General features: G+C 42.7%; 1 protein-coding gene across 1 annotated transcript; it reads left to right on the top strand.

Annotated features, from left to right (window-relative positions):
- Positions 1-37,823: 37,823 nt before the first annotated feature.
- On the top strand, positions 37,824-65,756 carry KDR (kinase insert domain receptor). Its single transcript, XM_084517125.1, has 30 exons — positions 37,824-37,962; positions 38,768-38,858; positions 39,302-39,498; positions 40,589-40,713; positions 41,044-41,212; positions 42,092-42,231; positions 42,423-42,591; positions 44,082-44,193; positions 44,301-44,464; positions 45,309-45,465; positions 46,658-46,778; positions 47,329-47,437; positions 48,163-48,507; positions 49,444-49,590; positions 49,750-49,881; positions 51,135-51,241; positions 51,628-51,763; positions 52,024-52,128; positions 53,360-53,473; positions 54,680-54,768; positions 56,077-56,233; positions 57,694-57,794; positions 59,134-59,256; positions 59,376-59,487; positions 59,885-59,984; positions 60,099-60,204; positions 61,319-61,470; positions 63,151-63,247; positions 63,366-63,454; positions 64,245-65,756. Exons 1-30 carry the CDS (start codon positions 37,911-37,913, stop codon positions 64,462-64,464), a joined length of 4,038 nt encoding a protein of 1,345 aa, XP_084373251.1. The 5' UTR covers positions 37,824-37,910; the 3' UTR covers positions 64,465-65,756.
- Positions 65,757-71,844: the final 6,088 nt, after the last annotated feature.

The following is a 71,844-nucleotide window of genomic DNA, read 5'->3' as shown; positions in this document are numbered from 1 at the left end:
TGGCCCCAGATTTATCCTGTCTGTAAACAACATGGGTTTAGGCTGAATTTAATTCAATTTAGGAAACAAACAAACAAACAAACAAACAAAAAACAAACACAAAAAACAACGTAAGTTATAAAACTTTTGTTTTCTTTGCAAAACCATGTTAGGTAAGTACTTGTCCACATCTGACATGCCATAGAGATTACCTCTATTTAGAAATTAACTCTATTCTAGTTGCTATTCTAGTTGAAACCAGGACAGGTTTCACAGGAGCTGACAATATACGAGCCATTTGATGTGGTGTTCCTACCCTACTTCCTGGCAGACACCTATCAGGGATGACAGCGGAGTATCATTTTTACATTACGGTGTTTCTACCAAACTGCTGATAGAGCCCTTCACAAGATCACAGAAGGGTCCGTATCATCTGATTAGCATTTAGAGAAGCTAGTCGGCTGGGAGGGAACCGCAGGAGACCAGAGCCTGCCACCCTCGAGGGCTGAGAGAGGAAAGACTCAATCAGTGCTTGATAAGGCTTAGCAATGATAAATCACAAACAAAACTTCAGGCTTAGGAATTCACAGCACAATCTGTCATGAATTTCCTTCCCTTCCCTCCCTCCCCAATATCTGACGAGAGTTTGCCTTTTGAAATGGTCTCTGGCAGTACAAGAGACCAAGTTAGTGAGAATGACTGAGCTGCGCCTGCCTTTTGTTAGCTTTGTTAGTACTCTATTTTTTATACCTGTGGCTCTGTGTGCATGTGTATGTATGCAAATTTGGTTGCTAGTAGGTGGTATAGGAGGAATTTTGAAGTTCAAGGATTTTTATTTTTTTTTAATATTAAAATGCAAAAATGTCTCCATACACGGTTGTGATCTGGTGCTGGGGATGGTACAGAAGGGCCTTGTTTCTCATGTGCATCAACACAGGGGTTTGGAGGTGGGATCGAATAACCCAAATGGGCGCAAGAAAAAAGCTAAAAAGGAGGTAGGAAAGAAAGGACTGCTAGAATGGACAAAGCAAGGAGGAAAAAAAATACAAATTTGAGGAGGAATGGTGGCAAAAAACTATCAGAGATTGCAAGAAAAAGCTTTAAAGAAGAAAGGAAGGCACTTGGAGAAATATCTCAGCAATTAATCATAGAGCAATTGGATGTATGCTGCTGCCTAATTTGAGGGATGGCTGGTAGGAAATGTGCTGAGCATCTCACAGAAGTGTGCTTTGAAAATACATTGAAACTTTGGCTAGTGAACTTCAGAAGAAGCCTGTAGGCTTTCTGTAGCAGCTGATGGGCTGAGCTGAAGAAAGCATAAATGTTCTTTGCAAACACATGAGAGAGAGAACTGTTACCAGCGAGGAACACTGGGGATCTATTTTAGATTTTTATCTTGTTAAAGACCATGTTTTGCACTCCTATAATAACGTGCTTTTACATCTGTAACAATTTCTGTCCTGGAAGAGCAGCAAGACTCCTCCGAGGGACGCCCGAGTGCGCAGAAACGCTGACACTAGGCCAGTGCTGGTGCTAACAACGTGCACAGCTCACTGTTATTAGACAATAACACATACCCTGGGGCGTCTTCTGCCTTTTGATTAAGCTCCCTGGGATTCCGGCTTTGTAGATTGGCCATTGTAAATGAAGAGGCAGAAGAAAGATGCGGTCGTCTCTGCTCCAAGGGTGGTGCAACCACCTCTCCCGGCAGGAAGTGTTCGGATGCCCTTGATGACAATGGGCAAACAGTCAGTGTTTTTGTTTGTTTTCTCATAAAGTGCTGATGAACAAATGAGGCAGAGGAATTAAGAAGTTCACGCTGTGAGGAGAGATTCGAGTTTATCAGCTGCTTCTTGGCAGGGTAAATTTTACATACAGTGAGGATATAAAGCAATCCCTCCCTGAGGGGTGAAACTCTCAAGTTTTATTTCATAAATAAAAGGGGAAAAGTGCTTTCCTTAGAGCTTTGCTCTTCTCTGAAGTCAAGTTGGAATAACACCACTCCATTTATTTTCTCTGATCTTCTTTGGTGTAACATGGCCATGAAATATATCACAGCTAGATAATTTAGAGTTGAGGGCAGCAGAGGATGAGAGAAAGCGTCCATGGAAGGATGAAAGGACAGACTGGAAAATACTGGGGAAAGCCTTCTCTGACTAAGGCGAAGCTGTTATCAACGAACTTTGTTCATTTGGTGGCCTAAGCCCTACGACGAAATAAGCTGTTCAAAACTTGGTCTGGTTTGTGCCGTGAAGGCATCCTAAATGGCTTAAGCTGCTGTGTACAGACAGTTCTGTGCCCCATGAGAGGAGGCAACGATGACTCCAAGCGATCACAACACAAATCATGTGTAGAGCTCTGTCCTTCCAAGTGGTGAGAGCTGAAACACTGAACCTTACAACTAGCACACAATTCTTCTTTGTCCTGGTACATTACATAGGACATCCTTATAAATTTCTGCAGAGAACTCGTACTACATGGCAGGTCTGGAAAACATTTTGAGATTTACGTTGTGAAGCCAAGTGGGATCTTCCCTCCAAAACATCTAGAGGCCAGTGGCGAGGTCCACACGATCCCTTGTAAAAAGGTGATGCCATATGGCAGGAAGCCATTTATCTGGCTTCATTGCTGTGGGGAGTGAAAATTGACAGGACAATGCTATCTGCAGGGCTCACGGCGCTGGGTCAAATCCTGCTTACCTTACTTATGTAAATACTTCCATGCATCTCAATAGCTCGGTGTTGTTACAAACTGTCCTGATTTGCACTTTGCAAACTGAGAGCAGAAATTGCTTCCAAATCTTCCAAACGGAGCTTTTTCCACAAACAGAAAAAAACTTTGTCCTGCCCAGCAGAGTCGTCTGGACTTCTGCAGAAACCCAGCGGTGTTTCACGGGGAGATTTCTTTTTAAGTTTGGTTGTGTAAAACAGGAGGAGAACCTTCCCTCCCAAACATAATCCTGGAGTGCAAAATCAGCTTTATATTTATTTATTTTGACATTGAAACCACTCTTTTTAATGTATAAGCTCTTAGGGATTTAGGTCTCCATCACTTGGTGATTTGCCCAGCATTTCTCACTGTCTTCAACACAAGGGAGCTATTTTTAAGAAACTCCGAAGTTCCTACTTTGTGATTCCTTTATGATTATTGGAGGAGGAAGTCTGGGAATGAGGGAGGCGTTTAAACAAAATGTTGAAGGGTGTTTTTCCAGACTCACTGGAAACCACAACCAAGAACTCAAACGCATGAAGGGCTTAACAGGACTTAGTGGGATTGCCAGCCCCGATGCCCAGGAGCACAGAGCTCATTCCCCCCAGGCACCCCATCTTACACCCCATCTTACACCAGTGCTCTTTCTGCAAGTGGTGGAAAGGGACTCAGTCCTGGCAGGGGCACGGTGCCCATGTCTCACCCATGAGGCTGAAAAAATAAAGATTTCTCAGCGCTGGTCTCACCTAGGTGGTATGCTTTGAATATGTAAGGCTTTTTGCTAGACAGGCTGCCCCATTGAACAATTAATGAGCCTTACTCAAAGGGTAGAAATGTATCTTTCTCTTCCTTTGCTTCTTCTAACTCTTTCCCTTTTTCTGACAGCAGCATATATAGGATTTGAGACCTACAGTCCCTTTCTTCCATTGCCTGACACCATTCAATCCCAGTTCCTTAATTCCCCCTTTCACCAAATGACACTGACTGGGGAGTGATGGGGAGGACTCATTTGGATCCATAATATTGGATTCAGGAAAAGAGACGTGAGCTAGAAATTGATTTGGAGATGTTTTGCTGAGCTGTTTAGGTATGCAAGTATTTCCTCTGAGAAAGATGCAAAATATTATCATAAGATGGAGCAATTCAGATGTGCTCATCTGGAATTAACTGGAATCTTGATTTGTTAATTTTGGCATTTGTGAGCGTGTGTGAAGCTAGACAAAAAGGGATTCCTGCAGATCTTTGTGTTGGCCTGGCAGGAGACTAAAGAAGCTGAAACAGCATAAGACCTGGGATAGGGTTCGGTCTGCCTAAATCCTACACTGATCCCACACTCTTGGATGGAATAATCTCTGTGCTGAAGCCAGAAATTATAAGCATGGTGTTAACAACCTACATCAATGCTTTTAGCCTTATCTCCTTTCTGAAATGATTAAATTGCCAGAGAACCCCTCAAAACCAGGGGGCCGCCTAAAGGAAAGCAGAGCCCGACTGGGACACGTGAACATCCCTGGCCTTCTGGTGGAGGGGTGGGCACCAAACCTGTGTGGAGCCCATTGCCCACCAGGAGCACACTCCTGCCAGGTTCAGCCAGTAAACAGTGAGGAGAGTCCAGGTCACTGGTGAGGATCTGCTCCTGGAGGCTTTCAGAGACCCCTTCCTCCTGCCACTGCCTTCAGAGGGATTTCACAAGCCTGCTTTCAGAAAACTAAGTCACCCTTGTTAACATTTTCCTCCATCATTCCTACTGTGAAGTCTGGAGGACCTGATTTTACCACTTTGAGGGGAAATTAGCCGCCTAAATTAAATAATGGGTAAGCTAAAACATGGTAAAGACTGTCTTTGCTCCTAAGTGAAGATGTGCCACACTGAGCCCTTTGGTTTCCACAGATCTCCCCTTTTTCTCATTTGGGTTTTCAGCAGCACGCCTGACACACAGCACAGCTTTGAAGGAAGGCTAGGAGGAATAGGTTCAAACAACTACACCTCTCCAATTCTCGTATTGAGCTTAGGGATATGGTTTAGTGGGGACTGTTAGTGTTAGGTCAGAGGTTGCACTCGATGATCTTGAGGTCTCTTCCAACCTAGAAATTCTGTGATTCTGTGATTCTGTATTTGAATGAAGAAAGTTAGCACAAGTGACATATTTTCAAGTATACACAATTCCACACTGACATACGGGAGGAACATTACCATCACACTTTGGCATCAGTTTCCACACCAGTTTAATCTTCTGAATCATAATGATAAAGTCTAACATTTTGCTGTTCTTAAAATCAGGCTCCAGATAAAAACATATTCGTTCTTTATGGCTTTGTCTGAATAACATAGTGCTTTTAATGTGGACAATAAGAGCTTGACAGAGTTTTCTATTTAATAACATAGATATAAGGTGCCATTCGAAATACCCTGGTGCACCAAGGGCATCTCCATGGGTTGACAGCTATGACACATGGCCTTCAAGAGACTCACTCCTTTCTGGAGAAGACTACTGGAATACTTCAGAGCATCTTGAGAGCTACTAAATGCAAATTATGGACAGATGAACCAAGCCTTCAGTAACTTAATCTGGGCCCTCTCTGCTACAATTTTAATTGATTGCTGTAAAGACTCAGAAAGCTTTGGCTCCTGAGTCACTCAGCTCCCTAACTCCTTGTTTTATAAACATCAATTTAAATATGAAAGAGAAAATAGTATTAACTGAGGGACCCCACCTCTACTGCTAATAATTTGGCTTAAGGAAGCTACTCTGTGGAAAGGTCTGCAATGGCTTGTTTTTCCAGAAAAAAAATTGCCTATGAATGAGGAAGGAAAAATGCATTCAAAGGGACGCAATTTCTAAATGATAATTTATGTCATTTTCATTACACTCTGTTTCTCTTTGAAAAAAAGTCCCATTGTTCGGTGTTATCAGGAATTTAAGTGGGAACTCCCTGGAGAAAGGTGCAGTTGGCTCACTAAAAAGTTTCTCATTTAAAACATCACCGTAGATAGGCCTATACATGAGATAAGAAGGAAGGGGCATGGTTAAAAGGAAATAATAAAATATGCCAAAATGTTCTGAAATGGTGGTGCTGAGTTGATATTATTTTTTTCATTTCCTTTATTTTCTCCTGCATTGTCATACAAAGAACGTGGCTCTTATTTTCATGCTTTCATCAAGCGCACAGCTCTGGGAGGAATGGGAAGTCTTTTCTTTTTTTACTTTTCACAACTTAAGATCTGTCAGTAAAGGCAGATATCTTTAAAGTAGGGCCATTATTTGAAATTTTATTTACTGGAGAGACTTGCAGTTGTTCTTTTGGGTCCATACCCCATGGAGCAACAAGAGTTTTCAGACTATTAATGATATGTCTTCTGACCTACACTGTTGGTCTGAGTTGTGGTAGTTTTGGTCAGTCCATTTTACCTTTATTTATTTATTTATTTATTTATTTATTTTTCTTTCTATCACGTTTTCAGCTCCCAATGCAACCTTGGGGCGATGCAACCCTATCCCAGTCCTTGCAGGTAACCCATATTTTAAGGAATGTTTTCAATTTGTAACCCATTCTCTTCCTTCAAGAGCCTAAATATTTTGTGTACTTACCCTGTGTAAAGGAGTGTGGTTCTTACAACCTCTCTTCAGTTTTCTTTCATACAAATCCCAGCGTATCTGTGTTATGGAGCTGAAGGGATAAAAAGAGATTGTGTTAAACCCCCCTGTTTAATGTATTCATCAACATGTTCATCTTCTGCATTCAAATGTTCAATTCTTGCTTTCTGTTCAAGGAACTCTGCTCTTCCCCCTTGCTGCCTGAAAGACTGAAGCTTAAATGCAGTGATATTAAGGTCAACGTCGCTTTTGCTGATAACTGAGTTTTCAAAGTATGTCAGGCTTTGTATAGTTCCACACATGCACACACACACAAACTGCTGGTCTTTGTATTTCTGTGGTGAGAGGAACGTTTCAGGATTCTCCACCCTACTTGCTGTCAGATTTTACAGGCTGAAGCAATGCAGTTTTATTTGCCTGGTACTGTTAGTTATTACCAATGTTCCTTGATATTCCTTGTTGCAAATGTCAGCCTTTTGAATTGGTATTGTCCGTGATGTTTGTCTGCTTCAGGATACTTTAAAAAAATGCTGGGCTAGAAACAGTTTAGTTGTTTTCAAAGCTAAGAAAATAATATATTTATTTCCAGTAGTAAGATGCTGGGTTTCGTTTGGAAAACTGTCACCCCTAACTTAAAATAGAATGAAATTCAGGATGTGTATTGGTTCATTTAAAAAAAAAAAGGAATAAAAAAAAAGAACATTTTTTTTGGAAAATTGAACATCTTTTGAAAAGTATCCCCTTGCCATGACCTGAAAATTTGATCTAGGCTTTATTGCCAAGGTGCAGAGGAGCCTTTCCTCACGGTGTCAGCTGCTGGCACAGACCATCTCCACCCAGCACCTGCATCGTTTGGGTGCCTTGGCAGAGATTGTGCCCAGGCACTGACTGCCAGCTCCTAAGTTTTAAGAATTATGACAGCCACCTGAAGAAGTGGAAAACTGCGGCTCCCCAGTAAGGCCAAGATGATCTCTCTTGCCCATGGACTACATCCTCCGAAAAAGAATTTAACACTGACTTCATCTGTTTCCCTTCTCTCACAGCCTGTGTGCTCAGGGGTGTCACCACATCAGACAGACAGAATTAATATTTATTCATCACAAGACCCCGTGGCAGAGAAGAGAATTTCATTCCTTGGCTTTGCATTAAGATGAACGTTCACTGCAGAGGTTGTATAAAGCAAGTCTTCCCTCCCCAGAGGTTCATACTTTCAGGGCTTTGTTTGAAGAGCTTTACTTTTTCAGTATTGGTAACGCTGCTTCCTTCTTAAACTCAGGAAGATAAATGTAAATGGGAAGGTCAAAGATCATTGGGGAAAAAAAATTAAAAAAGCACACTTTTCTTTCCAAAATTGCCATTTTTGATCTGATTTCTCTGGGTTTCTTTTCCCTAGCTGTTTCTCAAAGCAGCCCTCGTCTGCATCAAAGAGCTACCTTGGGTGTTGCTCCTGGGAAAAGTCAAAATATTTCTTTTGCAGTTTCTTTGGGTCAAAATCAGAGTGAGATAGCAAATGTGCTGTGCTGAATGGGAGGGGGAACACTGGCGTTCAACCAGCAAACATGTCGATGTGCAACAATGGCCAGCTAGCAGGGGTAAGCAGAAAAAACAGGAAGGGGAGCACACTCACTTTCATTAGAAGAGCTGCAGGATTTCACCTGTAACACTATCTCCCCTCCCCGTGTTTGTGTAACTAACAGGCTCCATGTGAGCAAACAGCCCTGCCGATACCTCCCTTGCAGGGTGTTCACAGCGAGGCTTTTTCTCCCTAAGTCCACATCTCACGTGCTAATTGATTCCACCTTCCCAGCCAGGAAGGGTTTCGCGAGGTGGCGTGTCCTCAGCGCCTCCCTTAAATCACGCCGCGGGGACCCGCGGAGAAGAGAGAGGAATTTTTCCAGTGCATCTCACGCCCTTTGCTCGTCGTTAATCAGATAAGTGTAAAAAATGCCCTCTAGACTACTTGTGAAACTACTTTGTGCTTTTCACATGTTGCTCCTGCAATGTTATCATTCCTGCATCACCTCCCATCTGTGTCCTCACAGTCTGAGCAGCTAAAACGTGAGTCAGGTCCCCAGGACCTCTGTGACTTTATGGTAGCTGGAGGGTTTTCACTCCTATATGGTAGCGTTCTCTCTGACTGTATTTGTGGGCTTGTATTTCATAAAATCATTTCTAAATTTTAAATGGTGGCAGCTATAACAGTGTATCTGACACAGGATTAAAAAAAATGAATGACTCTACTGTTTATGGTAAAGATTTAATTTCATGGGGTGTTGTGTATATTTTTTTTACCATATCCAGCACTCTGGAACTGGTTGAAGATAGACCTCAAGTCCCCCAGACAAGGGACAAGGGAAGGGCAGGTAACATAAAGTGTCTCCACTGTGCCTCTTGCAGAACGTCTCAATGATCTCTACCTCTGTAGAAGTAATACTTTTTGCCTGTAACGTAGCAGAATGGCACCAAAATGGCTACAAACCCTCTGTCCTTGAATGGAGGCCACAGGTAATGGCTGCAGCATTATGGCCTGCACGCTCAGTCATCTAAGGAACATCTCAGAGGGATTTGATTCTGTGGTGCAAAGCAGAAATACTCGGCAATATTTACAGACTTCTCAAGGGCTGGAAATTGTTCCAGCTGTCCCTCTCCTGCCACTGCCCAGACAAGTTTTTTTGGGCTACTGGGGCTCACTCCTCTGCAGGAGATGCTTTTCAAGAAAGACCAGAGCAGAGGCTTTTTTTCCTGAGAACATACAGCAGATGACCAAAGCATGCCTATCATCATCAGGATTAAGAGATCCCTTGTGTCCTTCTTCTGGTTGAACTAAGATGCCACTACACCAGCTCTCATATACTGGAATCAACTTTGTGACTTAATTGCAGTTATACTAAGACTATTTCTGTCTCTATGTGGCAGCTGATGCCGTACTGGACGTGAAGCATGGAGCTGGGTTTTCCATGGCTAGGGCAGCCCTTGCAGTCTGTGGCAACAGCACTAGAGAACAAGCAACGAAAATTGCATGGGTCCAAGCGAAAATTTAAACTGAGGGGTCAGTAGTATTGACCTTGGGATCTGCTTAGCAGCCCCTTTAAAAGGGCTGGGCTTCTGCCTCCCTTGCCCCCTGCACAGCCAGGTGGCTCCTGAAACAGAGTCTTGAATTGTTTGTCCTCCTGTCACGCCTTTCCATAATAAGATCTAAGCCTTTAAGAGAATAATAATTTTTTAAAAATTGCTATCTTTGCTCTGAAACAATGCCCCTCTCTGCAATCTTTTTTTAATAACTTGAACTCCTTGTTGTGTTCCACTCCATGCTCTCCTTTGCAGTACCTGTTCTTCCTGGACTGTCACTCAGTCACAGCCTAACCTAGTATGATTTTTGGCAGCTTTCAGTGAGGGCTGGCTTCCGAACTATAAGCTGTTCCTTTACTTTTCGCTCGCCAGCACTTTCCTCTGAAGTGCCAGCTTCCAGATTCTTGTGCGATTCAGCTCATACTGACTGCTGCTTCCCTGCTAATTAACAAGGAAAACATGGCCGAGGCCCAGCTGCAAATGATACTGTTACTGGCGGCGCTTTGCTCAAGGTGGTGAACTCAGAGGAGGGATTCTCTTTCTGCTCTCTGTTTGCACAGCACCTAGCCGAAGGAGGATTTAATCCCTGCTTGGACCCCTTACACACCATCACGTTAGGAGCAGTAGTTCGATTGTTTGCTCAGCCCGAGCTTCTTGTTATCTGTGCAAATTGTCAGACATTGCTCAGTATCTAATTAACTACACCCCTGAAGTCCATATTTAATTAGCAGGCATGCTTTCAGACATAATTGCAACAATGCTGAGATAAACTGCTCCCCTCTCCACCCAGCGGTGCGTGCCATGCTGAGCACAAGGCACGGAACTGGGTGCTCACTGCCCATAGCTGTAGGCTACCTGCGATGGGCAGCATCCCATCCACCGTGTGTACCTGTGTGCTGATCAGGTGATTGCTCCTGAAATCTTCAACCCCAGAGGGAAATTAAAACTGACTTTCAGTCTTTAGCCTGTGTCTGCTAGGCTTTTTCTTTCCTCAGCAATTCCCTATGGGATAACTCAATTGCTTTTCATGACACTTCTCCTTCCAAAACCATTATTGACGTGTTTATAAATTGGTAGACTGAGGAGCTGCTCTTCTCACAGAAGGGTTTATTTTCTTTACAGCTAGCAATTATGGTTTATCTAGTCCCTAAAAGTGGATATAAGATTTTGAGGTCCTGTTCAGCTTTACCACGTTTTACATTTTTTCTCCTCTTCAAGAAAAGAGCTAATTCTTTTCTAATAATTTCCAAAAAGTACGTATCCTGGAAGTCAAACTTGTGGCATGGTATATGGAAACCAATGTGCTAGAGTTGTGAGAGTAAAAATAGCCAGGAAATGGTGATAGAGCATTGACTAAGCTACAAGATTGTGTGCAAGATGGCAATTAACCTAATGAGGGCACCTTGAAGTGAACGTGACTTCAGATTTCACATGTTCATAACTTGACCATCTAATTGACCATCTTACTCGGTGCTTGACTGATTTTGTAGGATTCATGGAAATCTAAAGTAATTGAAGATTACACTTATTCAGCTGTATCTTACTGTTTGTTGTACAAGCAAGTATACTTTTAATTATTCATAATAAATATGAGGAAAATGCATATTTAAAACTATAACCACAATGATTAGCATAACAATCAGAGCTTAAAACTAAATCAGTTTCAGTTAAACAGAAATTGAACTGTTTAATTTTTCTGGATTATCTCTTTCAAAAGCCCAGTTCGTTTCTGTTAAAGAGGAGGGGAATATTTGTTAAGGTGATTTTGGTCTTTAAAATATTACCACCGGTGACTGCAAATTTAATTCTCTAGAACTGTTGAACTGGATCAAAAGAAAACAGAAACATGAGCATGTGCTGAATGAACTCCTGTCTTTCTGTCTTTCTTTAAATTATAAAAGTTGTAGCTCTATGCTGCTGACAACACTAAATTTCCCATTTGGCATTGCATTTTTGAGGACCTTTTCTTCTCCATATAGCACCAAATGAGCCTTTCTTTATTATACTTAGTTCAAGCAGTTTTTCAATTTTTCACTACATGGCTCGTCAAACACTTAAACAAGTTGGCCAGAAAGACCGTGAAATCTCTGTCCTTGAAAATATTGAAAATTAGACTAGGCAAGGCCCTGAGCAATGTGATTGAATTTTTATGTTCGATCTAACTTAGAAGCTGACCTGCTCTGGGCAGGGGACTAGAGGATTTCCAGAGGTCCCTTCTAACTTAAATTATTCAATGTTTCTGTGCATCTGTGAATTAGTTTTAACAGTCACAACAAAATATCGTAAGTAGATCAACAACTGTGCTATCAAACAATGAATATTTGCATTCAGGGGAAGGAAGAAACTTCTTCCCAAGTTTTGTGATCATTGGAGCTAAATATTTTTTTCTTGCCTTCCTCCTGACTTTGGAATGACTTTCAAGGTGGGACATGTTTTGTGTTTGTCCACAACATGACGGTCACTCAAGGGATCTGGAAATGCACTCAGCTGTACACAAAAGGAAAATATTCTAAATATAGACTCTTCCATAGTTAAGCTCTTCCTGTTGGACTTAAATTAATCTTGTTTTAAAAAGAGAAGGATCCTGTACACTTCCCATCCAAACATACGGGCAGTTTACTTTAAATGCAAAAGAGCAGAAATCCCAAAGGAGATTTGAGCGTTTTCTTGAGAAAACATTGCAAGTTTCTAATCCAAATTGAGTATGACACAGAGATGAAATAGCATTGTTAAGATGCCAACTGCACTTAACTGCAACCTTGATGGTTGCCAACGTAAACACCTGGGCAGAAAAAAATATGCATTTCTGAACACAGATTTGTCCTCAAACTGTATGTTGGGGTATATGTTTTCCAGCACAGGCAGCAAGCTGCAAAATGCATGCTGCAAGGCAGACACCACCTCCACGGAGCTTTGTGAAACAGCAGCAGGCACGCAGAGCAGGAAGGAGATGGGTTGCAGGTAGCAGGGGATACTGGACCTCCTTGCTTTTTAACAATCCTCATTTTTTAGTTATTCATCACGCAAAACTATCTAAAGCTCAATGTTTCCAGTTCCTGGGCTGAGCTGAGGACTCTGTCTCAGGCTGAGCTGTTGTGGTTGGCTCTGTGCTCCCCATTGGACATCCTCATTGCCGTGCTCTGACACCTAACTGCATGAAACAAAAAATATGGGGTCTTCATATGAGCTCTATAACATGTGTTGCAGCAGCCAGTTACATCAGAAAATGGTTCCTGTAAGAAAAATAACATAAATAACTTAATTTCATGAGCTACACAATATAGCTGGCCAGACTTCATACACATGAACATTTCACCCAGGCAAGACATGTCACTAGGTATTTTTAAAAGACAAACTTCCTGTTCAATAGGAAATATTTTCCATGCGGAAAATGATTGGGGAACATAAGGAAGCTACAAAATATATAAATAATAAGTAAAAATAATAATAATAAAAAAATCCCCGAGTAAATGTTATGCCCAACATGTTATGTTGGGGCACTTGAGTTTTGGGACCAGCCATTGTCTGGGGTTGAAGACAGATCACAGCTATGTGAGCAAGTGAGAAAAACCTCTTTTCTTTGCACTTTCCAAGATGAAACTCTGTATCCCTGTTGGGTCAAAACCAAGTTTGAGCCATAGTTCTCAGATGAGCTCCAATGACAATGAGCATGAGGGGAGTGTTCAGTTCAACTACCTGCCAAGCTGCAATATCTACAACAGCTCTTCCTCGTTGCTGAAACAGCTGAAGCGGCTCATTGGAGACAACTTCAGTTGGCCGTATGGTTTGTAATTCCTTTCTGGATGTGTGAAAGGTTTGCGTGCCTGAATGCTTCAGGGTTGCTAAATGCTAAAGCTCTTTGGGAGGATGAAGGAGAAGCTTTGTGCAACTTTCTCTCTCCCACTATCATGTTGCTCATTTTTCATTTCTCTCCGTTTGGAAAGGCAGCACCTCTCAGCGCCTCGCAGGGAGATGAGAGCTCTGGGAGCTGATCCCAGGTCTGCATCCAAGCTGTCTCCCTGGGGTCCTGGTGGCCTACTGGCTTTGGCTGGAAAATGAAAGCAATGTTCACTTACCTTTAGCTGGGAGACCAATGCAGTTCATTTTTGATGTAGTCTCAGAAAAGATGACATAGAAACATCTGAAGTAAATCAGAGTTACCCAATGCACAGAGTTAAGGCACATGGTATCATCATTATGGTTCTCCATGGCTATCCCATTTACCTGGAAGACATACTTATACCTTAGCACAGAGAGTGTATAGGGATGCTAATAAAAAGTGAATAAAAGACAGCAGAGTTCTGGATGCTTTAATTAATATTACAAAGACTCACCTGAAGTCTGTTTTCACTGAAGACAAACTGGTACTGCTAAGCCTTCACAGAAGCTTCATCCACAAAAATGATGCTGATTTGAGTATGCTTTGCACTGGCTCATACAGAAAGAGACATAAACTGCTCCCAATTAGTCTTTGAGTCACTTTTTTTTTCTATTGATGAGACATCTTCAGAAAGCTTTTTAAGGTAACAATGCCACTTCCTTGTCACGTGTAGCTATGACAAACCTTCCAGTACAGTGCTTATGGACTCCATACAGCCAGCACTCTGGCACTGAATAGCACTTTAAAGAGATCTCTCAAAAGACCTCAAAGGAGAGATTCTCTGTTAGAATAAGAGAGATTCTCCCTGTTGCTACAGGTTTATTTATCTGGTTGTATCTTTGCAGTTAGCCATTTTCTAACAGACATTTCTAATAGAGCAATAAAAATATTATTAAAGGAAATACTTTACAAATTCAACATTTCATAATTGCTTTGCAAGAAGGTAAAATAATTGTGGTGGTGGTTTTTTTTTTTTTTTTTTTTTTTTGTTTTGTTTTGTTTTGTTTTGTTTGTTTGGCTGGTTCTTAGTAGGACAGAAACTTTCCAGCTGCACTGACTCCAAGCTTTTCCAAACCTGGAGCTCGTGGCTCTACACAGCTCTGGCGCTGTCCCCCAAAGTTTTCTGGCATTTCTACCAACTTCACCAATGGGACAAGCAGAAAACTTGGACCATGCTCCAAGGGTACCCTTTTCCAAAGTCAGCTGGTTCAGTCCCTCCTGATTTATCATCTTTCTGTGCAAAGTTAGCGGTGACTCCTGGGGAGCCCGTGGAGGCTGTGTTGTATTTGTGTGTATGTTATGTTGAAGACGTATGGCTTATCAGTTAAATATGTATTGACATATAGCGGAGGCAATAAAAACTAAGGCCAGAGCTTAAATCTTATCCCTGAATTTCCATTCCCCCTCCTGTGCCCTGGTTCCTGCCGCAGTTTACTGCAGGAAGCTATCCACTAATCAGACTGTAAACCGCTGCCCTGGGGGAGACGCTGATCCCAGCCCACGGCTGGGACAGATAATAGACTTGTCTCACTTGACAGAAAGATAAAAGAGTGCATTTTGTTCCTCGTTATTTAGCTGGTTTTGAGGGGTGAGTTCCCTCTCTCTTTTGTTTAGCTGACATAAACAACGCGGAGCGTCACGACAGGAGCAGGAGCCTGTTGATCCAGCTCTATAATTAGAAAATTTCCACACGTGAGGCAAAAGGGGTGTCTTCAGGCTGCTTCCTGACCCACTCATCTGTAGATCAGACACCCAAGCAAGATACAGATAAGAAAATGTCCATGAAATGAAAAATGCTTCGGACTGCTGCTTCAGACAGCCTTATTTTTTAATGCAATGATTCTGCCTAGGTATGCTTCTGCAGTGGATATGAAAGGGTAGCAAGGTGATGTCTTTTGGGGGCCAAGCATTTTGTCTTCCTTTCTTTGGTCTTTTTTCTTAACCAGAATGTAACACTATGGATGCAGCATAACGCCCTAGAGGATGACAGACCTGCACTGCTATGGCCAGGACAAGCAGTTCTCTGAATTCTACTCAAAGGACACAAGCCCACATGTCTCCAGAGGTTACAAAGACCTCCTACACTTGACTCAGTGGCTCCTTTTTTCTTTTACAGGCTCTGCTGGCTTCACTCATCTTAATTGTTGAGGGATCTGGTCCACATTTCTCAGTTATAAATTAGTCTTTAATACTTTCTGTCTGCTTGCACATCCTCTCCTCTCCTCTCCTCTCCTCTCCTCTCCTCTCCTCTCCTCTCCTCTCCTCTCCTCTCCTCTCCTCTCCTCTCCTCTCCTCTCCTCTCCTCTCCTCTCCTCTCCTCTCCTCTCCTCTCCTCTCCTCTCCTCTCCTCTCCTCTCCTCTCCTCTCCTCTCCTCTCCTCTCCTCTCCTCTCCTCTCCTCTCCTCTCCTCTCCATTAATAATCTCTAAAGATTATTCAGCCCAAATAACAGTAGGAAAATCAGCCAACCAACCCCAATGAAATATTATCACTGCTCAACTCTCCTAGTCAGCTATTTGCTTGCAGCTACAATCCCATCAGATAAACACATCACTTTCTGCGGATATCAGTGCTGTACCCTCCAACCTACCTCCCTATGCCACAAACACCAAAATCCAGACACAGATAGCAGCCAGCGGTACTGAGCATGCAGCCACTTCCCAGTTTCAAGAGCAAATCAATGCCAGGCTCCTGTAAAGCCAGGCTGCGTGGGGCAGGGGGAGGCGGGGGGCAGGATAAGCGCAGGGTGAATTCTACACAGTGGGGTGCAAGCAGAGCCCCGGTCAGGGAGTTTTAATTGTGACAGCATCCAACCTGGTCTGACTGATGAGCCTGACATCTTAATTCCTGTAAAAAGCACCGTGGGCTCTGCAGCAAGAACTTGAGGCCAAGACCTCAGTCTTGCAGCTCAGCTGAGTGCGTGCACGAAATTCTCACAAGCCAGAGAGTTAAGATCGTCTGTCAACAGCTCTGTCCCATAATGTGCTGAGAAGTCTGGCCTGGGTCCAGGGCTAATTTTAAGCATATGAGTAGCTTCTTGCAAGCCAGTGGGAGCGGCGGAGCGAGCTGCTAGCTCAGGGAGCAGGATGCTGGGTTTCTGGTGGCACTGGACCCCCAGGGTGGCACTTTGGGTGCCACCTCCGCGTGTGTGCTCACAAGTTGGCAGCCCAGAAACAGTCATCACACACTCCTGAGGCCCCCAGCTAGTGCCAGCATTGCTGGGCTGCTTATATTGCATAGGATATCCTGCTCTGCATGGTCAAATCCCATGCGCTGTAGGACAAGCATATGGGATATGTCTTTTCCTGTATTTTTGCAGTGACCAGCCACTCTTCCGGATGCCTGGGAGTCCAGGCTGACGGCTGTCTGAAAGAGTGGATATTGCACACGTATGGATAGATCGCACTTTGTGTGCCAGAGTTATTGTGCCTGGGCTGTGCTGTCAATTGGTGTGTGCACAGCAGATCCAAATTTATCTGTCTGAGAGGAAAATACAGTCAGAACCACAATCTGGGACTCTATGACAAACCTGGGCGACAGTAACATCCTCACTTGTGAATTGCCAACCTATATCAGTGAAAATACACAAATCCACCCTGCAATACCTAGCCATTTTACAACGTTATTGCAGCTTTTTACTTGGTGTGAAGGTATAGGAGTCAGTAATTCCGTGCAGCTGTCATGAAGATCACTTTTTTAACAGCCAAACAGTTTAACAGCTTTCAGCTGTTACAGTTGCACTTATCTGTTGAAATGCTCCTGGAGACGTGCAATTATTAGAAGAGTAATTCAGTTTCAGTTTGCAGAATTTTCTAATGAAGCTCGTATCTTCAAAGTCGGTATAGTATGCCCATCTTTTATCCAAAATCACTTATTATCTCAGTGAAGGGCACGTCTATTAGAGAGCAGCACTTACATGCAAAGCTCTTGTTATCTGAGCGTGTTTAACTAGTGAAATTCTGTGTCTCCAGGGTCAACCAGATAAAGAAGGCTACTGTATATTTAAGACATAGCCTGTAGAAAAATTATTACCAAAATATGACATCTCATGAGACTCTGCTTTATTAAAAATGACTCTTCTTACCCAGCCTTTTCAGATTCCCATTTGAACTAGTGGATTTTTTGTTTTAGAGCTATTCCTCTCCAGCTCCTATCTATACTTTCTTTCTCTTCTTCACACATTTCTGGAAGATGTAGCCTCTTTCCTTAGCCAGCTAATGCTGTATGTAACATTATGTATGTACATGTAAGATGTTAAATGATGCTATGTATATTAGCATTATAAACCACCCCAATGTAGTGAAGGGGTATTGCCAAGTGACCGAATGATTTGAGCCCCCCATTATGTTGAACCAGGCAGCTATTGTGCTTTTCAAGTTGATTAATTAACATGATCTGGTTTTGTTCATGTTCCTTTCCTGTGACCTTATCTGACAAATGCATTGGCTACATTGAAAATATCCCAGTCTGTCACAGGAGAAGCACCTTTCTCCCTTCTTCCAAACACCAATGCAGGGTTGAGCATCTTTTGGGACCAAAGAGCCCCCCTGACAGTAGCGTGGGTTGTGCTGGTTGTTATTGTTTTGGCATTTTTCTCTTTGTGAGGTGCACCATAATTCTGCCAAAAGAGGTATGCATAAACCTCTCTTTCTGCTTCGGGGGCTATGAGTCCAAAAAATCAAACCAATCCACCTTGATCAAAGTCAGAAAACATTGATGGTTTTTAATCAGGATCAACTGATTTCTTCAGAAGTGTTTTCTTTAATTTACAACAAGTACAAACTCAGGAACTTCTGCTATAGACGAGGAAGCACAGGAACAATGGCTCTTTCCTGTAAGTATCAGTAACATGATGACTAAACGAGTGCTCGATGGCTAGACAGCAAGCGGAGCTACCTGCCCTGGGCAGGCACTGAAGCGAAGGATGGCTGCTGAGAAGGATGGTGAAATTATACAGATATATTAATATTTCCTGTCATTTTCCAAGAAGGGATAAGTGAATGCAAGGCCAGCAACATGCAGTGACTGCTGGTAAAATGCAGTGAGATTATCTGGTAATAAATTATACCCCTACATGGTCCGAGCCTCCCATGCAGCTGTGCCACAGCTGCATTTCCAATTACAGTCTGGAAAAAACAACCATTGCCTTCTGCAGCAGTGTTGTGAACTGCTGGACATAGGGATTTTCTGGTTGAGCCAGGCCCTTTGTGGCCTGTCCAATTCACCCTCTCCTATGAGAAGGGCTGGTGCTCATGTTTGGCCATGGCATGTCCCATGAGCTGTTCCCTCATCCCATGCTTGTGGAGCCGGTGCTGGCTGACCCACTGTTGGCTGAGTGTGAAACCATCAGTTGTTCTCACTTAGCAAAATGAAAGCAGGATTACGGGGACCATGCCTGGAGAATATCATCTTGCTAAGTGCTTAATGGGCCCGTGCCGAAGCATGGGGGCCTCTCTTCCTCCAGGCTGGCGCAGATATCGGCTGTCACTGTGGGATGGAGACAGCTCCGTCCCATCTCTTGGAGGAAAGCAGGGCTCCAGAACATGGTGGGAAGGAAGCTGGGACTTCGTGGGGAGGAAACAGGACCTCCGGGCTGCTGTACAGGTGGTGCTTTTCAGGAGTGACATGACATGAATGTGGGAAAGCCTGTGTTCGTGCACCGCTGCCAAGGTCTTAGGGTGCTGGGGTAAGAGCCTAATCAGAATCCTTTCAGCTAGTTTAGTCAAGGTCAGCTCAATGAAATACTGTTTTGGTTTCACAAATGATGAAAGAGTTAAATATATATATATATATGTATATATTCCATCACTCCAAGATTAGCCTTCCCATCACGACTTTTCTCCGTTTCTGATTATTTTGGTGAGTGTCTTCTTTCAGGCCCACCATATGCTCCTGGTTCTGCCTACCTGTGTGTGCAGATGCATGCTCCTGCTCCATGCACTGCTCTGGTGCTCCCACCAAGAACGCCCAGCACAACAGCAAAGAGATTTTGCTCAGAAATGAAGCTAGGCAAATTCATAAGGAAGACTTGTTGAACTTGGCTTCTTATTTGTAGGAGAAATGACTGGTAAACAGATTTATTTGTCATAAATTCTTAGCTGAGTGATTTTTGCAGATAATTTTTGGCTGCAGACCATTTGCAAATACTTTTTATTTAAAATGGAGATTTGAGATGATTTGCTGTAGGTTGCATGAGAAATTTCTTGGCTGGATGAATATAACTCCTTGAATCAGGTTTCTTGTAGGAATTCTTGTGTGTATAAAACCTGTATTTACTTTCTGAGATTCTTTGTAGTGTATGGTTGATCCTGCCAGGGGCTTAGCACACTGTCCTTGCTCCAAAAAACCACTTATACCTGTGCTTAACTTTAAGGACAAGATTAGTTCCCCAGAAGTCTGGCCAAAGTTAATTTGAGCATATGTAAGAGAAAAAGCAGTAAAGTTAGTTTAGGATTATATGATCATGAAAAAATGTGTGTCCCCTCTTTGTCCTGAAAATATAACAGACTTCCATTTTTTATTAAATTAGGTAGATACTACAAACTGAACTCTGAAAGATGCCTAACACTTCTGAAGTGCTCACAAAAAGCCTTTGTATTTGTATGACTGAAAATGCTGACCACAGTTTACTTCTAGCAAAGCACTGGCTGCCATCCTTTGGACTGTTTGTTGTGTTTTTTTTGTGACTTGGAGAGCAAAAGTCTGAGCTGGGACAGCCCAAGCAGAGGAGAAGGTGGGGTACCAGCCCTCCGGGTGCTGATGCTGCAGTGCAATTTTAGGGATGTTTGAGACAGAATTTTCTTCCTGTGTCAAGTCAAAGAGAAGGGCACGCAGTAGTGATAAAAGCCCTCTATTTATAATAGACCTTTCCAGAGATTTTTTTGTTAGGGCAGGATCACACAACACTGCACCTAATTTTATTTATTTATTTATTTATTTATTTATTTATTTATTTATTTATTTATTTATTTATTTATTTTGTAACACAGAACACAGCCATATTTCCCTGGAACTGGTAGAAGAAACTTGCCAAAATGACAACCTGTTCTGCAGGGCGCTGTAGTTTTTCTTAAGCACAGGGACATTCAGAAGTGAGCTTCAGGCCTGAAGCACTTAAAGAGCCAAGGTTATCAAGCTGAAATGCCAAATATTTACAGAACCTCAATGAGAGCTTCTGCATCTTTATGGCGTGGGAAAGCTGTATCGTTCAGAAATGCTTCTTGCTTTACAAATGGCTTGTAGTAAAAAGGAGGCTGTGTCGACTGGGCTGAGCTCTCCAGGGACTTGCTGTGCACTGTGAACACCTGCCTTTGCTTCTCCTGCTCTCTTGTTGGCACTGTCACCTTGTGATACATTTCTCATTGAGAATTTCATACAGAGGAACCATACCATAAAGTAATTTTGAATTTCACTTGCCTAAGGGGTAACCTCTTTTCTTGTCCCTTGAAGGCCAAATCAGTTGGTAGAAATGGAGATGATTTCAGTGACTTTGAAGAAATTACCCAAGTTCATGCAAGCTCCATATTTCTCCCACAATACTTCTCCTGCAGTAGAAGTGAAAATTTACCCCTTTCTAAAGCTCTTTACTTTGGCAAGACCTCTAATGGTGGATTTATAATGACCATCACCATCCTATGACCATATAGAAGTGTGGTGTTCTGGAGCTCAGTACAGAAATACCCAGGCTGTGTGTGACCAACATGGGAATGAGGATGCCTGTGTAATCCAGCTAGAAGCCCTATCCTACAGTAGCACACCTGGACCAGCTCATCAGGAGCTAATCTGGAGCATTTTGTACCTTATTTCATCTACAGCATACTTCAAAGGTGCCAAATCCTCCCTAGTTGCTACCTCTGGCTCCCATCTACATACATTCATGGATTTTTCTGTTCCACTGTGTTACATGGCCACAAATCCTGCAGGGCCATGGCTTATGCAGTAGATAGCCCCATTTTCCATTTGTCCCCTTTTTAAAAGAAACTTAATGCAACAGGAAGTACAAAACCTCTTGCCAGTACCTTGAGACTTAGGACTGAGTCAACTCTGCAGCAGAACTTAATCTTCCTTTTCCAGAAGTTGTCTCCTGGAAGATGACTGAATGTTGGTGTTGCAATGCAGGAAAGCTGCCCTATGCTAGCAGTCAGAGGGCTTCAGGCTTCAACCTTCAAGACTGTCAGTCCACCCTCTACTGCAAAAGCTATTTCTATTAATAAATACATAAAATTAAGTGACAGCTTGAGGTCCCATCAATCCACCTCAGCGTGCAACAGCAGTTGTGGTCAAGCCCCATGTGAGATATAAGTCCTCACAGCTGCGATCCTGTTAACTTTAGCTATTTTGTTATTTTGGCTAAGTTGTCAAAACGTTCATTTCCTGATGTCTGGGAAACTGGCTGAGCAGCATCTAGTGTGGCTCACTGGTGAGATAGAGGGAGGCTGGATACAAGAGTGCAGGCCCTCCGCAAGTGGTAATGCAAAGCAAGGACTGCTCTTAGTTCCTCAGCAGTAGTTTTATCTTATCTGCACACATTGCTCTTTCCAAATCAAGACTGGCCTTTTCATTATTTTAAACAACTGGAGAGTGGGAAAATATTCCCCGAGGCAAGGAGCAGCACTTGAACTGAAGCACTGTAATGGAAGCTACAGCATGCAGCAAAATTAATCACTCCTTGAGATATGTTCCTGCTCTCAGTGCAAAAGGCATGTTTGCACCAAATGATACACAGCCTGGTGTTAACTCTGTGAGTCGAATGAGTCTCTAGTAGAAGGACAGCATGTTGAGTCACAACTTTTAATCAAGTCAGGCCTGGTCTCACAAGGTGCTGCATCCTGGTGTCCCAGCTTGAGTCCCGTACTGCCTGTCAGTGTATTCCCCAGCTCCAAAACACTTCCCATTTTGTGGGAGGCATGGGAGACACTTGCTCGCTTAGTATTGGGTACACATGCTCCAGCCTTTTGGGAATAGTGAAAGCAGGGTCTGGCAAGACCAAGTTGAACCAAACCATTAATAACTGGACCTGCATGGGGCCAGAGCACAGCTCCTGTTACATACAGGTGATGTCCAAACCCTACTCTCTTCTTTAGGAAATAAAATTGCTTATTGAAAAACAGTTTTCAAGTTGCTTATTGAAAAAAACAAACAACTTTTTTTTTTTTTTTTCAATGAACCTTACTGCATTTTATGACCTTTCTCATCTATTCTTCCTGCACTGTGGTGCTGCTGCTTTTGTTAGCTGTTACGATCGTCCTCATCATCATTACTCTTACTGTGCCTCTGCTAGCTGTTAAATCCAGAGTGCCTGGGTGTTTTGCAGTGCTTGTGTGTCATTTCACCCGGTGTTTTCTGCAGTGAAGTGACTGTGCTTGCCCTCAGTCGGAACACAGTGTTTGTGAGAGTGTGGTCAAAGTGCACTGCACAGCACAGGATGACAGCCTCAAAATCAGCCCTGCAGCTGTTGTACTTCTCTGAAAAAGGTCTCCGTCAGCTCTTACAAATTTGCTGATGTTACTTCATTTCCACTAAACAGGCCAGGAGCCCCAGAACTGTCTCTTTCCCCATCTGCCTTTCCTTACCCATGCACCTTGCTGAGAGCTTGCTGTAAAGGCTTCCTCTTTGTTTCACAGCCTACGTGTGCTCTGAACCACTATAATGAGATGCTTGCACATAGTCAAAACTGGGCATGTTCTTGAAAAATGATTGCATCAGGTCAGGACTCTGCTTTTTAGTGGTATATGAACTTATTTTGATCAATAGCTTGCAAAAGGGAGAAAGAAAAACAAAACCTCTTGTAGAGGTCAAGGCTGGTGATAGATGTTTGCAGAGCTCCAGGCTCTGCACCTTCAGGAAGGGAAAGGAAAGTGCAGAGAAGGAATCACAAATGTGACCAAATCCACAAAGGTAAATACAATACTGGTTATGCCAGTCCTGGAGATGAATTTTTGCAAAACAGGAAGACGTGCAGGGAACATGAAACACCAGACTAGGTTGGGACAGTGGCATTATGGTGTGGATTCATGCTTTACAGAATCTGACCTACCTGCTTGCGGCCAACAAGAGGGGAGCTGGTCCACTGATCTGATTTGATGGACAACTCTTTCTTGGAAGTGGGTTCATTTTCTGCCAGATGAGCTCAATGGACCAACTCACTGGTTGTGGCTTTAAGGAGAAGCAATGACAACTTTTGTCTGAGAGGGAGCTGCAGCACTAATGCTGGCTGTGGGGGAGGGGCTGGGACTATCTTTCTCAGAAGAAGTCTTATCTCACCCCACTTGTGAAACCACACCATCAGGGCTTGAATGTATGGCTGCTTGTGAGCAATGCAGGTGAAAGCTGCCATGTCCATTTGTAGTGAAGAACAGTAATAAAACACATGTCCAAACCCAATTAAGGGCAGTACAGGAATGGTGAATGATTCAAGCACAAAATTTTGAAAGCTGACCATATAGCAGAATGTAAGTAGTTACTACAGCTATTTCATCTAAATCATTTTGGCTGAGGCACAGTTTAATACTCATTTGCAGCTTGCTTTCCTTGGCAGTGGGCACAGTGGCAATAATTAAATTGAAGGAAGATGAAGGACCAAGCCATGACATCAGCAGCACATCTCTGAGTGAATGCAGAGGTCTTTTGCCCATGCTGGCAGTGATGACAGTTGAGTATTTATTGTAAGCAAATGATGAGTACAACCTGGTGTCAGCAGCTTATAAGAAAGTGGAAGTGGAAGCTCCAGAACCACTTCTGTGTTCTGTGATGCTTCATTTCATTGGGAGGTGTTTATCTGGCTGTGAATACTACATGGCTGGAAGGGCTCTGGCTAAGTCCAAGTTGTGAAAGACCTTGGAAGCAGGATAGGTACCTGGTCGGAGCTGATAGATTTACATTTTGAGGTCCATGCCTGTTCAGTCTTCTCTTTCTGAAAGGGTTTTGCCTTTGCTGATACTGATACTGAAACCATTGTTTTGTTGTTGTTGTTTTGTTTTATTTTTCACAAAATAGGCACTCATTCTGAGTTATTTTAGTTTATTTTGCTGGATTGTAAACTGCAATGATTCAAAAGCTGTCACAGGAGCTTGTGGGATGTCCTACAGCAAAGGCAGCAGCTTCTAAGAAAATGGTGACGGAAATCACCATGAGTTTCTCCAACTCATGAATCAGACCTTCTATCAGGGGAAAGACACCACTTCCCTGTTTTCTAAACTATTCACATTTCTTTTAAAACAAGAGACTATGCATAAAATTATGGATGTCTGTGGCCTTATTTTGCCAAAAAAAAGGTACTGAAAGAGAATTATTAAGAAAGAATCAAATGTTTATACATATACATCTTCCTCTTTTTTTTTTTTTTTTTTCCTCAGACAGTGTATTTGGGCAGTAGACACAAAAAAAAAGGAAGCAATAACTTCAAAATGTGACTTTAAAATAGCAAAGCTCTGTGCTTAATTTCTGCCTGAAGTTAGCAATAGGAATGTATCAGAATGGTTGAAATCAAAGGGAAGATTTCATCTTCTTTCAGCATGAACAGAATTGAGCCTCAAATATCCACGAATGGTTGAAAAAATTTATCAGGTCTTAGATTATTGGTGCTGGATTATGTGCAAAGTAACTGATATTGTCTATAAGCCTAGTTTCTCGTTAGAGCCTGGAGGCACTTTTATTTACATTATGCCTTACAAATTAACTGCTTTCTGACGACCAGAAATGCAAGAGACTGGCAACTCTGAATGAAAGCCCAGCTGAGGGAAAATTATATGAGCCTTCATGGATTTTTCTCTCTTTATTCTTACTCAGTGTTGATAAGTTCAGAAACTTCACTATATATTATGTTTTCACTTTCCCCTTAATCCTCAGTCTTGAAAGTGCTGTGTGCTTTAGTTGATAATGGGGAAATTTATGGTAAACTTCACTGGGCCAGGGTATAAAGCAGCCCCTTCTCTAAAATGTGCTATGGAAAGTGGGATGAAGTGAAACTGTGAGGACAAAATAAGAGCTCTGCTCCCTGGCAGTTTATTTTCCCATTTTTTTGTTCTATGTAGTTCGGTGTGTGCTTGCCACTTTCACTGGAAATTTATGTTCTGCTCTGAGTTTTTTAGAAAGGATTCAAGAAATAAAAATCAGATGGAAATACTGCCTGAAATGAAGGGGTCTATTAGAGCCTTTTGATAAAAGATTCCCTTTATGTGTGAAATATTTATTAGTCCTTGCCTGTTCATTATTTGAAGGGATATTTGAACTGGTGAATCCTTAGGGAATCACAAAGGGAGCAGAGGGAATGTTTACAGTGAAAATGGTGCTTAATCTCCAAGAATGACAGGAAAAGATTAAGCAAACCACAGATAAACCATCTTATCATTCAAAAGTATACATGCTGAATGCGTTGTAAAATAAATACACAGCTGCTTTTTAAAACCTTTGTGCATCAAAGGACCAGAACCCCCAAAAGGACTTATTCACCTCAGACAGGATTTACGTGGACTCTCCATCCAAAGCTAAGACTTAAAAGAAGTCCCACTGAACAACCACCTCAGTCTAGCATCTGAGCTGGTTTGGAGGCTTCAGCAGCTCCATACTCATCTCCTCCACCACAATTCAGAAACTAGGCAAGGTGCCCTCTGTCCTTCACCCATGCTGGCTGCATTCTTGTATTATAAAACATCACCAGACAGCTGTTGTTTTCAATACAGCTGCCCATGGTAGCCTGTTTTATGTATAACAAAGGAATCAACTCATATATTCAAGAAGTGTGAGGCTTGGGTTTTATGCCCTTCCTTGTTAATGATAATTCACACTGTAGTTCCTAACACTGGATTATGACTGTCAGGCTCTAACTGAACCCTTGAAAAACTTAAATATTTAGAGAACATGACCTCTTGATTGACAAATAGCATTTTGAGAAGAGTTTCATAGAAGGAAAACTTTCCGTGCCTATAAGACTTTTATCAATATGGTGAGAGCCCATGAGATATTTTTCCCACTAATGTGTCCACGAGATAGTCTAACTGTTCAGATATGGTGTTATTTTCCCACCACACCATTTGCTCTCACATCTAGAGTTTTTTCTACCATTAATGTACCAAACCCAGAGATTTCCAGCCTTTGTACCAGTTCATTTTGCAGAGCCTTTCCTGATGTCTGACACCGAGATGAAAGCTCTTCCTCATGCAGTCCATTACAATTCCTCTGAGGCCAAAGAGTGCATTTTCAAAGTGCCATATGGCTACCATTAAAGATGATAGCAGTGGCTGAGCTAAAGGTAGGGGTGGTTTCATCTAGCCCTGGAGGAAGACAGTGTTTAAACCTTCAGTGGGATGGGTAAAATCAGGAGCTGCCTGACCTGCTGTTGTGCTGTACCAAATCCAGCTCTGACAGTAAGTCTCTTCCAGGTTAAGACTGTCCCCAAATATCACTATCAAAATTTGAGACAAGGATTTTCCTGTATCAGAAACTCACGTATCTATCACTGCAGGTTGAGGTGTACTTGGAAGAAAATGATATCTCTGGTCCTACTGCTTAGAAAGCCCTCCCATATTTACAGTGGAGGATTAAATATTTCTCTACAGCAATTGATAATAGTAATGACTTCAGGTAGGTATCCGATGAAAACCAATAAATAAGAATAAATTCTGACCTATTCATATTGAAGAAATCTAGATTAACTCCAGTGATGGAAATAATCTTACCTTATATTCAGACAGACTGTAGCTGAACTCCGAACATTTGTCCCTGTATTGACAACCCAACTTTAAAAATTATGGTTCTTCTTTTTATTTTGTGACAGATGAAAGTCAGTGTCCTTCTTCACATAGATCCTTTCTCATGCATAACACTCAGAGTAGCTTTTGAAGAAAATAGGTCTGATATAAGCTCAGGTGTGAAATTCTTTCTACTAGCTGGTGGAAGTGCCCAAGAGAAGACTTTAGATATTGTAACCAGAAAATAATTTTTCAGATGAAAAATTACTTAGTATTTCTTCTGTCGTCTCACTGAAACAGATTCATTATTGACTTCACAGAAATTAAGGGTTACTGAGTTTGGGTTACAGTCAGAAGGATAAAACAGCAGAATAAGCCTGTGAGAATTGTGCCTTTTTCCCCCTGTCTTTTGGCACTACCAGGAGGTGTTAGTTTAAAGTGATATTTTAGACATGCTAAGAGTAACCAGTGAAGGATGTCCATACGGAGTTTTCCACTCTGCCTCAGTGCAAAGGAGAGCAGAACCAGACTCACAGAAGCATAGTTCTTTTGGACATATTGCTATTTCTCTTTGGAAGGCACTGGCTTTTCATTTGGTTATGACCTGTGATAAATAAACCCAAGGAGCTTTGGCATTTGACACTTTAAGTACGACTGAACATATTAACACATTAACACATGGGCTTTTTGAGCAGCAAAACTAGCAGAGCTTATTTCCCCTGGACTTGTGACCTCTCAGGAGCCCCTGGGCTGGAGCTGTACCTGTGCTGGGGGCAGTCTGGAGCTAGGAACAAAATGACTGGCAGGATGATATGTGTATGCCCTTTTGCTATCTGGCTGCTATCAAGGAAATTACCTGTGCCCCAGAGGGATAGAGAACTGAGTCTTTCTTCTCTGTCTAGCTGCCAGTTTCCACAAACACATTTATCTGTGCTATTTCTAACTCTCTTTCAACTTAAACAAAAATTGGCCACTGAATTAAAGAGCTTGTAAGGAGAGTGGGGCTTACAGATGGACAAACAATGGGATGGCACCATTTATTTCATTAAGACAACAGGCTAAAGCTCCATAAGGGTGAAAATCTCTCCCAAGAGGTTGAGCTATTTTATTTGTTTCCCTGTTTCAGTCAGGTATGGTTGAACAGCAAGCCAGCATATACTAGACCATTTCCAGTCCTGCTTTGGGGACAGATCCAGCTATGAGCACTAGGATTTCACAGTCAGAAAAAGAGATTTGGTTAAAAGTTCCCCATTCTCATTTGGCCCAGAAGAGACCTGGAATTACCTCTGATCTGAAAACCTTCTTGATACTCAGTTTGGATTTGTTACAAGTTCAGTTGTTTCCTTCATAAAATTAATTTTGTCCACATGGAGCCACAAGTACACAGAAGATCTCAGCACTGAGAGAGATGCAGTCCCAGTCCTAGTGCCTTTGTGAGATAATATTAGAAGGGCTTGATCAATATAGTTTTGATCAATAAAGGTAAGAAAAAAAGATCATGTTGAACTCCAAGGGGACCAAAGAAATTATTTTTTCTCCCAGCCTGAACATTTAGAGACAGATACATTTTTCTCCTCCTGGCTCTCCTCATTTAGGCTGTCTGATTTCTCTGTCCAACTATGTCCTTGATCATGGCTCCTGCTCACACTCCTGCTGTGGCTATTCTCTTCTGTTTTCTCAAGAGAAGCATCTCACAAGGAAAAACTCTTATCCTGGAAGAAGATGCTTGGATTGAGAATATAGGAGAAAGCACAAATAATTTTTTTATTTTTTTTGGGGGGGGGGGCAGGTGCACTCACAGCAGCATGTCCATTGGAAAGTGAAGCATTTGGGGGAGTGGAGCTCTGCTTTTTCAGGCATACTGTCAGCTCTGTGTGGCATTTTACAAAGGCCAAGGTCCCCTTTCCCATGAAGCATTTATCACCCTACCCAAAAAGACAGCGAGCATGATGCTAGGTGTATTTTTTTCCTTCCCTACCGCTCAGTTATCACCACCACACACCACGATGGAAACACCACTTTGTTTTCCAGTTGTAAAGATGCTTTGAAACCAAGTACATCCCCATCACGCAGCCATCTTTATGGGCTGATGAAAATAATGAATTCTGGACATGGGGAAGGTACAGGATGTCATTGTGCTAACAGAGCCGGTGTGCAGGTGGCAAGCCCTCTTGGCAGAGGAGCCAGGGGTCAGGAAACATGTGGAGCTCCAGAGGCGGAAGAGAAAGTCGTGAGCTTGGACTCGGTTTTCCTGATGACACGCATGTCCATGAGGAAAGCTGGAGGCTACAGAAAGTGACTTTCACTGACTGCACCAGGAGGGCACAGTAAACCTCCCCTGTGCCTGCACTGCTCTGCCAAATGGATTAAAGAATGGAGACAGAATGAAAAGTCTTTTAGCTTTTTTTTTTTTTTTCAGGACTTGTCTTTTTTTTTGTCTCTTATTTTTTTTTTTTCCTTTTTCCTATTTTTTTTCCTACTAGCTAGAAACAGTATACCTGTATTTCCCCACTTGCTTCCTTTGCTAACTGGATATTATTATCATACATCAGTAGGTGTGTTATTCCACTCGTGTATTTTGACATCCACACCTCAGGTTTGCTTGATATATTTTTGCACCAGTTCAATCAAAATATTTTCACAGGTTCATGCAAAAAAAAAAAAAAAAGTGACTGAAATGATGACAAGAGGATAGAAAATCCACAGTCAAACTCTGTGAATAAAGTAAGTAACATTATGAATAAGTTAGAGGGGAGGGAATGAGCAGACAGAGAGCATTATTTAACATGGTGAATGCTCATAAATCTGTGGTTGTTAGAGAGATTCATTTTTCCCTGACTCCAGTTGCTATGTTTGCTGGTTAAAAAGAAAAAAAATAATTGTGACTTTTAAGAATTCAGAATGTCTTAAATACTACGCTTGGATTCCCACCCTTTATAAAACAAATCTTCCAGTACTTCTAAGTCATCTGCAATAAAATAAGTCTTGTTGGCAGGTGCCGGTGACCCTGAGCTCAATGTCTTCCTTCCTTGAACTGCTCGGTTACCTTTTTCTTGGCACACAGCAGTCAGCAGATGTCAAAGACTAAGGAGGCGTTTGGTGCCAATGCTTCAGTGCTGGCAGAATGTTTCCTGCAATAACGTCTCTAATTTCAGGCTTATGGAGAATTCCTGCTGACTTTTGTTCCATGGCATTTTATGGACTAAAAGTCCAAAAGTGGAGAATCTGAGGTCCATTAGAATCCTACAAAGTTTTTGCCCTCTGCAGTTGCTTGCAGCTCTCCTTTCTGAGTGGCGGTAGCTGTGGCGTCAGGAGAAAGTTCTCCCTACCAATTTAAACTTGTAGATTTGGCATCTCTGCCCACTTTTGCACCTGTGTAGCTTGCACTCTCTGCATCTGCCTGTAATTCTTGGACTCACAATTCCCCATCTCACCTCTTCTCCATTGTCCAACACTGCTCTGCTAGTCTCAAGTGGAAATACGACTACCAAAGAACAACCTCTGCAGAGAAAGCAGAATATCCCCAGAGGACAGTCTGGCAGCTCACCATCACGTGGCCTCCTGTGTATCACTTTTCCTGGTCTGCAGTGCTTTGTATCCAGGGCTTGCCTGGAAAATATGATCCTGATGTTGGGAAGGAACCGAGCTGGGTGCTCTCCTGGGCTGCTCCCTGGGCTGCAGGATGGGTCTCTAGGAAACCTCCAGCCCCTCCCAGGGGCCTGGGCTTTCCTTAGAGCTTCCTTGGCCTTGTCAGCCTCCATCAGCAACCTCTGAGTCTGGGCAGGAGGAAATGAGTGTCAGTTCTTCCTCATTGCTTGCTATCGGTGCTTCAGGGAAGGTTCTCAGCTGAAAGGAAGTGGGTGGTAATGCATTACTTGCAAGCACTGAATCAGCAATTTGGTGAAATTAGATCATTTCAAAATGCTTATCAGATATGTTAATGATGTAGTTCATAAATGGTATACTAGTAGAATTCCATAAATTTTCCTGACCTCACACAAAGTACAGGCAGGATGTAATATAGCTAATATTTGCTTTTGACCTTCATGACAATGTTCTGAATTTTGTGCACTTCTTTTAGACATCTGCCTTAAAAAAAAAAAAAAAAAAAAAAAAAAAAAAAAAAAAAAGGATCTATTTGTTAACCTTTTCTTGGCTGGTAGGCGCAAGATAAACTCAACACACAGCAAGTGTTTGTTCACTTCCTTTCCTGTTCATGCTTTTCTTCTGGGAGCTACATGGCCACACATCAGCTGCTAAATATTCAAGGGGGTTCGTTTCACTCCAGCCACTGCAGAAAGTAGTGAAACCGTAATATGGTATTTGCTATGATGCCTCTGCTTGGATGAGAGGTGTGACAAAATAGTCAGAAGTTTTTTTTAGAAAAAGAAAAGTGTAATCAAGCAATCTGTCAACTTGTTCTCAAGGGCAAAAATATGTTAAAAACAAGCTTTGGGATTAGGGTTTCTGGCTTTGGTGTGAAGGGCCTCGTTGTGAGAACTGAGGTAGTCTGCTTTCCCAGACTGAAAAAAGTTGATTTTCAGCCCTGTAAATAGGGAATTTTGATCAGCAAATAAACAGATATTCTCCCTGAAATTAAGCTCTGTTGTTTTTCCAAATCTGATCAATTTGCTTCCTTTAAGGGGAGTCTGAACAGAAGCAGAACATGTTACTAGTGGATCAGTTCCTTACTTTGAGCCAAATAATGGCTGATACCTGATAGAATTAGCTATGAAGTTAAATGATACAAAATACTGGGCAAATAGGCAACTAATTGTGATGAATATTTATACTTTGTCAGAAAAAGACTTTCAGGACATGGGTGTTAAAAATCAGTTTATGCATTACAACTTTAAAGTGATTCATCACATTTTAGGTATCAGCTGTGAAAATAAATTTTGACTGTAGCATACCTGAAATAAGGCTTCCTCAGTGCTGGGATAAAAATAGTTCTTTGGAAGGACTGTGAGAGCCAAGTGTGCTGGTACCCCAAAAATTCTTCAGAAGGGTGACAAAGTGATGGAGATGGCTCCTGTGTCTCCAGCAGCCCTTGCTGTGCCTTTTTCAGCATCTTGGGGTTCCCTACATTCATATGTCCCTGCATTGTAGGGCTGCTACATTATGTCCCATAACAGCTATGCCTCTTCTGGCTGAGAAAGACTATTCAGTTACCATCCAGTTCTGCTGCCTGTGAAAATATTTGAAAAGAAAGTCAATTACCTGGAAGAAAGCAGTTTGGACATTTCCCCAAATACTGCATAAATGGACTGGCAAGTACTGGTTGAGAAAGAAGTCATGCGCTGTTGACATGTGTACCATATGCTGCCATTTGGGAAAATTGTTTTATATCATTTCAGACCATTACTGCTTGTACTTTGCCAACTATTGACATGTTTCAGAAGTCCCCATCAACTTCTGCCCTGAGGAGCTCATGCGTTCTTACTATCACAGGAGTTCCTAGTTGGAACTAGGGCTGTGTGAATAATTGCTTGGACGTTGTTATTTTTTCAGGCGGTTTAGTTGCTGAATGCACACACACAATAACAACAAAACCACCCACTCCAAGATACCTTCTGAGAAAAGAAACAGGTGTCAGCTCAGAATGATCATGTTAGTTTTCCCTGCTGAAAGGAAAAACTGAAATGTTGTTGTAAGCTGGTTGAAATGTTAAACTTGACCTGATAAATTGATTAATTTTGGGCTGTTTTATAAAAGACCCTGAAAACACAAATTGTATTCCTATCAGTCATGAATATGTGGGACTTGAATAAACCAAGAACTTGAATAAATGAGAAGACTACCTAATCCCTACTTCTGCTGTAAAACACAATTACATTTCACCTTTGACAGAGATCTGTCAGACCTAATCTTAAACACTTCAGCTGATGCCAGTCCCAGGCTCTCCAGACAACCTTATTTGGTGCTTAGTTGCCAAGAATGTCAGAAGATGTCCCACATTATCTGAGATATCCCACATTATCCACATCTCATCCAGAAAATTAGATTGATCATTGGTGGCTATAACTGATCAGGTACCTCCAGCCTATCCACACTGGAAGGCTGTTACCATACTCATCTGTCCATTTGGACCAGGTGACCTCCAGAAGTCCCTTCCAACCTAAATCATTCTGCCTGATCTCTTTTCCAAGATAGAGCAGGCTTAGTTCTTGCAGCTTTTCCTTATAGAATGGGTTTTCTTTATTTCCAACAATGCTTTGCATCCCTTGAGTTGCCTCCCGTTTGTCTAGTTCTCTCCAAAAATGTGATGTCCACAGGTGTCAAAATGGAGATATTTCTTCAGACTCTGCAGTTTCAAATAATTATCTCCAGAACTGACACACACAATTAACAGCATCACACAGTGATGACTTCATTCCCCTTCCACTGCAGCACATAAGCCCTTTCTGCAGTAGCTCTACCTGGTCAGCTCTTCCTCATTTTGCATTTACCCACTTGCTTACTCCTTTCTAAATGCATTTGACACTCAAAAGTGACCTAGTGTCTGTCAGATGTCTTCAGCAAATTTTGTCTAACTTGTTTGGGACAATTTTTGATCTGTGTCAGAATGATTTTAAGTTCTAATCCTGTCCTATGAAATACTGGCATTTTTTCCAGTTGGTATGATTTGTAATTTTTAGGCTGGTTTCCTATGGAAATGAGACTTACCTAATGATGTTCTTTTTGTCTGCCTGTTTATTTTTTCTACCTACTTGACTCATAATTTGAACACTTCTGCCAGTTTCAAGCAAATGTGATAGCAGTGAAATATCTCTAAGATATTAAGTCAATTTAAAAGGAAGTTGGATGTAGGAGAGACATCTTACTGGAAACCCTCACCCGAGAAAGGCTTCAGACTGATAAAATCAATACTAGACACTGAGGCACCCCTACTGCAGACAGGTGCTACAGACTTCCCAGCCTTCAATTGGAGGTTGTTCCTTGTGAGGAACGTGGGACTGAAACTCACCAGGAGCTAGGGTGGATGGCTGCTATTCCTAATGAAATTATTTACTGTAAGAATATGTTGAGCAGGCTGGCTCCTAGTGAGATATGCTCATAATCCTTACTCCATAACAAACCAGTAACATATTTTGGCAGGCAGTTTTGCAAGCAGCTGGATCTCCACTTCTGAGCAGATTTCCCTGCGGGAGGCCTGTGTTTGAATCCGTAGCCTGTCCCTGTCACCAGCTGCCCACCTATTAGCCTGGCTGACCGTGTGTCCAGACACTGAGCTACCTGATTGCCTTCCCTCTGCTTCCTGCTCATGGAGCGATGCTTCGAGCTGCTTCCCACTGCAAGAAGAGGGGAGAAAGACTTCCAGAGACTTCAGCCACATAAAATTGTAAAGGCATTTGCCTCTTCCCCATAAAGGTATACAGTGCTGGGCTTGATGGGAAAACAATACTGGAAGGGAAAAAATGATCAGTGCCTTGAATAGATCTGGGCAAACAATGGGATGCTGCCCTGGCATGAGCAGTTATCACTGAACAGAGTGATTTAGAGAACAGAGAACAGAGATTTAGGACATGATGGGGGCAAACAGGTAAGCACTGAAAGTGCTCCGCTGAAAGTGGAGTTTTTCAAAGGTGTGTCCCTAAAATCCCACGTGCCTCCAACCATAATTAGGTGCCTGGGAGTGGGGACACATATCCAAGGCACGTCAGACTGGTCTGGGCCTTGACAGCAATGAACCTGCTCCTCCAGTTTGGTTGCCATCAGCATCCAGCCGAACTGGAACCAAGCTGCTCTGGGGATGTCCACACATGCCAAACTCACACCTCCTGTTTATAGCTGGACATAGCCAAATACAAGCAATATACTCACAGATTCCAGCAAAGGTTTCAACATTTTTGGCAGACACTGAAAACAGGCAAAATGGTCATTCAGATCTCTACCTTTGGGCAACTCTTTGTGAAAATGAGTGGCTTTATGCTTTCTCAATTCTACTTCCATACCTGTTCTCACCTCTATTATTCCATCTCTGACTGGAATTACAGATTTTGCCCTTTGAATACTGCATTTGTGATCAAATTTTCAAACCAACAAATTTTCTGGCACCTATACATGGAGTATTTGGTATGCTATGGTTGAACACGCAGTGTAGACAGAAACGAGGGCCGTGTTCATGCTAAGCTGATTGCATATTAATACAACCATCTAGAAACTGTGTTAAATCAGCTCAAACTCTCTTTGAAGCCAGTCTCTGAGTTTCTTAGTTTCCCCTGAGGACTCTCAAGGCTGCTATCCAAAGCCACAACCTGCCTCCACCTTTTTGTTAGGTACTTGGGATGGTTGAGCCCCAGCTGTGGCACAGAGATGTGACCAGAAGCTGGTTGCCACTGGATGTGTTCTGTATGGGACCTTGTAGCTTGCACAGCTGCCATCCCCGATTTTATTTATTTATTTATTTGTTTATTTATTTATTTATTTATTTTTCATTTGTGAGTATAATAGTGTTTTCCTCGGGGGTGGAAGAAGGTTTACATGGGAAGGACATTTCACCACAGCCAACCGTCTCTCTGATGGGCAAATTTGCTTCCTTCATCCCCATGCAGTGAATATGTGTGTGCTTGCTCTCAGCTGCTGCTACAACCTCTAGCAGGACAGAAAATGGGGGTGATATCAAAGGTGCTATCAGTGTTTTTTGTCTGCATGAAGGGATTTCTCTGAGCAGCTGCACACTGAAGGCAGCGAGGGACCACTGGCAGACTCATTCAGCCCCATGAGCAAGGGAGCACGTAGCTGGTGTTCCCAGCGCTGGCCCTTATCTCCCCCTGGGTTGTTATTTGAATAATTAAGCAAACAAAAGGCGGCCATGGTTGTCCTTGCTGGGCTCCTCTGCTAGGCTGCCCGGGAGGTGCTGATGGAGCCGGCGAGCCTGGGGGAGTCGTGACAGGTTGGGCATGAGAAGGAAGGGGGCTGTCCTGTTCCTCTGCTGCATTTCTTTGTGTCTTGTTTTCGGTGAGCTTGCGGAGACCAGAGCAGCGGATGCATAAACAAAAGTTTTGCCCAAGGCAAGAGACATTGTGCCCCCTCCTGTTGCACCGGTCATTTCCCCGCATGGGAGCTAAGGTAGAAAAATGCTGCAGGGAAGGAGGAACATAACCCAGGGGATGAAAACACACTGTTTTTTTGCACACCTCTGCCTTGAGACACACAGAAAGGTTTCAGGAGTGGAGGGGCTTTGAGAGACGTGGTGGGAGCAGGGTGTTGATCTGACAAGACATGCAGGAGTCAGGCATGGGGTCTGATTGCTCCCCATCTGTTGGATGCCAGCTCTGCTGCAAATCTGCACATCTGGTCCACGCAATAACGTGGATATATTTGGCTTTTCTCACTAGCTCCCCATCGTCCATCACTGACAGTCTCTGGTGAAAGCTGGGCTACGTGGGATACTCTGCAAATCTGAAGGAAGGCACAGAGGCTGTATGGATCTCATAGCTTAAAGGGTGGATAAGAAAGCTGCCATCACTCAAATCACTGGCATTATGGCTTTGCAACCTGTGCCCCTTTGCCCCTCAGCCTCACAGACATCTGCTGTCTAATACCCTATAGTCACCATGTAGCAATGTCTTTAGATGAGGCTTTCATTTGAAATTTAGGTGAATGTCTTCTGTGCTCAGGTCAATTTTTCTCTCAGTTGTTTCCCATGCCATCTTCCAGTGACAACCCACCTGAGGAAGCCACGTCAAAGCTCAAAATTTAAGACTCAGTGTAGCAAAGTGCACATCATACCGTATGCTCTGCATCAGTAAAGTCATCCTGCATCTTCTGAGCTCTCACACCTCCCATCTGCAGTGATTCTTGGCTATAGCTTTTATTTGACCTTACTAGGGGACTAACCCCACCAACACCAAGTGTGCAAGTGGTTTGGTTCAGATGGAAAGTCCTACACCTGTAAAATTACTCCCCAGAGCAAAGTTATTCTTTTTCTTAGATATTTACAGGCTCAGTGCCTCGTTCAAGTATCCAGTAAAGAACTTATCCTCTCCCTTGCTCATTGGTGTCACAAGCATCCCCGGTACTACAGGGACACCAATTCACACAGTCAAGCCCCAGTGCCTGTAGCATTATTCTAGTTAACGAGATTACACTGGCAGCAAAGTACTAAAGGATTGTATCCTGTTGAGGAAGCACAGTGTAAAGACATGGGATTTCAATGGGATCACTCAGGGAGGCAAAATCTCTGTGTGCTTTTGAGCTGGGCACTTCCCCACATTCCCAACTCACAAGCTCCTGATGTTGGCCATTCAGTTAGGTGTGTGCACTGACCTGCTGGGGGCTATGTGTTTGAGGGTCGTTCCCTCTCTGGGTTGTGCAGTCCTTCTGGAAAGTCAATTTTTCATCACCTCTTTGTGTCCCTTTAGGTACTATGAATTCTCATGACCCACATACACATAAACCAGATGGACAGTCCAGTCTCAGCGAGGGTCAGCTCAGAGTGCCCCAACTCATTTCGAAACATCACTGACCTGACCTACTACGTGATGCAGAGCTACCCATTTTCTGGTGTAAGAACTCACAGCAATAGCAGGAATATATTTTTTTTGCACAGTGCCCAATATATTTTACTTGCATGATGCTGACTTGCTACTTCTTGAACCTCATGAGCCTCCTTTGTCTTTTCATGGATTTCATGGGATCTCTGGGAAAAAAACAAGAGAAATTTGGCTTCTTCAAGAATTGGGGATTTCATTTCCAAGGAACCCACACTCATTCCTAGCTTGTGCACGGTGGGGCTCTGCTTGCAGAAACCCCATCCTCAGCTGGGGGCACGGAGGGGGTCGGGGCTTTGCTGGTGGGTGGGCGGGGTTTAATTTTGGGGTGGGCGTGGTTTATCGAGAGTGGGCGGGGTGTGCGGGCCGAGCCCGCCCCCGGGGGCAAGAGGGGCGGTGCGGCGCGGCGGTGTCCCGCATCCCGGTGCGGTGAAGCTCGGTGCAGCTCGGCTCGGCACGGCTCTGCTCGGCTCAGCACGGCTCGGCTCGGCCGGGATGGAGCTGGGGACGGCGCTGGTGCTGGCGGTGCTGCTGTGCACGGCTCCCGGTAAGCCATCGGAGACAGGGGGTCCCGGGGAGGAGCCGTCCTCAGCCCCGCAACCTGCCGGGGATGCCGGCGAGTGGGGCGCGGGGATGTGCGGGGATGTGCGGGGCGAGGGGGGAGGCTGCCGGCTCGGCATTGCCTCCTCGCCACCCATCGAGGCCGGCCGAGGACTGGGGGTCCCTCCCCGTGCTGCCCGCAGGTGATGCTCGGGCTGGGGGTGGCGGAGTGGGGGCAGCCCAGCGGGGGCAGCGCCTCCGGACCAGGGGGTTTTGCTTCGGAGGCAACGGGGGGCAGCGGGAACGGGGTGAAGGAAAGCGCCCCTGGGTGCGTGGGAGCTTCAGTTCCCAGTAAAATGCATTAAAAAAAGGGTTTCTTCGCGGAATTCATTGATTGGTGGCCTCAAAGAGTGTAAGCGTGCTCGATTTATTATAAGAAAAGCTGGTAATCCCTTTCCCCAGGGAGTGAGATCATCAGATGAAGGTTCACTTTATTTCAATGTCCCACATCCTCTCGTTAGACCTTGAAGTTGGCAACGCAAGAAAACAGGAACTCCACCCTGGCCGGCTGAATTGTCGTGCTCTGCAGCTAGCTCCTGACCATCTGCCTGGGCTTCCTGTTATGACAGAGTTTTTGAACTTTCTGGGATGTGTGAAAAGTCATTATTTACCCTTCCCTGTTAAGTAGGTGATGGGAAAGTGTCTGCTTAAAGCATACTGCCTAAAAACTCGTCTATGATGCTTTACTTGTTGAGTAGCATTTGCTTTTGTCATTGCATTGATCCGAAGTTTGTTTATGCCTGTTTTCATAGGTTTGTTTATTTCTCTGGATCAGCCAAGTCTCAGCATCCAAAAAGATGTCCTCACCATAACAGCAAATGATACTCTAAACATTACTTGCAGGTAAGGGCCAATCTGTCCAGTCTAATTTTGGTAGGGTGACTTATGTAGTGGGTTTCTGTACAGAATTGGAGGTGATTCTGTCTCTCCCCCATCATTGCTCCTGTTCCACCCTCCTTCCTTGTCACCCCTCACGTAGCCTTTCCCTGGCAGATTCTTGGAGTATGGCATATAAAATGCTTCAGAGCAGGCTTAGTATGACACGGGAGGGAGCTGGGTGCTGTGTGACTTAGATTCATCATAACTTTGTTCTCAGGTAGCTTCCTCATTGATATTTACAGTAGGTCTGCTGATATGAATTTATCCTGCATGGTCTGATGCTCCATGGGATGGGATGAAGACAGTTCTCCAGAGACCTTAGGAGATAGCAGGGCTGGGGTTCACAGCTTGGCATCAGTACCGATGCTTGTGATGTGCTCACGCTCCCCTAATGTTTGATTTTCCAGTGGCCAGAGAGCTCTGTACTGGTCCTGGCCAAACAACCAGAGCAGTGCTGAGAAGCGCATCTCCGTGACGGACTGCAGTGATGGCCCCTACTGCAAGACTCTTACTCTCCTCAGAGTCATTGGCAATGACACGGGGGACTACAGGTGCCTTTACAGGGACAACCAGGCAGCCACAACCATTTACGTCTATGTTCAAGGTAAGTGCTTACGCAGTTCTCTCTTCCCCTAGCCTGACAAGAAAAAAGGGGTATTGAATATCTCAAAACACTTTTGACATTATCATTTCCTAGTCCTTGATTTCCAGTCCTATTAAACTGTTGCTTTCCTTATTTTTGTGTTGAGTAATTACATGCCAGCATGCTAGTTATCAACAGGAATTTCTGTTTACCTGTAATTTTAAATTGACCTCTCCATATGCAGTGCTTGGTCTGCATTCTCCTCCGTCCAGAGCTTAACAAATGCATCTCTACTGCGCTCTGTGCTCTTGAAGCTGAGTTATCACTGACCTCAGCAGGAGTTTCATATGAGAGGGATTATGTAAAATGTATTTTTAGCAAAACAGATCCCTTCTACAGCTTGCACTACCTGATACTGTTAAAGAAAACAAACAAGCAAACACATATAACCTTCTATGCATGCACAGACTGTAGCAGTAAGATCTATCTAAGTTTCAAAGGCTAAGTTTTTACACTTGGGCTGATGGGAATGCTGTTGTGTGTACAAGACACTGTGAAACCTTCTCTTTAAGAAGGCACATTCAGACACTGAGGCATCTACCTGATTCCTGTTGTCTGGTCCACCCTGTCTCATTTTTCTTGTAACTTACCATTTTTAAAAATAGGATGCAATTATATGCATGGGTTAGCTTGTTTTCTAAGCTTGCGAACTTACATTTTTTTGACTGACTTTGAAAAGGATGCTGCCATTGGGGGAGCCAGTGTAGCATGTCACTGCTTTTAACTGGTATTTCCTGTAATACTTACGCAAGAAAAGTCACAGTAGGGTAAATCAGATTTGTGTCGGCACAAAGACTGCAGTGGCGGGAAGCTATTCTCCAAAGTGTGTATTGCTGCTGATAAATGTTTTGAAAATAATGGTATTGTAAATCTGTGGGGCTGTCAAAATACATCCTCCCTTTTTAGTCTCATCATTTCAGTGTTTTACCAAATAAAAAAGAATAAAACTGATTTGAGATGAAATAAATAGGGAAAGGTAAAAAATTGGAGGAAGTTTCCTTCATGACCACAAGACAAATAATACTCATTTACCAATTGAATGTTCTTCTAGATTACCGATCTCCATTTGTGACTTCAGTTAGTGATCAGCTTGGCATTGTATACATCACTAAGAATAAAACCGTGGTCATACCATGTCTTGGAACCATCTCAAATCTCAATGTCTCTCTACACGCGGTAAGGAAAAAGCCCATTATTATTTTAAGAGTTAGTTGAAATTACTGTGACATAAATACGTTGCTTGAAGTATAAACATGTTTCTTGAAAACTGCTTTCCCTCCTTGGGAGCTTTGCAGCCTGTGGTTAGGAGGTGAGTGCTGTAACCTTACTCATCCATGATCCTGTGCTCTGAGAGTGGAGTGATTGCCTACAAAAGGAGGATTGCCTGAGCTAAGACATTAAAACAGGGATCCTGCCGTTATGGGAAATGTTGCGCTTGAAAATTCAGGGTTTGATTCTGAAATGTGACTGTGATCTGACTGTGTATTTTATCACTATTTCAAACAGAAATATCCAGAAAAGATATTTGTTCCTGATGGTAAATCGATTTCATGGGATAATAAAAAAGGCTTCACTATACCCAGTCATCTAATCAACTATGCAGGCATGGTCTTCTGTGAAGCCAAAATAGACAATGAAAGCTACCAGTCTGTGATATACATAGTTGCCGTTGTAGGTAAGCCAATGTTTTTTTCTCTGTAGACAACCTTCTTTTGCTTTCTACAGCATGCTGAACCAATTACATTTGGTTGGACTGTAGGTTATTCAATACTGACAATGTAGCTAATGCAAGATGTATGTTGTGATATGTATTACTTTTCTGTTAAATGCGATGTATTGTGTTCTTTCTAGTTCATCACTGGGACAAGTGCTTCTATTTTTAGTTTAACATAAGTTGACAGGGATTTTTTTCCCAAACAATGCAAGCCTTTTTTTCTAAAATCACTCCCTTTCCTACTTTATTTGCTTATTCAGGATCCAAGTAATTATTGAAGGGAGCTAGAGGCAGGCATCCATCAGCAGCAGATGGAAAGGAACTGCTGTGAGAGTGTACCAAGGGAACAGGGGATCTGAGGGTCACACTAGGAATTAGGTTGTCTTGTCTGCCTTCAGACATGTGTCCTCACCCTGAAGGGAATTTGTGCTTTACTGTTATATTTCGTCAATGGTTTATCAAAACCCAGAAATGCCAGCTCCTGAGCTGCGGTGCCATGATGGGGAGTGAGGTTTTGTCTAGCTTGGAAGAGACCTCCAAGATCACCACGGTTTGTCCCCGTGCTGTTAGGAGGTGGCAGCTGCTGGTTGAATTTCTCCTGTATACGTCCTGTCGTGACACTGTCTGATGTGGCTCTCACGTCACATGTGGGAAATGTTTGGGAGAGGCTTGCCCTTCCTTCCAGGCTCTTTCACATGCCAGTCATCATGCTGTGCTAGGGTGTCACGGTGCCTCTTCATAGCTGTGGTTTTAGTGGGAGTTTCAGTGAATTCATTTGGGAAAGTCAGTGCTGGGTGCTGTACCCCTCAATATTTTATTTGTGCCTTTTTCTTCCTCCAGGATACCGGATTTATGACCTGACGATGAACCCACACTACCAGGTGGAGCTCGCAGTAGGAGAAAAACTGGTTCTCAACTGTACCGTAAGGACGGAGCTGAATGTGGGGATTGACTTTAAATGGGACTACCCTTCTATCAAGGTAAAACCATAGTAACTGAAAGAAGCCATCACAGCACAATTTGGTTTAGTTACAGTGTCACTTCCCACTTCGTAATGCTGACAAGGCAGGTGATAATACACTCAGAAAATTGCTGCTATATGCAGGTGTTCAAAAGATGGCAGGAAGAATAACAATAAAACTCCCAATCACCTGTCTCTTTTCTATTACAGGAAAAGCGTGCAACCATAAGAGATTTAAAAACCACAGCAGGAGAAGTAAAGAAGTTTGTAAGCACTCTGACCATCGACAGCGTGAACTTAAGTGACAAAGGTCGATATACCTGTGCAGCATCTAGTGGCCGTATGAACATGAAGAACAGCAGCTACTTCATTATCCATGGTATGGCACCTTCCACTTCAGTTCTGTTGTTTGTCGCAGCTTTTGGATGGATAACTGGGATGCAGGAGGCATTTCGGTGATGAATCAAATGACAGAAATGAACCAAACTGTGGCTACAGTACTTCTCTTGCACCCACTAGTCTGTTCTTGAGTAGGATTATTTTTATACCTCAAGCCTATCTAATGGTAACTTTTTGAAGAAAAGTTACTGAAAGATGTAAAATCCTATGGGAAAATGGGCGGCAAAATTAACTGAAGTAAACCTCCTGTCCTCTTCTGTGATGATCTCTAGGAGGGCTGAATTAGCATAGATGATATTGCATAAGGGTTTTTCTCCCACCAGGTGAACATAAGTGAGGTCCTGGTGGCCCTGTGGGGCAAGGGTCTGGGTCAGCATGAATGAAGCTAGGCAAATAAAACTTTTGGCTTTTACATTATGAGTAGTTGAGTTAAATCAAGTTCTGGTCATACGGAAATGATGCAAAGGAAACAACTTTGACTAACTGCAGAGATAAGTACGAGGCCACATCCTAGAGCCTTTTCTCAAGCCTGTCTTGGGCACAGCCCCAGTGGCTCCACTGGCTTACTTCTAGAAAAAAATAGTCAGCATGAGAATGGCCTGTTTTTTAACACTGAGTCAGACAAAGGGTTTTATATTTTGAAGGATGGTGTTTTCCTGTGTCTAATTTCAGAGGCCAGAAAATTTTATATGTATATCTCTCTATATAGATAGATACCCATACATATTTGTGTGCATATTTTAACATTCAAAATTATTATGTAGAACAGTGATTCAAGATACACTCTTCTTTTTTTCCTGGCTTCTTCCTATTTCTCTTCAGGATCCAAAACTAGATCATTTCCTATAATGAGAGTACGAGATATCACGTCAATACCATCCTAAATCTTAGCCAAAAGTCTAGTTGCTGTCTTAACCTGCATGCAAATTTAAAGCAAGTAGGGTAAATCATTTCTAAGTGCGCTGTCACTGGTGAGGTTCGAGTACGTATATTCAGCCTCATGTCAAATACATAACTATGATATTGTAGTTTTGAATACTTTTTTTTTTTTTTCCTGGAATGAGTCAGTCAAGCCAGTTTTATGATACATATAAATAGAAGTATTGGAAAGGACGAAAAGGGGATGCTCTGCAGCCGAGCAGTCCTCGGAATTCCTTCTTTGGCCACAAAGTCATCGTGGCTCAGTAGAGCACCAGGTCTGACTGTCAGTGTGCTGCCTTGAGAGCTGAGTCTTTTCTCTGCTTTCCCAAGCTCCCTGGCAGGGAACTGCTTGGCTTTTCTGTGCAAGGGAAAGGACTGGGTTTTCATGGTGGGTCCGGCTCTCCAGAGCCTAGGTTGGAGCTGACTGTGCTTTACCAGTGCTATCCTGTCACTAGCCTCTGTTGGTCATCTGCAGTTAGATGCTAAGCCAAATGGAGATCATTTATGCTTTTGTCCCCATAGAAAGACCATTGCATTTACTTTTTACAGAAAGTCCTTTTATTCATCTGGAGAAAATGGAGAATGTGGTTGAGACGAGGTTGGGCGATACAGTCAAAATTCCTGTGAAGTTTAAAGGATATCCTCCACCAGAGGCAAAATGGTAAGAATCAGGACACAATGTGTTTGAAAAACTGAACTATTCTTAGTCGAGGTATATCACTAAAGTATTCAGAGCATTGTTTTGTGTTTGTTTTTTTTTTTCTGTAGGTACAAAAATGGAAAAGCCATCAATGCAAATCATACGGTTAAGCTTGGCTACACATTAGTAATCACAGAAGCAACTGAGAAGGATGCTGGGAATTATACTGTTGTCCTTACAAACCCTACTAACAAAATGCAGAAGAGACATATGTTCACCCTTCTTGTGAATGGTAAGTGACGTGCAAGGGTAACTCTCCTCCACGTGTAGATGCCGTGTGTTGCCATTCTTAGGATTTGATTTCACGTCAGAGCTAGAAGATATGAATGGCCTGGGGGCTTGGAGGAGAGCACTTAAACCCCAGCCCTGGGGATGTAGAGTTGGCCCGCCTCTCTTGGCTCCTTGCTCCAGGATGTGCTGCTGGAGAGGCTGCAGGCCCCTGTTGTTGTTGTGATGGTGCTGCTTGGTGTGTGTTTTTTTTTGTTGTTGTTGTTTTTTTTTGTTGTTTTCTGTATGTTATTTCTTTGCTTCTGTGTCCTGTTCCTTTCCTGCCCTCCTTGCTCTCCAGTGCTGGCCGTGCTTCTGGAGTCCTCCCCCACCCTGCTCCATCCTGGCCCTGGTCTGCCTCGCCCATCCTTCCTGCCCTGTGCCGGCTGTCCCGCATCTTCTGTCCTGTCCCACACAGCCCTCCTCCTCCTCCTCTTCCTCCCAGCTTCCCAGGAAGCAGCCTATCTGCTGTGCTTTGAAAACAGTAGGTCTTGGAAAGGGCAGTGAGGGTAAACGCTGAGGCATAACATACATTAAATGGCTGGGGATGGCGATGGGACCTCAAGAGCTACTTTTTAAACTTGGGGGTAATGAAGGGAGATTTTGCTGAAGATATTAAGTATTGCATCTTGAGGTCCTGATCCTGAAGGCATTGGGCAGGTTCACCTCTTCCCAATATGTACTTGTCCTCCGAGGTACACATTGTACACAAATGTCCCCAGCTTCTTCAGGGTTGAAGCGACACAGGGCACATGTACACTATGCTGTTGGGGAGCCTCAGGGGGTGTACAGCCTGTTCTCTCTTCCAGTGCCCCCCCAGATCGGCGAGAACGCACTGATGGCCCCCGTCGACTCCTACAAGTATGGCTCAACGCAGATGCTCACCTGCACCGTCTATGCCGTCCCACCGCCCACCGCTGTCCTGTGGTACTGGCAGCTGGAGGAGGAGTGCACTTTTAGCCCCCAGTGAGTGGCAATGGCAGGGCTGGGAGGTCACCATGATGATGTATGGCTGGGTGGAGAGCGGAGGGCAATAAAGGGTTCAGCCCCAGGATTTGATTTTGCTCCCTTTTGAGTCAAGGCAAAGCTTTTGCTGATGGTGACTCTAGGCTCCAAGTGACATCACGCAGTAGAGCATGACCAAAATTAGCCCCGTGACCAATGAAGAAGATTGTTGCACTTGATAGGCAACCAGGCTCTGATGAAGTAGTCAGAGAGACAAGGGCCACCCACGGCGAGGAGCTGGCAGCCTTTTCTTGTTGCCTTCAAGCCTTATTGAAGGGCACCTTGGCTCATGCTGGGTTTTGAGCACAGCTATCTGTGTGCCCCCCTGCCAAATCCCCCATTGGGCTGCAGGCCTAAAACTCAATCCCAAACACAGGAAATTTTCTGTTTATGCTAATTGCAGATCTTTGTGTTTTGTTGTTCTTTTTTTTTTTTTTTTTTTTTTTTTTTTTTCTTCCTTATGCTCAAGTGCTGAGTGTGACGGTGCTCTTTATCTGTGTGAAAGTGTCTCTCAGAGGAAGCGCTCTGATTGATGTTGGGGAATGATAGAGAGAGTGCCTGACTGAGATTCACGCAGCTTCCCTTATCTGGGCCTGCCATAAGACCAGATTTCCTTTTTAAAAAAAACAGGCAAGAAAAAAAAAAAAAGCATTCTTCTTTCCTGTTGTTGTTTTCGAAATGATTTCCACTAGTTTCTTCCTTTGGTGCCTGGTTGTTTCCTACACAATGGCTACTGTCCTCAAGAAATTCTTGTAGGGAGTTCAGTGATTTCTATGTCTCTCTGTCTTCCTTTGAACTAAATTAACTTGAATCATCCATTTTTGAATGGAGGTTTGTTCCCAGAATAGCTGCTTCCCTCCAAGCATCCTGATTGAGCTGACACAGGCAGATTAATTAGGAAATTCACCTTTCAGCTTGAGGGTTTCTTATTTTACAGAGCATAAAGGTCTCAGAAGGTTATAGGGTGCAATTTAATAAAAATGTTTCAAAAACAATACTTTTCCCTCCCAGACGTAGGCTGTGGCCAATGATCCATCTGATTTGTAGATCAATATCTGCATATTAGAAAGAGAACACTAAACAGCTCTCTTGAAGGGCTAATATTCTCCAAAAGGTGATAATATGGGCTGATATGCCTCTTCTTATCTCTCAGAAAAGTTCGCTCCGGAGCCAATCCATATGCATGCAGAAAGTGGAAAGTGATCTCGGAGAGAAAGGGAGGGAATCAGGTTGAGATCAAACATCAAGTTGTTACTATTGCTGGGAAAACAAAGGTGAGCACATTTTCTTTTCTATTGGTTGGGAATGTTTAGTCCTGTTCAGCAGTCTACATGCAGTAGTATATCAAGAGAGTCAAGAATATTTGCCTAAGAAGCCTGGGGATCTGCTCTCACTCAATCTTGTAAACTCCTGCAGAAGCTAATAGGCAGAGGTGGACACATAGCCCCGTAGACATCTACCCAAAGCAACGTTTTAGTGAGGAACTTAACTTGCTTACATTTCACTGCTTATGTCTTAGGGACTTGAAGTTAGTTGAGGTTAGTAAGGAGAAGCTGGGGAAATTGAAGAGCAGAAAAAGTTGTAGGTATAGTATTTAATGACACATACACCAGAGCCTGCTTTTTGTTGTTTTATTTTGTGTTATTGTTACACACCTAAGAGAAAAAATGTCATGAAAGGACTGTGCTTTGGATTTGTGCTGTGGAGAGATTTTTGGTTGTGCAGATACTTGCAGAGTACTTTGCTGACCTGCTGTGGTGGTCAGGCTCGCATATGTGCTTCAGCACTGATGTGATATGTAACTATTTGATTGTTCTTTTGCAGACTGTGAGCACCCTTGTGATTCAAGCAGCGAATGTATCTGCTTTGTATAGATGCATGGCTACAAACAGAGCTGGGTCAAGCGAGAGAGTTATCTCCTTTCATGTGACCAGTAAGTATACCTTTTTGAGAAGTCATGCTAAATTAACGTTATTTTGTCTGCTTCACTGTTTAGAGGTGCTTCGATGCTATTGTCTGATTCCTGTCCTCTACAAAATCCTTTAATCCTTTAGGCTTACTGAAGGTTTTCCTAATGCAGTCTTTAAGGTCACCAACTAACTTCAGCCAAGGGACCAGTTCTGCTGGCATCAGTGGAGTGGCAGTCCCATGAAACTGGTGCAAAATGGGCACTAGTATAATGAGAGTGATTGCTGTCGGGCTTTTGCAATCATTTAAAAGAGCTAGAGAGAAATTATGGTAGTTTCACAAAATGATAGTAGATGCAGTGTGAAAGCTAAGACTAGTATTTTCATAACTGATGGCAGAGAGCTTCTGTCTTGAAAGTCAGTCCCTGTATTCACTTGAATTAACATTTTAATCCACAGCAAAAAAAGAAACCATATAGTAATATTAAGAATCATCACTGGTTGCCAGAAATTTCTGTAGGAAGAACTATATTCATTAAACAGGCCTAACTTTGATCCATATAAATGTACTACTTTGAATGAGATTGTACTCTTTGCATAAGTGATTAATTGATTTGCCAGTGTTTTGTTTCCTCATTTAAAACTAGACAAGATGAGGAAAAGGCTATGTTTGTGAAATGGCGTCTTAATGTTAATGTTGGCAACAAAATGTACAACCTAATAGGAATTTATTTTGTTTTTAAACTTGCAGGGGGTCTTGAAATTAATCTCCAGCCTCGGGGTCAACTGACAGAGAAGGATAACATGTCTTTACAGTGTACAGCAGATAAATTCACCTTTGAGAAGCTATCGTGGTACAAACTCAGTGCTCATGCTTCACAGACGCCCTTTGGTGGGCTGCCCATGCCTGTCTGCAAGAACCTCGATGCCCTTCAGAAGCTGAATGCGACCGTTTCAAACACCAATGGGGAAAATGTCACCTTAGAGCTCATCCTCCGTAACATCTCCCTCCAGGATGGAGGGGACTATGTGTGCATCGCTCAGGACAAAAAGGCCAAAACACAGCACTGCCTGGTGAAGCACCTCACTGTTCAAGGTATGGATCTCTTACCGTGACCTGAGTTGTGCAGCTATGTAAGCAAACAGCTACAGTAGTGTCAGATTTTAGCATCTTCCTTCCTTGTATGTGCTGTCTGATGGTGTGCTTAGTTAAATAGGTTTAGACCACTTATAAGCAAAGGGGATGTTAGTTGAGCATGATAATGTTTGCTGAATGCAGGTCTGGGTATGGCCAGACATCAGGGACTTACTATCCCATCGGCACCAGCGAGGAAGCATTGATCATGCTGCTGTACTGTGCTTAGAGATGAGTTTGTCTTTTGCATACATAATAGCATGTATTTAGGTTATCTTCTCAATTTTACGTTTCATGACACTTTTTTTTCCCTGAAGTTGTAAATGCATGTGTATGTTTGCAGCATTAGTGCTACTCCATTGTGCTGTTGAATCATGGGTTGGAAGTAATTCAAGTGCAAGCAATACAAGCTGGTAATCAATTAGCTTTTCACACAAATAATGACAACTTTGTTTGAGAGCCTAGATGTCTGGGCTTGTTAGGCAGCTGTCGTGCTGATTCATTAAAATACCTGCGCATCTTCATGGGTTGTCCTGAATGAATGTCTGATGGACAGCTGCTGTCAGACTTCTCATAATGAGCCTGTAAATAGAAGTGGGAGGGAAGCAATTTCTCACCTATTCCCTCTTCCCTCAGCAGCCTGAGCAGTTACAAGTCAAATAGTTTAAAACAGATTACATCGGTGCTGTTAAGATTTTATTGGCTATTGTGATTTTTCTTATGTCGTGTGGAAGATTAACCATGATCTTAACATGAACACTGCAGTTATTGGTATTATAAAAGAATTTGAGACTTCATTACCAGGCCAAATGAGTAGTGCCTCTTGAAGCGCTATTACTGCAAAAATAGATACTTTCTTAACTCATCAATTATTTTACCTTGTTTTCATACCAACAGAGCCCATGGCACCCACACTTGCAGGAAATCTGGAAAATCAAACAACAAACATTGGTGAAACCATAGAAGTGTCTTGCACAGCAAATGGCATTCCTCCTCCAAACATCATGTGGTTTAAAAATAATGAAACGCTTGTTGAAGATTCAGGTGAGGGATTGATATTGTATTATGAATTTTCTACCACTTAAGGAATTCCTTTCATAGGGCTCACTTTTGATTTCCATCTCAAAAAGTTTCATTTTGATTTTTTCATATGAACTGGCATAAAAATAACAGAACTAAGAAAAATGATTTTTTTTCCCCTAGGTATCGTTTTGAAAGATGGAAACAAAACACTAACTATACGTAGAGTGAGGAAAGAAGATGGAGGGCTATACACTTGTCTTGCCTGCAATGTTCTTGGATGCACAAAAGCAGTGGCATTTTTTGCAGTGGAAGGTTAGTGTCAGCTTATTTCCAGGTTGTGCATGCAGTTGTTGTGATCACCAAAATAAGAAGAACAGAGTGAAGACTTTGTGCACTCTGTTGTGAGTGACATTACATTTCATTAATAGGAATATGTAGTAGTTTGGGGTAAGGGAACTCCAGGCTTCATCCTCCAAGCTCTCAAACTGTTTGTGAGACTCATCCTCATTTGTTCCAGTCCGACTGTGGCACACCGAAACGCAGTTCTCAATAGCCAATGAAAAACCCTAACAAGAAGATAATCTGAGTCTGAGTAACTGGAACAGTGATGAACTTGCCACCAAGAATTAGGACTTTCCAATTAGAAACCCTGGACTAAAAGTTCCTTTTCCTTTATTCAAGTGTGTTTACAAAAACTAGTCACTGAGTCGTTTACAGATCTCTGTCCTATAAGTCAGGGTGATTGTTCTATTGTGTTAGGGTAATTAAAGCAGTATCCTGATATTCTCATAGCTCCTGTTAAGATATTAAGATGCTGGGCAACAGTGTTTATGTGGAATGGAACTTATCTGCAGATGACATTAGTCTAGCTTTCAGTTGAGGTGGTAAATTTGATTAGGAATGATCTACCGGTCTGTAAAGTTGGAAATCTGTGTATGACATCCTGTTTCTCTTCAAGAAGTATACAGTGCAGCTCATTGGGGTCATGCAATGGGGTGTGCAGGAAAATCTGTATGGTGCAATGAGTGAAAATACAGGAGTATGATGCGGGGAATGGGAGCTGAGGAAGAGAGCTGCTCCTGCACATTATTATAAGTCCTTATTTTCACGTGTTGTTTTAAAACTATGTTTTTTCATGCCTCAGCTGAAGCATGTAAACAGACAAGAAAGAGGCTGTTCTCTGGCTCATTCTCAGCACTTTATTTCCCACATGATGTATCTTTTTTCTAGTTCTGGAGAAAGAATCTTTCTTTTTCTGGTATTCTGAAACAATGATTTATTTTTAAAATGAGAGATTTTACTTTTTATTGGCTGCCAAAGGTCCAGATACTGTCCATGGAACAAAACTGGTGCTAAGAAATTGTGTGGTATGTAAAACCACACAGAAGTAAGCAAATTCCAACATAAAAAACAAGCTTTTTGTTTTGTTTTGCTTTCGTTTCCTTGCCCCATGTTGCACTTCTAAAACAAACCTTCAGAACAAGGACCTCTATTCTGTGATATAATGAATGAACAAAACCAATAGCTTCCAACTATCACTCAGATATTCATTTATTTCTTCCCAGGCGCTGAAGAGAAAACAAATCTGGAGCTCATTATCCTTGTTGGCACTGCAGTGATTGCCATGTTCTTCTGGTTGCTTCTTGTAATCATCCTCCGGACCGTTAAGCGGGTAATGAAAAAATTCTCGTACTGTCGTATCAGCACTGGTCTTGCATGACAAATGAAAGCTGACTTGAGTCCTTTTGTGTTGTTTCTTTCCATTGTTCTTAAATCAACAGACACATTTTTTTCTCTGCATGCCATAACATTCTTGCCTGGAACTGTGGGCACAGAAATTTGTTTTTAATTGAACAGGCCTCCACAAGAGAAAAAAAAAATGTTTTCACTGTTTTTGTTTATTAAAAAAAAAGTGCAAGTAATTAACGATGATCACACAATGACATCGCATAGGGGAATGGTAGCCAGGGATTTCTGGGAAACAGTAGAATGAGAAAGTGGCACTTTGCACATCTCCAGCAAGAAAACTGTGCAACTACAACTAATGCCATTTTCCAGGCCAATGGAGGGGACATGAAGACCGGCTACTTGTCAATCATCATGGATCCTGATGAAGTCCCCATAGACGAGCACTGCGAACGTCTCCCGTATGATGCCAGCAAGTGGGAGTTTCCCAGAGACCGGCTGAAGCTAGGTGCGTCTTCCTTGCATGAGCCATTTAGTTATTATGAAGCCTGCTCTGCACCAGGAGGTGTTTGCACCATGGTGCTGCTCTGATGCAGGACCTCTTAGACAGGCTTTGGGGTCCCATAGGATGTAATGCAGCCTTTCCCCATTATGATCTCTCTGTTAATTTCTGCTATATAAATTCAGTTTACAGTGCTGTTTATTCTGCATCTTTTGGCCACTGTGTCTGGCAAATAAATCTGAATCTGTTCATCTTCTCAATTCAAGGTAAACCTCTTGGGCGTGGAGCTTTTGGCCAGGTCATAGAAGCTGATGCCTTTGGGATTGACAAAACTGCTACCTGCAGAACTGTGGCAGTCAAGATGCTTAAAGGTAAAGAAAGATGGTTAAAACTTCACCTTGAATGCTCAATATATGGATATTGCCAGTCCCACAACCAGTAGATAGAAAGATGAGCAAAAAATAATCAAAACGTTTATACCACCAAGACATAAGAATTTAGCTTAATAGTTGGTGTAAAGTATACCTTAACCTTATCAATAATTGCAGTAATGTCACTGTAGTTTTGTAGCTGTTGCTTTGTAGACTTCAGAAGATAAACTTGCACTTGCAAGCAATTTTCACATGTCCATATTTGCTGGATGCAACCTGGTAAGGTGGCTTTCTGCAGGGCTCAAACAATGAGTCTTAGACAAGCTCCAAAATAAGTAGTAGTTATGAGCAGCTTTCTCCTCTCTTTAAATCACATTATACTGCCTCACATTTGCCAAGGAGAATTCAAAGCTGTGGTTCCCAGAGACCTACAAATCAGACTTGGGTGGGACAACAGAGTAGGGCTCCCTGTGGCCAGGGGCTGTATCCCATTGATGCTGTGCTGGAGGTGGGTGGCAAAGCCAGGGGGTTTCTGGCAGTATGGTGTGAGCAGTCACACAGCACAGGCACTGTTTATAACACTGGTTGTTGTATACTTCCAGGACTCATTGCAGACTCATAGCAATGGGATGGGTGTGCAGTAATGACAATAAAAATTTAAAAAACCTTGTCTGTCCACCTTGCCAGTGCTCAGGCAGCCTGTGGAGAGCTCCCTCTTCCACCCCTCACTCCCCACTGCTTCAGCTCTTTCCTCCTACCCTTCTGTCCCTGGGGGATGGAGACAAGAGTCGCATCTCCTCCTTTTGGTGAAGCTACAAGGTCAGTCACATTTGATCCTGACCCTACCTCCCCAAGTCTGTGAACCCATTGGACCCTAGTGTGGACCCCAGCAGCAGCTACAGGACAATACTTATTCTTGTCTGCATGGGCTGGCTTGGAGGGTCAAATGGCAGTGTAAAAGCTGATCAAAAGGTCTGTATGAAAAAAGATGGCTTGTGTCCCTGTTCTGATGTGCTGCCCTGGGCAAACTTTTTTTAAAAACAGAGCAGAACCATCCTTGTAGTACATGTGGCTGGCTTTCATTGGTGTCTTGCGGCATAGCTGATGCAGGCTACCAATGATAAAGACTTCTCACTAGATGGGCTAAAAAAATAATGGAAGAGAAGGTAGAGGAGGGGAAAACTTTTTCCTATCTGTGATGCTCCTGACCTGTGTCATTTTACCTCTGCAGAGGGTGCGACCCACAGTGAGCACAGAGCACTGATGTCAGAGCTGAAGATCCTCATTCATATTGGCCATCATCTCAATGTTGTAAATTTACTTGGAGCCTGCACAAAGCCAGGAGGTAAGTAACTTTTCAGCAGGTGGGAAGGCACTAATGAAAACCCTATTTCTGCCATTTCTGATGCCTAGAAATTTGAGTTTCGAAACTGAGTGTTGGTAACTGGTAACAGTGAGCAGGTCCAGAGATAGGGTAAGAGCTCAGAAGCCCTGTCTGTGTACTACATCCAGCTCCACCCTTTATTCACCATTGTAAACCCTTGAACACTCTTGTTCTGTCACTTTGCTTATCAGCACCTCAAATTCACTTCTCTAGTAGACACCCCAAAGTAGTCTTTGGGTCTGAGTCTAGTAGGGGATGTCACAAGTTGGTCTTATTCTTGTCACCAGCTACAGTGCAACTTCCCTCTTTGACTTTGCATGGGGTGTGGGTGCCTCTGTGTGTGTGTAGGAGGGGAGATTGCAATTTGGAGTCCAGCTCTGGGTGGATGAACCTTTCTGACTTTATAATCCAGGACAGATGTTTCATTTAACAAATCCAGCACTGAACGCTAATTTGGAAGAAATTCAGTGTAAAGTAACTCAGTAATAATTTTTCAGGGAAACTGACTTGTTGGCTTACTGTGGGATCAGAATTTAATTAGTAAAGTTCCATGACAGAAGTGCAGTAGTTGAATGAAATATAATCCATAAATATTTCTTTCCTTGTTTATTCCATAATAAAATAGACGTGGCCCATATGTGGAACCTAGGATGGAAATTTGTCATTTTAATATATGCTTATATGAAGCAATTTGAGCATGAAATACCACATTTTGATTGTACATTAAGGCATCGATGTTTGAAGCTGAGATTCCTGATTTAAGTTGTTAGGACTTAAACTGTGTAGACAAAAATGCATGGATGCATTTGTGTACTGTATTGCAGATGAGTGCTTGATTGCACTGAAATTTATTCAGATATGCATGTTGCATCCTTACAGTATGACTTAGCATAGGCAATTATTGACACTTTAATTAAAAACACACAAGTATACATTTTCACATATGATCTTAGGTCTATGATTTTGAAAAGCATGTGCTTTCTTTTCCTATTTTTCCCAACAAAAGAGGAATCAATATTTTTTTTTTTTATTACTGCTATATTTTAAATCTCTGAAGAAGTAATAGAGTGCTTTTTGGAATGCATGTTTTTCTAACCACAAATCATGCTACAAAATAAGGTGGGGTGTAAATGATCTTTCTAAGTAAGTGCTTTGTGTGTTATACAGGCCCACTCATGGTGATCGTGGAATATTGCAAATTTGGAAATCTGTCAGCCTACCTACGGAGCAAGAGGAGTGAATTTATCCCATACAAGGTACAGGAGTTAAGATTAACAGTACAATGGTTGATATGGTGTATTTTTCCACCCACACTTTTTCTGTTCCTTGTGTAGAGTGTAGTGGCGGTTCTTGGGGACGCTGGCTGTCCAGTGCTTCTCATGGGAATGAGAGATGACAAAGACATCAGAGGTCATCTAGTCTTTCCCCTTGCCTCTGAAATGTAGCTATTTTGTTATTGTTAGCTTAAAATGTGCAAAGGAACTGGGCTTCCACTATTTCCCTTGGCAGATTATTCTACACTTGGCCGTATCTGTCAGGAAGTTTTTTCTGATTATCTGCCTGAATTTTTTCCTTTCTTAGTTAAGCTCCAGACCACCTTAAATAACTGCACTCCCTGCTTTGTGTTTATGTCCAACAGATATCCATAGATATCTTTTATCACATGATTATCCTTTCCACTTTGCCCTTGGCTCGTTGCTGAACCGGGCTACCCATATTTTGTAGTCTGGCTCACCCACAACCAAGAGAAAGGCCTCTAAGCTGTGTTCTGCAGAGCTGGTAGACCTGTCCTTCAGCCTCCTTGCAGCTGCTCTATGTAGATCAGAGCTTCTTTAAGCCGTTTGTCAGTTCTCCAGGGGGTTATTTTTCTTCATCCTTGGAGTCATTGTTTACTATTCCGTATTGGCAAAGGCAACTCGCTGCATCCTTTTGTGAGGTAAAAAGGATAAACAGCTATCTGAGGGGCCTTGAGGAAAGAGGCAAGGTTTCACGAGTGTGCTGACCCTTGCTTATACAAGCGTTGGAGATGGGAATCAGCAATGGAAAAAAACAGTGCTGCCACAGGAGCTAAGTAACTAAACTGAAGCAGGACAAAATGGAAATGTGATAGAAGAAGTCTGAAGGGCTGGGATCCTCTCCAGGGGCATTTGGTGGCTCTGGGGAAGAAGGAAATAAATCGGATTTTGAAGGCTGCTAGTGTTTTGGCCAAAGTGTAGAGGTTTAGTGGAAGGGCCTTTGCAGCAGTAGAGCAATAGCAGTACAGAGAGGCTTGACTGCGTGAGAGGGGATTCGGCAGCATCCATGTGTGCTTTGCAGGTGGTAGGGACCAGGACTTTGGTGTGAGGCTGAGAAAGGCAGAAGCCTGACACTCGTCAGTGTTGATTTCTTTTGAAGAATGTAGAGCTGGAAGTGGAGGGTGGCTGGGAGGCTGAGGGAGGAGGCTCTCGTGGTGCTGTGAGGTGGTGCCCATGATGCAGAGCATGGGGAACATCATTGCCTCACCCAGGGAAGCTTCTGACACGCTTTCTGTTTCTGATTTCTTCCACCTCCCCTCCCTTTGCTAGACTAAAAGTGCCAGGTTTCGTCAGGGGAAGGAGAACTACGTTGGGGACATCTCCACGGACCTAAAGCAACGCTTAGACAGCATCACAAGCAGCCAGAGCTCAGCAAGTTCTGGGTTTGTGGAGGAGCGGTCCCTCAGCGATGTGGAAGAGGAGGATGGTAGGATATGTTTTCTCCTGGTTTTGGAGCAGCTGTCATTGGTGGAGGCTGATGGGGGACATGGGGAACAGAGTGATTTCCAAATCTTCCTCAAACTGTGTGCAGAGTATTTCCTGGATGGCCAAAGTTGCTGAGCTATGGATCACTGTAATTCAGCAACCCAAACTCCTCACCCAATCCCAGATAACATCCGGGCTGGAAGGGTTCATTTTTAGTGCACTGCCTTTTGGAGAACCATCTCAAGGTCTTCAGGAAAAATCAAGGAGCACAACTTCCAAAGGTAGCATAGAGAGGGTGTGCCAGAATGCTAAATTAATTTCCTCAGTGTTTACCCAGAGGTTAAATATCGTGAAACACCAGCTGCTTCACTGCTTATTCACAGAGAAGCTGGATTGCCTTCCTTCTGTGCAGGTGGTCCGTCAGGAACAGGAAACCTGAATTATCCTCTTATTCAAAGCCTCCCCTGGATATACATATGCTTTGCAGTGGTTTCACTGATGTATTTGCCATGTTCTCCTTTGGCAGCGACAACACAAAGTGCTCACTGCTGCCAAAGTGTTTCAGAGAGCACTTATTTCAGCAAGTGGTGGGATCAGGCTGGTCAAGGGGGAGGCCATAGCTCATCTGCCTTTGTCTCAACTAATTCTGAAAATCATGCAATGCAAAGAAAATTATCAGTATATTAATGATCCTAATAGGTAACATCAGACATGCTCTTTATGAGGTATTCCTACACCATTTTGGTCCTTTCCAGACCTCTTCAGTGTAACCACTGACCCTCTGAGCCTGGGCAGTTTTTGAAGTGTGTAGGCCTAAAGCAGGCTTCGAGGTGAGAGTTTGAGCCAGAAGAATTGTAGTTTGTGGCAGATTTCTTAAAATCAAGAGCTGCGCACAGAACTTGAGACATATAATTCAGTAGGAACTAAATGCTGAGGTACCTGTTGGATACTTGAGTACATTATTCCTCAAGGTCACTAGAAGGTGAACTTAAGCTTCTTCTACCCAAAATTAGCAGGGCTTTTTGCCAAACTCAAGATTTTCTCCCTGTGGCATATTTTTCCCCCGTAAGGACTAGGTGTGACCTTCTAATCTGCTTCCACAGTCATCTGCTGAAACCACAGCAGGCCTTTCCTGTCCTAGGAACTCATGAGCTGTAGTTTTGGCTGTTTTTCTTTCGGGATTGTTTCACAAATCTTTCCACTGGTGGGAACTCTGCATGTCTGTGAGGAAGCCTGGAGTAAAACCCATCATCTCAAAGTGTATTTTGCACTGGTCTAGTCTGGTGCAAAATGGATTGCTAGTGCAATTATACAGCCAAAAAAAAAAGGTGGGGGGGGGGAGCTTGTTTTGCTCTTCCAGCTCACTGTGACATGAGGTTAAGATGGACATTTACCTAAGAAGCAGTTATGGGTAAAATCAGTGACAAAGGGCATGCCTGACTGTTGCCTGATTCTTTGCAGCTGGTCCTGAAGACCTTTGCAAGAACCCTTTGACCATGGAGGACCTCATCTGTTATAGCTTCCAGGTGGCGAGAGGAATGGAGTTCTTGGCTTCACGCAAAGTAAGGAACTTCTCAGGAAGAGTGGCATGTTATTTATTTGACTGTAGGAAATAATGCTGTAGGTCTGTGGAAGGAAACAGCGTGTTCATCTTTGGACTAGCAGTCATCCGCACCATTTGCTTTTTGCCCTGAGACATATCTGAATCATAAATATTACAGAGCGAAACAGCCCGTGCGTTTATTGACACAAATGTTAGTGATCTGTATAAGGTTTATGGGTCACCGCTTCATAGAAGAATGATTAAGTAGTTGGAGGAGGGGAGCTGATGTATGAGGATGACGAATTAAGGACAAATCCCTGGTAAATGGAGCTACACTAGATAGGAGAGCTTGCTCTGAGGAAGTTGCCTGTAACTTGTGTGAGGAGAGACAATGCTCATCTACCAAACTTTGTGGATATTGTCCCTTCAAAGAATCTCTTAACAAACAGTTAATGCCCTGGTTGTTGATAGCACCTCACCTGCATTTTAACCTTCTATAAGTGCATCTCCATGGTTTGATCCTAAATGTACATAGTAAATGTTTAAACGGATGTAAATTTTTGTAAAAAAAATGCCAGTGAGAATGAGGAATTCCCTGCAGTGGTATAGAAACAAGATTACTTGGAAATGGTAAAAGGAAATAGAAGTGGAGAATATAGCACTGCTCTAGAGTGCAGGCTCGGTCCGCAAGGCAGATGTCAGAACTTTTTCTAAAAATGTGCATTTGTCCACTTTTATGCATCCTGGTTGGTGTGTATATGTAAAAATAGGTCTTTCCTTGATCTGTATTTCTAATCCATACTAGAAGCAAATCCGCAGCTACTTTCAGAGCCTAGATTTTTTAATTCGAGCTATTGAAGTTTGAGTTTTGAAGTCTTTGGTTGTTGGCTAAGCTGTCATTCTGCATAAATAAAGTCATGGAATTTTCTCTCTCTAGTTGGGATTAGTTTGTATTGGAATCGAATTGGCGTTTTAGTCTGGTATGTTTTTCAGAGCAAGAGTGGAGTATACAGATTTTAGTGAACCTTAATAAATCTAAAGGTAATCAGATCTGAACCTGTTTTGTGTCAGCTTCTTAGGATAAATAATTAGTTAACTTCAAAGGCCCTTTCTGCATAGTGGATAAACAGATGCATGTTTGTATTTGGGAACACAAGTATTCTTGAGCCAAATCAGTTGTGACCATCAAAAAAGCACTTAAAATCAGTAACAGTGGATGCTGAGGTTTCATTTTCTTGAAAGGTTTTAAGAATTATCTGGCCTTTGAGGGTAGGAGAGCACATATGTGAAAGAGATCAGCCTTGCGGTCGGAGCTGTGACAACAGGCAGCATATAAAGTTGTTTACTTCTCTTTGCAGTGCATCCACAGGGACCTGGCCGCTCGTAATATCCTCTTGTCAGACAATAACGTGGTCAAAATCTGTGATTTTGGCTTGGCTCGAGATATCTACAAAGACCCGGATTATGTCAGGAAAGGAGATGTAAGTTTCAGACTCTCTATTTGAGAGAGATAATGTTTTTCACCTTAAATGGCTTTGTGGAAAGTCAGTGTTTTACTGAGCCATGATATTTATTTATTTTTTAATGAAATTGCTTTCAGGCCAGACTACCCCTAAAATGGATGGCACCAGAAACTATTTTTGATAGAGTATATACCATTCAGAGTGATGTGTGGTCCTTCGGAGTTCTGCTGTGGGAAATATTTTCATTAGGTGAGTCATTTTAATTTTATTGACCTTCTTAAAATTTAAACAACAGAGTCTGTTGAAGAAAACAGTCAGAGTGTTCTTGGATTCTCTTCAGCACTTTTTTTTTTACTTCTCAAAGATTTCCTGTTTATTTTCTCCATCAAAATGAAACCCTCAAATTTCCTTAAAAATGCAAATGTGGGAACATGGACTTGAATGCATCTTCATACAATTTCAGTATGTGATTATGTGCCTCATTTAGTCAATCAGTTGCTGTTGCCATCATAAATATAAATTGTTTGCACATCCAAATATGCTGAACTACCTTATTAACTCAGGCCATAGTGGATTATATGTCTGAAAATGAATTCCAGATCTTAAAGAGCCTAATGCATTCAAATTACCATTGCTCTCATTTTAGGCGCGTCACCATACCCTGGAGTGAAAATTGATGAGGAATTTTGCAGAAGACTGAAAGAAGGAACAAGAATGAGAGCACCAGACTACACAACACCAGAAATGTAAGAAAATATTCTTTCAGCTGCCACAGTTACCCCACAGCAATAACAGGTGTTTAAGCTAGCAATAGGTTCTGTTTTCTTCAGGATGGCATTTTAATGGGCTTGTTCTTCCAGGTACCAGACAATGCTGGATTGCTGGCATGGAGATCCTAAGCAGAGACCAACTTTTTCAGAGCTGGTGGAGCACCTGGGGAATTTACTGCAAGCCAATGTCCGTCAGGTACATGAAATGTATTCTCTGATTACTAAAACTACCAATTGAACCTCATCCATATCACCAGCCACCAGAAAATACCATGGATGGGTACTGACCGCTGGAGCCATGGGAGAGCCTTTCCTTCTTCCACTGCTCCCAACAAGCAGTTGGGACGACTGGCAAAGAAGAATGATCCCTGCTCCACGAGGGCCACCCAGAGCTGGCTGCACAGAACTATGTCCAGGCAGCATCTGAAGATCTCCAAGGAGAGAGTCCACAGACTTATGTTCCTTATGTACAGAATCTTTTTTTTTAATGTATATCGACCCATAACCCAGTATAGTTGGATTACTAATGATTTAGACTCCTGTCATGAACTATAGAGTACTGTGACAACAAAAGACAAAAATTATTTACTGTCTGGTAACTAATAGCTAATTATGTGTGTGTCATATCATAACCCAAAAGAGAAAGATGAAAAAAAAATAGAGAAGAGATGGAATCTACTAAAGGATTTCTTATGGCACTACAAATAGATACACAGTACTGAAGGATGCATAATCCAATTTTTCATGCCTAAGAGCAGAAATTTAAATAAGTGGAGAAAAGTTTTTAAAATATAATACTTGTTATTCACATCAAGTGAGATTCTGAAGTATTTATATAAAAGTTACTTTTTGCTATCTCCGTTTCATTCTTTTTTTCATTTACCTCATACATATAACTTAGTCTTTATGATTTATATCCTGTAATCCAATTCAATCTTATCTTCAGTTTAGGTCTATTTTTTTTTTCTTGAGATTCATGTACTTTGCATTATTGGGATTCAAAAATTACTAAAAATGACATTTTTTTATTTCAAAGATATCAAGAAAAGACTCTGCATACACATTTTATTATGTCATATAAATATATGTCATATAAAATTCCCATTTTTTAATCTTAAAATACTTGCCAGGAGTTCTTTAAGTTTCCTTTTTTTAATGTAGCTGCTCCTGCAAAGCTGATATAATGCTTGTAATTTAAGAAAGCAGACCAGGTATCTCTGCTGAACTGACTCATTCTCCATATATGTGTGTGTAACTGTATATCTCTATAGTCTATTTAATTTTTGTATTTTTTTCACTGCATTCTACAGGATGGTAAAGACTACGTTGTCCTTCCTTTGTCAGTATCGCTGAATATGGAAGAGGATTCGGGTCTCTCTCTCCCAACTTCACCTGCTTCCTGTAGGGAGGAAGAGGAAGTCTGTGATCCTAAATTCCATTATGACAACACAGCAGGAATTAGGTATTTTATATGGTGGACATCCTACTGGGGCCTCTGGGCAGTTTTTGTTCATGCTGGGGGCAGGGAAAATGAAAGGAAGAGACTTCAGCTGCTCTGCTCCATATTTAACCTCCTCCATAGGGATAAGAATAAAGTTGCTGTAGGCAAAAACAGGTTTCTTACCTTCCCAAATACTAATGATAACCTTTAGATTTTTTTCATTATCCTTTTAGTATTTAGTATTCTCTTTAAAAGAATAAAACAAGAAGAAGAAAAAAAAAAAGTCCTGCAAGAGTATTGTTAGTTTTTAAGAAACAGAACAAATACAAGGTTGTATTGATCCGATTCAGGTGTTCACACTCTTACATTGCAGCACCCTAAAAAAACTAAAGGTAATAGATCTGTCGATAAGTAGCCTCGCTGGCATTTCCCCTCCCAACATGAAATGTTGGTACATAGGTCATGAATTGATAGCCAAGGGGAACGCAAGGTAAATTGTCACTGGGTTTTGTCCACTGCTTACTTCTGTTGTGCTGCTGGGGTATCCGTGATGGACCTGTAGTGGTAGATGCTGTGGGGTATTGTAGCAGAGGTGAATCCTCTATGTGGTTCTGGGAAAGACTAGGTAAGCACAGTGCTTTTCACACTTCAGTTTAACACTTCAGTCCTAGAGAAGAACTCTCAGCCTTGTGTTTTAGTAGTGGGGCACTCCAAAATATACATTTTTAAGACACAAAAGTCTGTGCCCTGCTCTCCACAAAAGTATTAGCTATGAGGAGAGGCTGATGACTACAGCCTTTAAATCAAAGCTGGAGGAGGAGAAGCAAGCACAGGGAAAACACAGAGAATATTAAAAATTATTTAGATTTCTGAGGCAAATTAAAATCAGCAGGAGGCTGGCAGAACTTGGCACAACCAGACTCAAAAGCTGGGAAAGGGGATGAATGATGCCTTCAATTGCCTCCAGCTTTGCACAGGTGTATGCAGGCTTCTCTTCCAATTCCACAATGCCCAGAGTGACTTTTTTTCATTAGCTGTCAGGAACATAAATTAGCCCTGTTTAACTGAGACAACATCCTTTTCACTCCACATGCACCAAGAGAGAAAGCTGGGGGGTAGCTGTTGTGCTTGCTGTATTAGTTCCTTCACGAAAGTCCAATGTGTTGTTGTTTTTTTTTGTAGTTGTTTTTTTCATGGATGTCATCCTGACCAGAGGGCTTCTTTTGGAGAAGAGCCTTCATGAGGGATGTAGTGCTGCCTGTTGTGATCCCCATGGCTTAAGGGTGGCAGTCTGCAGAGTCTGCTGTTGTTGTCCTAGGTCCAGCCAGGGGTCTCTGAAGTTCAGCCCAAAGAAAGAGACACATGCCTTTGCTCCAGGCTCCTCTGTTTATTACACTTCTGAGCAAAGCTTGCAGGAAGTGAAGGCCTCCAGCATAATCGAGGAAAGGAGCTGTTTTTTCAAAGCTGTTTCTTAGAATTTGCTCAGAGATCAAGGTTGTCAGGAGCAGAAGGTCAGAAACTTGCCACTTTCTAGGCGGCTCATCCTTTTCAATAAATGGATATTTTGAGGTTTGCATAATATGTTTTGACACAAGGATAAATTTCTCTGTAGGGAGATAAAAGGATTCTGATATCATAGTGCTGTTTGCAGCCAAGTTGTGGATACTGGACACTAGGTTTTTGCTTTTGTTTTCTTTTCAGTCAATACCGACAAGGTAGCAAAAGAAAAAGCCGACCTGTGAGTGTGAAAACGTTTGAAGATGTCCCATTGGTAACCACTGTAAAAGTTGTTCAGGAGGTGAGTTTGTCTGCTGTTTGTATTTCTTTCCCTTTTATTGATAAGTGTATTTTTTTCTTCTTCTTTTTTTTTTTTTTTTTTATTCCTTTACATTTAATGCATTTTAACACCTTTACAGGAAAACCAAACAGATAGTGGGATGGTTCTTGCATCTGAAGAGCTGAAGACATTGGAAGAGAGAGACAAAGAAGTGAAAATACCCTTTAGGTAAGGCTCAGGCTGCAAAGAGGACTGACTTTTTCTTGCAGTAAATCAGAACACTGATAGCTTTGTAAATTTTCTTAAAACATAAAGTATTTTCTTACTATATATTTAAAACACACAGAAAGAAAAGCTGTGCATTGTATGTCTGGTCATCCCCATTTGGTACCAAGAGAGGGAAGCTAACACAGCTGCTGCAAGCATCAGGCAGCACTGCAGAAGGGACTTGTATTTATCATCTGCAAAAGCATCAAATACCCATTGAAAGAACCAAGCCAGTGCACACAACTGGAATGACAAAGAGCTCTCTTTTTTCTAAAGCTGACTCTTTAGTTTTCAGGATGTACCTGGGTGTATTTTCAGAGCATTGTATAGAGCTTTAATTGTGCAGTTCACAGGAAACACAGTGGCATTCATCTAGCTGAAACCTCACGTATGCTCTCTGAGAGCTTCTCAGATGAATTATTTTGTGCAAACAAAGGTATAGAGCAGTTACAATTGTACCTTGGATTAATTATACAAAGTGTCTCAAAATTTTCTCTCCCTTTCATTTGAAGTCACAATCTATCTCCCTGCACTGCTATAAAATCAAGTATCTTTTTCATGCATTAGTGAAGTTAGGGCGTATAAAAAAAAAAGCCTGTCCTTATAATCAAACACATTTAAAAGGGCTTAAAGCCAGTTTTATCAAATACACGATTTTGCTTTTTTTTGGTGCCGTGATGGAAAACAGCTGCCACCAGAAGACAAGTCTCAGTGGCTCTCTCTGATTTCCTTCCATTTGCTTTCTTTGCAGCACGCTGGTGCCCAGCAAGAGCAACGAGTCTGTCATGTCGGAAGCCTCCAACCAGACAAGTGGGTACCAGTCCGGGTACCACTCGGATGACATGGACACCACCGTCTACTCCAGCGAGGAGACCGAACTCTTGTGCACCCGGGAGGCTTCTCCTGCCCTCTCCCATGTGCAGGGGCTGCCGTACGATGGTGCCACACCGTTGCCATCCCCACCACTCTAGGGCAAAGCCAGCAGCTCCAGGTCCCCTGTGATGTGCCTTCCTTGCCTGGGCTGGCGGTATTCGGGTTTGATGTGTACAGAGACCATGTCCGCGAGACTAGGAAAAGACGTTTATTTTTTCGTGAAGAGGACAAGGGAGCATCTTGCAGCGAAGAGGCGCAGTGCCGGGCTGTGGAGTGCTTTCCTCCAGCGATGCTGGTGGCCGAGGACATTCAGCCCTGGCTGGGGTGTGTGGGTGCAGTGCTGACCCGATGACACAGGCAGCTTTGTGGCCTTTGGGACCCTTGTGACATGCCGAGCATCTGCCCAACACAGGCAGCAGCAGGACGTTCAGCTTAACTGTTTCTAGTTGTACGAAATAAAGGCACAGCCCTGCTCTATTTTTTTTTTTCCCGGCTGGACTCCAGGAAGGAAACAGCACGGCACTGGCTTCTTGTTTCTCAGAGTTATCCCTTGCCTGCACCTCCACAAACAAAAAAAGGAACCTCCAGCTCAAGGCTCTGGCACTCACTGATGGCCTGAGGCTAAACATAGGCAGGGCTAAATATAGGTGCGGGCGATGGTCTCTGTCCTTGGCAGAGAAAAAAAGTTGCTGTACCAGACCTCATGAGCTGTGTCTCCATAGGGAAGACTTGCCTAGTTAGCGGCAGGGAGCCGAGTGATGGGATGTGGGTGCCTGGGACATGCCTCCCCTCCAGGGGTGGCCCAGGCAGTCCTGTGGTCCCGATGGGGTATCCTAAGCACACCCTACTTTCTCATCTCACCCCCTTCCCCAGATGTAGTCAGGGTCTTTCACTCGCAAACTCTAAGTCTGCACTGGCAGAGACTGGGGTTTCTGCAGTCTTGGGAATCCGTGACTGGTTTCATGGCAGCTCCAACCTTTTCTGAGGCATGAGGTTGTAACTAAAGGTTGGACAACTTCTGACCTGTGCTCTTGTAGTCACAGAGCTCCATTGATGGACACAATGCAGGCTACAAGGTTTTAAAATGTAAAGCTATTTCTACCGAACTCTTTTTTTGTATTTTTATAATGTTGTTTTTTGGTTTTGTTATTTTTTTTGGCTTGTTTGTACTTACTATAAAGTCAAATGCTGGGAACCATGAGTATAAGGCATATACAGTATTTATAGCCTCTCTATGTAGAAATAAATGTAATATATTAAAATATAAATATATATTATATAATGTATATTGTACTACTCACATTTTGTATCAGTGTTCTGTAGCATTACAAGGGTCACAATATTTTAATAGATAAATCTTTTCATTTTATTAAAAGGGTCCAGAAATCTAGAGGTGAGGGCTATGAGTAGATCTTTTCTTGCATGTATTTTCTTATATCCTATCTATTGACAGGGAAACTTATAAGTGCTACTTATTTCAAGTGACATTTAACAAATCTAGCTATTTAGGACATTGTACAGGTCTAAGAACATTTTTGGACACCTATAGTAAAGAAACTTCAGCAATTTTTAACAGTTGGAAGTAATTGAATTTAGAGAACTGGTTTGAGGAATAGACTGCTTGTAGAGACTGAATCTCCTCTGAAAGGCTTTATTGTGCTCTGTTAGGGAAGGGTTGATCTAGTTGTGTTGTGGCTTCTGCCTGGAGAGTAGCTGTTTCTCTTAAAGCCTTATTCATTTTTTCCCACTTGTCTTTCTTCGTTCTCACTTCTTATGGCTAAAATGTTGGCCCCTGCTCTTATGTAGCAATGCATTGCTATATTTTAATTCTGTACTTAAAACTCCCTCCTTTCGCCCTGTTGTCCCCTTTTTGGCCATTTCTTCTGCCCTGTGAACACCTTCATTCTCAGTGCAAGCCTGACCAACATTAGGCTATCAGGAGTGTAGCAGCTTATGCTAAAAATCATGCAAGGGAAATTAAGCCACAACATCAGACTTGATTTCACCTTCTCTTATTGCAGTTTGAAATGAAACCTTTATAGGCTACTGCATCATGAGGGCACTTGCCCAGAAAGTGGGAGATGTCACCTGTAACATCCCTTGAACATTGCCCTGTTCAATACAGGGCAAACACCTTCTGTGCATGAGATTAATGCCCCAGCTACAGGGCTTTGGGTGTCCAGCTTCAGACATTTCTCCATTCCTCTCCTTGAAGCATTTTACAGCCAGGAACACAAGAGTTGGGAGGTCAGATAGCGAACAGAGTAAGCAAGACACTTCTTAGATCTGCTGTAAGGGCTCCTAGGAAGGATTTCACATAAAAGTTGTCATGTATATATTTGACATTTATCTTCCTTGCCAGGCAATACGCTAGCCAGAAGGCTACACTTGACAGACTATGTTGCACCCCTCAAAACCCATCCCCATCAGTATTCTTCAATATCTTTTCTTCTGTATGTTGATATAAGATAAAGACAGTAGCAAAAGTTTGATGGGTATCCTGCTAAGCCACATGTTGGCAAGTCCTGGCTTGGTGGTACAAATGGAGATCAGTCATCAAAGATCATCTGCCCTAGATCTGAAGTTCCGAAGTTCCCCACGTTTTGGGATGTTCAGGTTAGATGTTTAAGTTTTGTAGTATTTGTTCCATCTTATTGTAACACACGGTATGTGCCACACACACATTTTTACATTCTTCCCTGTGTGCTAGTAGTACCTATCAAACAGTCATTCACTGTGATGCAAATTGATGAAGATATAATATACCCATTTCAGCTAATGAGCTTGCATTTATAACCCCTGTTAGCCAATGAAATTGTCTTGTTCATCCTAAACATTTTAAAGATGTCTGGGAAACGTGGGAACTAGCACACACCTGGTTTAGGAAAGGAAATTAGCTTTTTTTAAAAATAAATAAATAAATAAATACATATATTCAGTTTCAGGAGCAAGCAAAGCTTCTATAAATGCATTCATATATTTGGCACCAAGATCCACAATTCTTTTCTTAGACCATGGCTTTTACATCCTTTAAAACACCTGGACTTTTTGTTGTATTCTGAATACAACACATTCAGCTAAACCTCAGCCAGGCTACATCTGTCTCAGCATATGTCTTACATTCCAAAATGGCTATTTCCAATGAAGCAACCAACATAGCGTGGTTTTGCCGGCTTTATTCCCATTCTGCAGCCATGCAGTGAAGTGTCAGCTTTTGGATCAGCGTCCTTACCCATGAAATGCATGGGAGATTCCAGCTCAGATTTGAGCCTGATGAGCTGCAAAGAGAAGGGATGTTTGTGAGGTTAGGGATACAAACATATTGCTATGAGCAGCTGGGTAGCAGTGGGAAGAAATAACAATGGGGTTGACTCCTCCTTTTCAGCAGGACTGCAAAAATGAACTGCAATGCTGCTAGGTTTGTGTATGGGGAATCAAGCAGAGCACAGCCAGAAATAGGTAGTATTGGGGCTTGAAGATTGCTCAGAATTAGCTCTTATCAGTGCAAACACAGCACATCTGAAGAATGCATGGGCATTCAAATGGTGGCAAGGTACTTCTCCAAGCAAAAGATATTACAAAATGTATCTTTGCATGAAAATGTCTTGGCAAACAAAGTCTCTGCCTAAACTTTTCTTATTAACACACCTCCACACACCAACTGTATTTCATATAAGCATAAAAACTTTCAGCTGAGAGTGTTACGCTGATCCTCCATCTCTTCTTCGGATGTGATTGTCCCCAGGTACCATGCTGGACTTTTAGGAACAAGTACTCATTAATTCTAAAAGCGGCATGTGACTAAAAAAGACTACAGTCCCAGAGCCATTGAAATTGGGGACAGAAATTTCCTCCTAATTACATCTCTTTTTGGTGGTTCTATGACTGGAAAACATACTTGGGCAGCGTGGATAGCCTCCAGATAAAAGGCTGGAATTTGCTATTTTTATGTGAAACATTTCCAAGCCGTGAATCATCTGAGGTTTCCCCTCATCACCGATACTTGAGTACACACCCTGTGTTACCTCGCAGTGTGGGACCTAACAAAGCAACAGCGAGGGCAAGGAAAACAAACTTAACGTTTTGTTCTTGCTAATTGACAAATTTATTAGGGACAGAAGTTAACCAACAAAGACCTTTTCTTTGGACTCCAGCCCTGAATCTTCATTCTGCCTGGCTGAGCACTGCAGTCTGTCATAATATATGTCCTCAGCTTCTGAACCCCTGACATTCGGGCTGGTTAAGGCCCAGAAGGTCATTGGGAAACGTAGCAGGAGCTCTTAACATATGGTGCTGATAAACATCTCAGCATCAGAGATAAGGAGCTGGTCAAGGTAATCTTAGGAAGCTGGGGGTTTGTTGCCATAAAACTATACAATGTAAAGCCTAATCCCTACACAGATTTAATTAGCTGTTAAATGTATCAGGTTCGTGATGAAGGGTGTTCTGGTTACCTACATGTTATTCACTGACTGCCACCAGTTGATTCAAATGCGAAGTATCTCTGCCTTGCAGCTTGTTAGGGTGACTTGTTATGGTGAATGATAGCTGCTTGGTCAGTTTAAGAAGAGAAAAAAAAGGCAAATGAATTTAATTTCCAGGACGAGCTCTAGTGTCAGACAGAGGCTATGGTGCCAGGAAAAATGTCAGTGCCATGTCATTTGCTGAGTCTTCATCAAAATAAGGCTTTCTTGAAAGGTAGAATACATGACCCAAGGTTTATGAGTCTCATTTCTGTTTTCTGAGGTAGCTGAAGATGTTTGGCATCCCACAGGGCTGCTTCCCTTGGCTCCACACTACTCTCTGTATAATCATGCTAAGCAGCTTCCCAACTCTAGCAATGGTTCCACAAAAGCGAGTGGAAATGGAGCTGCTTTTAGTTTTATTTCTCTTGGTCTGTTTTCCCACTGCAGCCAGGAGCATGACTGCAACACGTTACAGATATACCCAAGACAGTTTAACTTCTGCCAGGCTAAGCAGTGATACCGGTGAGGGCTTGGCAGGCTGGGCTCAGCTGGGAGCAGCCTGGCACATCCATAGTGGGGCACACACACAGCAGAACCTGTGCCCCTGGCACCAAGCTCAGGAGCAGAAATCTGGCTGCTTTGTACACGTGTGTACGTGCCCCAGTCACATCATCAGCTGCAGTGCACCCACTTTTAGGAATAACCAAAAGGAAGCAAGTCGGGTTTTGTTACTGGAGGCTGTCACACTTCAGGGTGTACTGAACTCTCCCATCCTTATTCCTGTGCCATGCACCGTGGCGGCAAAGATTATATGTGATGTTTTGTTTCCATGGTTTTGTAATATCATTCCCACCACCTCTTTCCAGACTATGGCCTTGGGTGTTGGGACTGACTCTGCCTGGACTCAGCAGTGCTGCACTGGCATGGGGTAGGGGAGAGGAGAGGTGCAAAAGGCTGAAAGAAATGTTAATGACTGCACATGTCCTTTATGGACATGCATCTACACTTGTCCTGGAGAACTGTGCTTTAGCACCAAGAACTGAGCAAGAGAAAAGTTATTTTTAGATTTTTCTAGTGATTCACTTACAGATTTGCACTAAGTGCACTGTTTATTATTTCCTTCCCTGTGAACAGACTATAGGGTAAAAGCTGGTCAGATAGGCAATGTTCAAACAGCAATAGGCCCTTAAGTTTCGAGACCTTTGATGGATTTTCCACTTTGTATCTCCAACAACCTGCAGAGAAGGCTGCGTGGTGAGGAGGTGACATCTGCTTGGCAGGGTTCCCAGGAGGGTCTCCACGAGATGCCCGGCTTCCTCCTGGAGGAAGGAGGGTGTGGGACAGCCACTGGCGGATGCGCCACAGCCTTCGCCAGCATCAGTCAATGTCAAGATCCGCCTCACCGGCATCTTCTCTGCCTTGCTATTTTGGGCTGGGGAAAGGCTTCCAAGGGCTGGGCTGAACTTGTCTCCTGTGTGTTCAATTTCATGCCCTTCCCAGGCTGTTTGCCCTGGCTCCTGGCTGGCTCCGGGGAGGGATAAGATGCAGAAAGCAGAGGCTGTATTGCTCAAATACAGCACATCCAGGGGCACCACTTACTGCCGCAAGCCAGCAGAACAGAGTGAAAGTATGGCCTATCTTATCAGTGACTTAGAGAGCTAAGGCTCAAGGGCATAAAAACTCTCTTTAAACTCAGGATAATACCCATAAACAGAGCCCTCAAGAGATAACTTCACAAGTGGAACTTTTTGGGTGCACTTACGTGTAGCTTTAAATTACAGTCACAAAGACATCTTGATGCTTTCTGATAAACTTCCTCAACGGGCAACAACTATTTACCATTACAGTTTAGTTAAGTACTAAAACAGCAGGGAATGCACAGATAAAACGATACAATTATTAACGTATAGTTTGGTAATGCTATCAGAACAATGGCTGTAGGGGGTTTGAACATCTTCTCAGGCTAATGCTCGTAATTTTTCAGGAGGATTATTAAGTTTTATTAGCAATTTGCATCTCAGTATAATTATATGGATATTAGAGAAATCAATATTGTATAATGTAGAGTCCCTTAATGGCTACACAGTTTGCTGAGTCTGTTATGGGACCAGCTTTAAAAACAATTTAAGGAGGAATCTTTATAATTTTGCCAGAATTGAGCTTTGCGTGATGAGATAGATGCCTTAGACATTTAAGAGAGAATTACAATGTCTGCCCTCAATCTTGAAACTTTGGATTCAAGTGGCAGTTTTACAAATAGACTACAGAAAGCTCTTGCTGTATATTTAAACATCTTACCTACACTCTGACTGCTGTTTATTCATTGGTATGTTCATTGATATTCCTGACCACTACAAAGCTGTCAAACAAATCAGTATCATAAACGTTTGTCACCCACTGCAAAAATTCACTGATCTAAGGTGCAGAACTGTCTGTCACACTAGTGTCTGCAACAGATTTATCATCTAACTTCACAGAATGCTTGTATTTTTGTATTATGGTGTTCTCTTTATTTAAAGACTTTTTCTTAGGTCTGGGCATATGAGAGTTATCAGAACTTAAATATTGTTATTCTCTTGTGTAGAAAACAACCTGAGATAAACTTGGGTTATAATTCATTAGTGTCAAGCGAGAAAACCAATGTGGAATCAATGGTTTAGAAAGGGCAGAGGCAGAGATGGGGCTCTGAAGAATACTTTCAAAAGCAGCCATGCTGGGGCAGGATGTGAGCAGTGGAAACACAAAGCCAGTCCCAGGAATCTGAGTAATGCTCAGGGTGAAGAACATGGAACATCTTTTGGCCAATGATGCTAGGCTCTGCTTCTGCTGAGCTGTGTTTGTTTGTTTACTTGCTTGTTTGTTTTTGATAGGTTACTTTAACTCTAATAAATCCCAGGACACTGCTTGCTGGGCTCTGCAGTTACCAAGGGATGTGGCAACGGCTGGAGGGAAAGAGGTGGGTGCTGGCAGTGGTGGAGGAGCACAGTTCTCCCAGTGCCCCTGCCTGCCTCT

Source organism: Aythya ferina (genome assembly GCF_964211825.1).
Source record: "Aythya ferina genome assembly, chromosome: 4".
Lineage (NCBI taxonomy): Eukaryota > Metazoa > Chordata > Aves > Anseriformes > Anatidae > Aythya > Aythya ferina.
Note: the sequence above shows the minus strand (reverse complement) of the source record. Positions and strands in the feature narration are given on the sequence as shown.

What these genes read in the sequence shown, in the direction of transcription:
- KDR (XM_084517125.1), top strand. Translation starts at nt 37,911, where the DNA reads ATGGAGCTGGGGACGGCGCTGGTGCTGGCGGTGCTGCTGTGCACGGCT. An exon ending in GTTCACCCTTCTTGTGAATG is followed by an intron (nt 44,465 to 45,308) that starts GTAAGTGACGTG and finishes TCTCTCTTCCAG; the next exon opens with TGCCCCCCCAGATCGGCGAG. An exon ending in CTATTGCTGGGAAAACAAAG is followed by an intron (nt 46,779 to 47,328) that starts GTGAGCACATTT and finishes GTTCTTTTGCAG; the next exon opens with ACTGTGAGCACCCTTGTGAT.